Below are 62,075 nucleotides of genomic sequence, written 5' to 3'. Positions count from 1 at the left end.
ATACACCTATTCCGATAAGGTAACAGGCACTAAAGAGGGGAATAATCCTTTAACATTTCAGAAAGGGGTTTGCATAGTAGTAGACAGTTTTTTTAAATGTACTTTTCTCCTGAAGTCAAAATAAAGTTCTTAAGGGCAGGCATCCTCAGCTGAGTACTCAGTCTTGTCCATTCATGCTGCTTTTGGCCCCCTAGTCCTGACAGCACCTTCATGAAGTATCTAATATGGTTTTAATCCAGACTTTATATAGTGTGAGTCTGTAGTTCAGACTTTGACCAAAATTGGTGCACAACCCTAATTTATCCCCATTGTCTATTTGCTATTCTTTAATCAGTTACTGATCTCTTTTATTATTCAGCAGGACAATTAATTTTGGTCAAAAGATATTGCTGATCGACTGTAGGAGCACACTTTTCAAGGTTGCTAGCTGCATTCCTGTTGTAGTGAGAGCACACTCTCCTAGCATGATGCAGCGGCTCCTGAGGGGGAGGGGTGACTCACTAATTCTGCCTCTTTTCCATTAGAGTCAAAGTAACTCTCCAGCCAATTGTAAGTGGCAGTTAGGTAACTGATGTCCTATCTGAACCCTGTGAACAATCTGTAAGCTTGTTAAGGTTAATAAAAGGGAGTTCTCAGGGCATGGCCCTAGGAACTCCACTGGCGGACATCTGTGGCGACTCTCCTCATTCTTTCTAAAGTTAATTGCTTTCTCTTTGTTCTGTGATCACCTTCATAATTAATCTTTCTTTAAGTTTCCTGATCACTACAGTGGACATTTTTGTTTCTTTTTTATTTTCATTGAGTCTGTGTGTCATGAGTGCAGCCGAAGATCCGGAACCTGAGGGGTTAAATGTAGCTGAGGAGAATGCTGAGCGATTAGAAACACAAACAGCTGAATCGCCTCCAGATTCTCCTCCCCCAGTAGATAGGCTGAGGACCAGGCTTTGGGGAAGACTTATGACAAAAAGGTCAGAGCTTGAAGACTGCCCGCAGACACATCTGATCAACTAGCCCTGAGTTCTGAAAGGATGAAAGGGCTCCCAGCAGTTCAAGGACTGTTTTACTATATAAACAGCTCTCAGACGGCTGAAAGTCCGTGGAAGCAACAAGGCAAATCTCTGGCTTGCATCCACGCTCCTGACTACCTTGAACCTTGTTCTCTGGACCCTTGGCTTTGGACCCTGGACTACACTGTGCGTTTTGGCTTTGGACTCTGACCCTGGTTGTGTGAGTTGGCTTTGGTATTTGGATATCGGCTCTGCATTCTCTGAATTTCTGACATAGGACTGGCTTTTCGGACTCTGTGTTGTAACCCCCTGGAACGTGACACTGTGTTTGCTTTTTTTTTTTTTTTTTTTGAGGCAAGACTTCTATTTTCTGAATAATATTTTCTTTTCTTTGAAAGGTTTCTTAATACTGTTCATTGATAATGCAGGTGACCTACCTGACATGTGGAATACACTCTAGAAGAGTTATTATTTTAGTTTTGAGTAATCTCCCAGCATTGACCATCTTGACTTCAGTCTTCAATTTTTGTAGGGGAAGGGCAGAAGTTTCCTGTTATGAAATTAAATATAGTTGCTTGAAATTTTCCACTCACTTACACATAAATTGAATTAGATGGCATTTCCAAAGAACAATAGCCTAAAACATAGCATGTACACATTCAGAACTGTGTTTTCAATACATATTGAAACCCATTTACATTTTCATTGCTATGCCAAACTATTTTTACTGTGTACTAAACTGCGTAGGCTGTATTTACATTTGAAAACAGTTATGTAGGCATTGTGGAAAAGGCTGAGATATTGCCGTCCATTTTCTGTAATATGAGATTGCCTAATAAGAACACAACAAGGCAATTTAATATTGTGCAGAAATGTTTTCTGGAATACATATAATTTGGTGGATAGTGCATTTTATGAGAATCTGGTATCATTTGTTACTCACTTCAACAGTACTGTATGGATGCTGACTTGGCTTTAATAGTCCATGACAGTGCTTGTCAAAACATTGATTCTTAAAAGGTACACCAAGAATTTATGGTGATAAGAAGATCAGTAACTCAATGGAATTCTGCTTTTCCAGCAGTACTAATCTGATTCTGCAAAGTGCCAACACAGGATAGCCCTGTGTGTGTTCTAGGACTGCCATGCTTGGAATAAGGACAGCAATCTCAGGCACTACTGTAGTTTGACTATACCTTACAAAATTGCTGATACATGGCAAAATGCCTCCCTTTCTGGAGGGCTGTCATTCCATTACTTTCTTTAAAGCAAACTTGTTGGTTTCTCTTTTTAAAGAAAACCTTTCTATTTAGTTTATTTCTATAATTTTTAGTGGCCTTGCAAATACCTCCCTCTCCCACCTAGGAATTTATACAATGTATTACTGCACAAAGCTCCTGCTGGCGAGCCTCTTCCATGTATGGTCAGTATTATCCACAAAGTGTATACCCCCCTTTTTTTTTTCAGGTCTTTTTTGAGGATCCATGTTTCAGTTCCTGCAGCCTGGATTCTTTCCGATTTTTTAAAAAAAGCAGATGAGAATAACCATTCTTTTTCAAGATAAGCAAGTTGTCTTTTCAATTTGTATGAACTATTTTAAATTTGGGGACATTTAGGATCATTTGTTTCTGCATGGGACGGGGAACAGTTTTACTTTTAAAAAAAACCTAACTTGAAAACTCTTTGCCCAAACATCTTCAAATTTGACATGGAACAAGATCAAATTATATCCTTCATCTATGCTAAATGAAACAGACCATTTAAAAAGTTCTAATTTTTATTTGGGCTGCCTCCATTTCTTAGAATTGCTTTTTGGAAAGTTGATCTGCTTTGCTGCACATTTGTGCAGTTATAACAGCCCTTACTGCAAACCAGAGTACTTTCCTGTACCTAAGTACTGATAGTTATTCAGTTTGTGAATTTTCATGTAACATTCTTCTCATCAGCTTTATCTGCTTTAATTCACAGGATTTTGTAGACAAAGAGTGCTGCCATCGAAGAAGTTCTCATGTGCAAACCCCATTGAAATTAGAATCAGGATCACATTTGCCAGCCTTATTGGCAAGCATTTGAACAAAAATCCAATGGACATTCTGACACATGAATATTTTGACTGAAATGCACGTGTGGGTTGCTATGTGATCCCCTGGGATTTATGTTTTAATTCCACCTGCCATCTTCAACACTAGTCATGGCAGATAACACTTGGACAACTCATCCCCAACCACAAGGAAGATACTCACCAAGGGAGGGGGTGGTTATTTGAACAATCTGGTAATAGAAGTTCACAGCACTTAGTGGAAGTTCAGTTGGAGTAATACCATATTGTTCATGGCCCTACAAAGCATTTGTCTTTGTAAGATCATGAACATAGGAAGCTGTCTTCTATCATTGTGAACTACTTGTCCATTGAATTTATACTGTCAGAACACAGGGTCTGTTGGATTACATTTATTTATTTATTTATTTATTTTATTTATTTTATTTATATCCCGCCTATCTAGTCAATAGACCACTCTAGGCGGCTTGTAACTATAATTGTAACTTCAGAGTGTTGTAATGTGACAATTGCTCTATAGTTCTTAAAGCACCAGATATGCTATACAGTGTTCCTGTATTGTAACTCTGCACACACAAACGGTATTGATTTAGCATACTCCTGGGGACCTCATCACCAGAGCTTTCAAGTAGCTTCCCCAGGAGCTTGTAAGGGTAGCCATCTGGGTCAGAGTGAGGAGCATTTGGTGTTTAAAGAAAGGGGAAAATAAAGGAAAGAAGGAAAGAAACAGAGGTCAGTTCTCAGCAGAGGGACTGGCTAAACCCCCTTTGAGATCCAGAGGGGGTGACTCTTTCAGGTGGATGTTTTCCAATATTAAATAAAAACCAACAGAGAAGTGGAGAAATGGTCTTTTAGTAACATGGAATGAAATGAGTTACAATTTGTCTGGCCAGAAACAGGAATCATAATTATCATTGCCTTGTTTGTCAAGGCAGCAACAAGTAAAAGAACAAGTTCCTTTTTACTAATCATGTTCTAAGCTCTTAGTCCTCTGTGGAGAACTTACAAAGAAGTTGTAGGTGCAACAGCTGAGAAGAAGGGAGAGATACATTTTCCCCATGCGGTAGAAGCTAGAAGAAAAATGGGATTTGAGCAAGGTGGAATGCAGTGAGGGAGCAAGTTTAACCTTTTGAAAGACATCTCCTCTGGAGCATGGACTGCTGAATGTACATTTGCAGAATCTCATCTCACATTTTGAAACCAAGATGGTTCAGTGGGACATAGTATTCCATTTGTAATGCAGTTCAGTATTATAAGCTGCTCACATCTGTACCAGAAAGCAAATGATTATGGGTTGTTGTGATGTCACTAATTGAAATAAAAGAGAACAGCACAATGATGCTAATATATTCTTCGGCACTCTCATTCATTTAAATAATACCAAAAAGTCCTGTGGCACCTTACTAATGCATAAATAGAGGACTGGGGGCCTTTCCAGACTGAAGTGATCAATTTTCAATATCCTTAAGCAGCTTGTAAGCCACTTCAGGATACTGGAAATTGACACTAAAAGGAGGTGCAAGGCTGTAGTGTAGTCCATTCCAAACGCTCCAGCAGCTGGTGAGCCAATGCTTCAGCAGTGTGGCGTGCCTTTGCCACCCCCCTTACAGTTGAACAGAGCATTGTAATTGGAGAGGGGGGTGTTAGGTTATTTAAGGGATGGCTAGTCCCTATGCTGTGGCGGGTAGCGTGGATATAACAGGTTTTCTGGTGAGTCTCATTGCAATATCAGGTAAGCTATAGCCCATCTGACCTCCCAGCGCTGTGGATCATGCGATTACAGTGCTTGGGGGAAAAGATGCACTGGGCCACACCCAGACCAACAGTCAACAAGCAGAAGCTGGCTTGAGGTCCAGAGGTGGTCAAATTGGGGCTGGCCAGGTTCTCACTGTCTTTGAGACAATGAAAACGTGGGGCCTTGGACTCACCCATTTGTTGCTTAGGGGGTCTTTGAGACCTCTGTGCTTAAACCTGATTCCACACTACAGCAGGACCCACCTTTGCCAAAGGATGGCAACATTGATTATGATTAATAAAGTGTGGCCCGTGTTTAACCCATATTTCTGGTCTTGCATCTTCATTCTGGGGTGGGAAGGGCAATAACCTCACTCTCTGGAAATGGACTAAACTGGAGTCCTCCAACTTGTACCAAAATAGTAGAAATCCCTGACAGGGGTTCAAAAAAGTGGGGTTTGTGGCAAATTGGCACACCAAACAGTGGAGCGAATGCTGATGCGGAGAGTCTCTGAGTCTTTTATTTTAGCCTGAACGACAGGAGGGTAATCACATTTTTTATTCAAAAATATCAGAGGTGGTAGACATGTGGCCCTCCATAAGCCCAAATCAGTATGGTCAGAGGTGAGAGATGATGGGAACTGCAGTCCCTCAAAATTCATTGAGCTGCACATTTCTGATCCCTGTTATATATAATCTCTTCATTCCTCTGCATTGATCATTAACTGGTTTGTTAGAAGAAAGGGTGGGGGAGTGAGAAAGTGCATAGCCCAACAATCTCTGTTGCTAGGTAAGACTTTCCAGGAAAAATTCAATCATTTCTGCCTTTAAAATGTCACTTTTTTTTCTGCACTCAGTTTGGGTAAGCTAACAGCAGGGCATCATCTGCACAGTCTCCAATGGTGAACATGAAGGGATTTATTGGAAATTGCTAGCGCTTGTTTAGGAGTCTGGATGGCACACAGTCTTGCTCAAAATGCCATATCCATCTTGGCTGAGCTGATTTATCAGCAAAATTAGAGCACTTAAGGGCAAAATCACCTCCATTGTCCTTGTCCCTCTCCAACTTTTTACTATTTACTAACTTATATGGTTCATTCCTTAGAGCAATTTGTTTGTTGCTTCATTTTCTTTTGCCTCCCTGTGCACCCTTGCCTCTGTCTTTGGGCTCTTAAATGGATTTTTATTTTCTCTGGCCTCCTGCTGCATTTTTCTTCTGTGTTTGAGTAGTTTTTCATCCTCCATGCAACCTTAAAAGTAAGATGGAGAACTAAACTATACATTACACATAACGACTCTTTATAGCTGAAATTGCATTCAGCTTCAAGAGAGGTGACTGAGGCAGTCTTTTGTATCTGAGGAATTGGACTTAAGAAGGGAAAATCGTATCCTGACCAGAAGACCAGTTGTAGAAACAATGCAAGCTAATTTGGAAATTACAAGAAGGAAGAAAAGTTCCCATTGTGACACTCGTACATCATCAGCCAGTCGTGACTCGCAATCAAGACCAACTCAAGTTGCACTGGGGACTTGACTTGGTCTCAACTCTTTTCTTTCTTTTTTAATTTAAGACTCAGACTTGACTCACGATTTTGAGTCCCTATTGTTTTAATAGACATCAGCAAGTCTTCATTAAAATAATAGGGACTTGAAAACATGATTCCAAGTCTTTTAAAAGAAAGTAGGAGGTAGTGATGGGGAGGGAAGCCTTCACTTACGTTTCAAGAGACAGCCATGATGGCTCCCTCTTGCAAGCATGAAGAATGTGACTTCCTCCTCCTCCTCTTCTCGGGCTTCTTGGGGTGAAGTGGAGGAGAAGGAGGATTTTCACTTTTACCCAATTTGGGTAATTTACCCAATTTGGGGTAATTTACCATGTTTCCCGACCTATGGTTTAAAGCTAATGAAGTGGATGGTTCTTTTTTGATGGATTGTAAAATGGAACAACACAAACTTTCATTTGGTCTAAAGCCGAAGTCTGCTACCTGGAAGAATATTCTACATAATTCAGGAAAGCATACTTTGTGATAATAGATATAGGATTAGGTTACATTCTGAAACATAATGTCGTATTTTTTGTTCTTCTCTTTCACCTTTTTCCTCAAGAGCAGGGATAAGAAATATGGATAACTCCAAGTGTCAATGACAACTCCCATAAATACCATTCAACACAGATAATACAAAGGATCATTGAGAGTTGTAGTCAAAACTATATAGACGACACTAGATTAAGTTCAGTTGCCTATGAAGATGCTTTAAGTGTTCATGTTTTTAAAACAATTAATATACCCTCTTTCTAGTTTTTCAGGAAATAAATTCTTAGTTGTTAAAATATTAAGGCTGAACAGATCTGAAGTTAAATTGAAGAGATATGTTGTTATTCTGTTTCCCAATTTTGGACACATTCAAAAAGGTGGCATCTCAAAACTTAATATAGCCATCAAGTTAACTTTTAGGAACTCTATAGATCTGTGGTTTTCAATCTTGGGTAACCCAGGTGTTCTTGAATTGCAACTCCCAGAACTCTGGCTAGCATAACTAGTGGTGAAGGATTCTGGGAATTGTAGTCCAAAACACCTGGGTTAGCCAATGCTGAGAACTACAGCTGGAGACGATAAAACATTCATTGTAAAATAACAGAATGTACTTTGGTAGTTTCATATGTGAATGCATGCAGTGGAGATAACATGCATTTTCCCCATCATACACAGAAGTGCTGGAAGGAATGACAAGGAATTTGCATGCATGCATCAGTTATATTTCCAAAATGCATTAATCTCTGATAGCAAAGGTATATGCCACACCAGTGTGGTGTTATGGTTAAAGTACTGGAATGGGAATTGATAAATCTGGGTTCTAATCCCCACTGAAATCATTAACTCATTGGGTGGCCTGTGGACAGGTACTCTATTTCAACCTGACTTACTGCACAGTTTTGTGGTGAAGGTAAAGTTAGCAGGAGGATAGCCACTAAACTTTGTAATATGTATGCTCATAATTATTGTCTATTGCATTGCTGCCTTGTTTTTGAATGTATTTTCGTTATTCTGTGGTACTGAGGGTTAGTAATTTTTAATCTTGTGTAAACCTCTCAGTGTAGTGCTTGAACAAATGGAGCGGTATATAAATCAAATAAATAAATGCTCGCTCTGCATTGAGCTTGCTGAAACAATGATAAACTCTAAATAATATAACAAATAAGTTATAAATAATGTTAAAAAGGGATGGGAAAACATTCTGAAGAAGTGTGGAACTTTCTAATGAGGACTTCATTGTCAACTAAAATTACAACAAAACAAGAACAATGGGTCAACAATGAAGGTGTTTCCTGCATCATTTTGGGTCCTTTTGATCAAAAGTCGTGGGTAACGTGCCCCATGGTGTAATTATTGAATGAAGCCCTGCCACTGGTGTTGTTACTATCCTTGTGTAATCCATGGCAAAGAGTGCAATGGGACTTCAGAATATTGTATAAAATGTAGGAGCTAATAATTACTCAATGCTCCTGAGATTCCATTTCTCAAGGTGCCCCAACAGATTGATATATGGATGTGAAATGTTGATAAATAACTTGAACTAATGCTAGAAATTATAATCTTTTCAAGGACAACTCATGCACTGAAAGAGAAAGAGAGAGAGGGAGGCAGATATTACTTGTTATTTACATAGGAAACACTGATGCGTTCATTCACTCTATCCTGTAGAGTTACAACTTCATTATCTGTGACCGTATATTCAATATATCTTTCAGGGACACTTAAATTATTAAATAAAAATGAAATGTATGTATCTGGCTGATCAGTGTTCATTGGGAAAATTGCTTCAGTATCTTGTTTTGTTTTCAAATGGACAAAACAGGATTACATACTTTACGAACACTTTTTCTGTTAAGGGCTGAAAAACAGGTCCCCCACCCACCCCCTTAACGCTTCTAGAGTCAAACTCATTTTGGAAGATTCTTTGTCAGCAGTTACAGAAACATTTTGTAACAAGGGACTCTGATCTGTGTTTCTGATATGAATTAGTAATTATTTTTCCCTTGTCCTTGTGCATGAGCTAGCTGCCGAAACAGAAGAGATGCAAGCATTATAATTCCCCATTGTTACTTGCCAGTTCTAGCAGCAATAATTAATAATTATGTGGCATCAAGTTGGTTGTGACTTTGGCGACTTCCTCAAGTTAGGAATAAAGAATTCAGAAATGGCTTCTTACATCTTCCTTTGGGTGGCGCTATGGGACCATGCAGCTTGCCCATAGCCACACAGGTAGCAGGGAACGTAACTCCAACTCACCTGGCAATATCAGCTCTAGCAGTAAACTTAGGCCTATTTAGCTATTTGTTATCAGTGAGGGCAAAGTAGGGCTGTAATGGTCAAAGAAATACTCACACCTGGATTGATTCATGTAACTTTCAAATCAACAATGCTTGCTGCAGTGTTTTGGAGGTTACAGTGCTGAGATCTGAACATGATACCAATTGCTCTAGCAAAAGAAGGAAGTGCCAGAGCAGAAGGAAATTGACAGCTGAAGCCCCAGTGAAAGCCAAAACCTCTCCTGGAAATTGCTGAGCCTTGGGGATGGCTGATATCAACTTCACTGGATTCTAGTTATTCCCCTTCCACCTGACTGAGCATCCATTTAGTGACAAAGCATGAAAGAGGGAGGGTGCCATATTGCTCATGTTTTTATCTGATATGTTTATAAACAGGTGCTGTGTGTTCACTCATCCCACCGGCTGAGTTCTCCACTCACCAGCTGGCATGAACTGCTCTCCTGCTCTTCTTTGGGTATTCGTCCAGTCCCAACAGAGTGCCTGCTTCCTTCCTCCAGTGGCCACCCACTCAAAGGCAGCACTGCGGGAATCCTGCCCTGCCTTGCCTCCTCATCTGAGTGGGCAGTTGCTGGAGGAGGCAGAGGTTAGAAGCAGGCAGGACTGGACAAACACCCAAAGAGGAGGGGGACAGCAGCGCATGTCAGCTGATGTGTGGAAAATCCAGCTGAGATGGGGGAAGGGAACACATGGCATCTGTGGTGCTAGGTTGATAAAGCGGCATGAATCTCCTAATGAGGTTCATGCCCATCTCTGTTATAGACTGATTTTATTCTCAAACATAGGTTCTTAACCTGTTGTCTGCAGACTCCGGGGGGGGGGCAATGTTCTCAAAGAGGGCCTACAAAGGCTTGAAGAAATGTCATGATCTTTTGCAGTTAAGGAAGGAAGGAAGGAAGGAAGGAAGGAAGGAAGGAAGGAAGGAAGGAAGAAGCATGTTGGTAGAGGATTTGCCTACAAACCTAAGGTCTACTACATTCCCAAAGCTGATGAGGTCTGTAATGCTCCCCATTCCAGGTCAAAGCCCTTTAGTTTTCCACATTTCCAGGGTTTTTTTTTTTGTTTGGTTGGTTGGTTTGGTTGTTTTGTTTTGCCTTAATCTGGAAACACAAAAATACATAGAAATATTTAATGAAACCCTAAAACCATACAAACTACTTCAGGCCATGGTCCTAATTTGCATGGCAAATAATTGGATGCAGCATTCACTCATCCCTGATGTATATCAATCTATTGCACCTTTTGTTTGGAAAAACATGTGGCCTGTCTTGCAGTGTGTATGAGAGGAGTCTCAAAGTTTAAAAAAAAATCAATCAAACGTCCAAAATAAAATAAAATAAATAAAAGCCATTAAAACAGTAAAAAAAACCCCACTAACAATAAGTAAGTTAGCTATTTTCTCAAAGAGACAGACTGTCATCACATGAAAGGCTGAACACTAGGCCTCAACAAATATTTTTTGCTTTCGTATCACTAAAGAGACAAAACTTTCCGATTTGGCACACAACAAATTGAGAAAATTTCCAGTGATGTGGTGCCATCATTGTAAACTCTTACGGCCAGTTTTACCTCCAACAAAGGTGGCACTTGGACAATGGGAAACATTTATGCTTGAGCAACTTTCTAATGGTGCAGGTGTCATTTTGATATCCTGGCCCTTTGAGCTTTTAAAGATATGAACTGGCTCCCAGAACTGCATGAATCGGCTGATTTTTAGTCTGATTTTTAGTCTGATTTTTAGTTCTGATGTGTTTCGTCTTACGTTTCTTCAGTCCATCGATCTGCATTTTTTTAGAACTTTGAATTGACCTACATAAAACAGTTAAAATGCAATTTCTCTCTGTAATTTTTTTCTTTTAAAAGCTTTTAATGCTTCACTCTCTTCATGGGCCCTAGCATCTTTTAAAATATAATTTATTTTCAAATATGACATCTAAGTTGATTTTCTTTCAATAGCTTCTTTTGAAATGGCATTTTCATATGTTGAAACAGATCAGCTGTAACAGAGAGAAATAAATGGAATTAACCAGCTTAGTTAGTTTTTGGGGTACTAGGATGACAAGTCACTTTAAGTGCATAATGCATAATGTGTTTAGAAATAACTTGGTTACTTAAGCTGGTGCCTCACTGCATGGAAGAAAAGCCAAAGAAAGAGCACTCATTGACTCACAAGCTCTCCACTTCATCTTTTTGCTCAAGACAGGAGAGTTTAAGAAGCAAGGGCTGCAGCTGGATTCATTCTGCTCTTCATCCAAGGACATTGGTCCCTCAGAAGCAGGAGAAGTAGGAAGAAAAAGTCTCCAGCCCTTGGTATGTGCAGGCAAACTATGAGCAAGTAGAATAAGAAACTCTGAATTTCTCATTAGATCGGGGATAACTGTTTGAAGGCCAAAACATCTCAGGTGCAGCTGATGATGGTGTGGTAGATTCCCCCAAAGATCTGTCTTAGCCACTCATCCTTTCCACCTTTGAACTCATGTTAGGTACCAGCCATTCCTTCCTGCGCAGTGGCTTCTGCCATGTCCCTGTGCAACAAACCTGTTTCTACAATCAGTCCTCCCTGCAGGCTTGACCACTTAGCTTGTGAGGAGGAATGGAATGTGGGAATGTTGCCTTTCTCCTGTTTGAGAATGTTATGTGAAGACTGTTGTGCTCATATCTGGGTGAATAAAGGAGTGGGTGTTCCCTTATGGAGGAAATTGGGATCTAAAGCAGAATCCTTTGAAAACCTCACTCCTCCTTAACCCAAGTCTTAAATAATTTTGTGACGGCCCTGTGTTGATGGTTGTGACAAACCCAGACCTACTGGGATCTATCACACAGTTACTAAGCTGCCACCAACCATTCCCTATAATAAGTCACACAGACCAGGGATGGATTTTTAAACAACAAAAGAATAAGGTTTATTTTAAATACAAACAGGGTAAATAAAACAATCAGGTGAATAAAATAAAGTAACGTGGCTTATTCTCACACACACAAGCATACAGTTTGGTTCACCTAGAACCTTTAACTTAAAGCACAGACCCTGAACCCATCAGTTCTGGCTAACCAACAGACCCCTGAACCTTTCAGGCTGGTACTCTGACACACCGTAGTACCCTGTCAGACACCCAGACTCCCACAACAGCTTCTTCTTCCCCAGCTGCTGCTTCGTCCCAACCCAGTGTCTCACAGTCTGTCTCAGCATCTCCACTTCACCACACAGGCATCACATATTTATACAGTACAGCCCCTCCTCCTGATGTCCCGCCTTCCACTCCCCACAGGATGGAACTTTCCCTCCAAACCCATGACAGACAGGTAACATCAGTGCTGTTATGTAACACCTCCCCTCTTTAAAAGTTGTTTTGTAGGGGGAAAGCTAAAAGTGCTTTTCACCAAAAAAACAACCTGCATAAAATACACAACAACATTTATACATACCATATAATACTTACATATACTTACACTCCAAGTTAAACATAGCAAATAGGCATTTCAAACATTTACCATATGCATTACATCAATTTACCTTTATTAATACAAACCATATTCAAAACCAGGTACATTTAACTTTTTGTTCTCATTATATACATATATAGTCCATGTTCTTTCACCGTCTTCAGTCTTCAGGTCTTCTTGATAAGGCATCAGCAACACAGTTCACTGACCCTCTGACCACCTTCACTTCAAAGTCATAGTCCTGTAAGTTCAAAGCCCACCTCATAAGTTTGCTATTGTGGGTTTTCATCGTCTTTAACCATTGCAATGGTGAATGGTCAGTACACAGAACAAAATGTCTTCCCCAGATGTAAGGCTTGGCCTTCTGGATCGCGTAGACTATGGCCAAACACTCCTTCTCCACGGTTGCCAAATGTCTCTCACCTTTTTGAAGTTTCCTACTCAGGTAGGACACTGGATGCTGGTCACCATTCTCGTCCTCCTGGCACAGAACTGCTCCTACCCCGCTGTTAGACGCATCGGTGTAGATGATGAACTCTCGGTCGAAGTCTGGAGCCCGCAGCACAGGGTAGTTGATTAACGCCTCCTTCAACCTCTGGAACGCCGCCTCACAGTCGCTGGTCCACGGGATGCGGTCATCAGCCTTCTTCCTCGTCAGATCGGTCAGCGGAGCCGCAATCTCGCTAAACCTCGGGATGAACTTTCTGTAGTAGCCCACCAACCCAAGAAATGATTTGACTTTTCTCTTGGTGGTGGGTCTAGGCCAATCTCGAACAGCTTCTATTTTGGCCTCCAGGGGTTTTATCATTCCTCCCCCTACCATGTGACCTAAGTATTTTATTTCTGGGCTACCCAGCTGACACTTGCTGGCCTTTACTGTTAGCCCTGCTGCACTTAACCTCTGCAGCACTAACTCCAGGTGTATCAGGTGATCTTCCCAGGTATTACTGAAGATCCCTATGTCGTCAATGTAGGCCACTGTAAAGTCACTGAGCCCTGCCAAGGTCTGGTCCATCAGCCTTTGGAATGTGGCTGGTGCATTTCTGAGACCAAAGCTCAGGACTCGAAACTCATAGAGACCAAAAGGGCTGCAAAAGGCAGTCTTTTCTTGATCCCTGGGATCAATTCTTAATTGCCAATATCCCTTTACCAGGTCCAATGATGAGATGAACCGACAACCCCCTATGGTTTCAATCAGGTTGTCTAGCCTGGGCATTGGGTAGGCATCAGGAGTGGTTACACGGTTTAATTTCCTGTAATCGACACAAAACCTAATGCTCCCATCAGGCTTGTCCACAAGGACTATCGGAGAGGACCAAGGACTAGAAGAGGGGACGATTATGTTCTCCCTCAGCATTTCGTCCAGCTCCTTCCGCACCTTGTCCCTATAGGGTCCCGTTACTCGGTATGGGGATACTGCCTGCGGGGGTGCATCCCCTGTGTGGATCCGATGCATCACTCCCTTCACTATCCCCGGCTTGTTGGAAAACACCTGTTGATATTTACTAAGCAGCATTTTCAGTTCTTGCTGCTGGTCTTGGGTGAGTGCAGGACTGATCTTTACCTCCTCTGGGTTGTATTTTACTTCCCCTCTACCCTCCCAGAAGGGTAATTCAGCTTCCTCACTCTCAGCTGCTTTTATCGCGAATAAAACCCTCTGTTCCCCTCTGTAGTAGGGTTTTAGGGCATTCACGTGAACCACCCTCCTTGCTTGGTTCTCCTTTTGCTCTATTAGGTAGTTCAGGTCTGACATCTTGGAAATGACCCTATATGGTCCTGCCCATTTGAGCTGCAGCTTATTCTCTCTGCAGGGCCTAAGCCAAAGCACCTCCTCCCCTGGGTCAAAGTGCCTCTCTCTAGCTTTGCGGTCATACCATGTTTTCTGTTTGATCTGCGCTTGCAGGTTTTCTGCTGCCAGCTCTAGATTTCGCTTTAGGTCATTCATCAAGGTGTCTATGTAAGTCACAACGTCTTGTGGGTCATCCTGGGTGATCTGCTCCCAATTTTGTTTGATCAAATCAAGGGGCCCTTTCACCCTTCTCCCAAATAAAAGTTCGAATGGACTGAACCCGGTACTGGCTTGTGGCACTGATCGATAAGCAAACAAAAGGGATTGCAGCTTCTGGTCCCAATTGTTTGGATTCTCTGCCAAGTAAGCCCTTATCATGCGCATCAGAGTCCCATTGAACTTCTCAGTTAACCCATTACTTTCCGGATGATAGGCAGTGGTTTCCTTGTGCTTAATTCCACAGATTTGCCATAAGCGTTTCATGAGCTTTGACGTGAACGATGTGCCCAAATCTGTGATTATCTCTGAGGCAAATCCCATCCTGGACATGTACCCCACCAAAGCATCGGCCACTGTGTTAGTTTCGATGTTTGTCAAGGGTATGGCTTCAGGATACCTTGTGGCATGGTCCACAATTGTTAGTATGAACCTATTCCCCCTCTTTGTGGCCTTGGGCAAAGGTCCCACAATATCCACCCCTATGCATTTGAACGGAGTGTCAATCACAGGCAAAGGGCACAACTTTGCTTTGGTCCTGTCGCGGTTATTCCCCTGCCTTTGACACACATCACATTGTTTACAGAACTCCCTGATCTGCTTCCCTATGTCAGGCCAGTAGAAATTCTGTGTGATTCTCTGCTGTGTTTTGTTCACTCCTAAGTGTGCAGCAAACATGTCAGAGTGACCCCTTTGTAAGATCATGGGGCGATACTTTTCAGGTACCACTAGCTGACTCCTGATCCCATCTCCCCCTTTTGAGATATTCCTCAGGGTCTCTCTATACAGAATCCCCTTTTTCTCCAGAAATCTCACTGGGGTTTCAGGTGTTAGCTGGGCGTCAGTCACCTGTTCAAAACACTTTTGGAGAGTGGCGTCTGCCTTCTGCTCCTGTCCAAATCTGCTGTCTGTGGTTAAGGTTTCCACCACAGCTTCTGAACTCCCCTCTGCTTCCGTCTCTGGCTCATCATTACCCCCCTGAACTGTCCCTGTGGTGGCTTGTGAGCGTGTAATCACTAGCACCCGTTTCACATGTTCAGCCAGGTCATTTCCCACGAGCACGGCTGCTGGCAGAGTCGATGAAATTGCTAGGCGCCAAGCTCCCCTCCAGCCTTGAAAGTTGACAGGTACCTCAGCTACTGGCAGAGAGATTACCTGCCCCTCAATCCCTGCCACCTTCATGCTCTCATTTGGGATTATAAACTCCCTAGGGATGATATCTGGATGGCACAGGGTTACCTGGGAACAAGTGTCCCGCAGCCCCCTATACTGACGGTCAAGTATTCCTACGTCCACCCCTGCTGTCTCAAACAACTGAGAATCTGTTTTTATCAGCAAGCAGCGCTTTACCTCCACCAGAGGACCATTTTCCTCAGCCTGATCAGCAGAGGTAGCTGTTCCAGACTGAGTAGCTATGGCAACAGGCTCCCTCTGTGACACTGAGCCTTGCTCTTTCTGGACACAGAACACAGCTTTTGGCTTGGTCCCACTAGAATTCTGAGGCACCATTCCTTTTAGCTGCTTCAATTTCTCACACTCTGAGATCAGATGACCCTTTCCCTGACAGAAATAGCATTTTCTGGTGTATTTTGATTCTCTCTCCTCTTGTTTGGGTTTTCCCTCCAAAATCTGAGGTCTTAGTTTCATGTCTGAGGGCTTCCCTTCACCATGGGCCCCTCCCCCTTGCTGGCTTTTCCCTGTTATTCTCAAATCCAGCTCCTTTTGCTTGGCCTCAAACTCAGCCCTGATCTGTAAAATTTCTTCCTCAGCCCTAGCTTTTATCTCTTTTACTTTTTCTTCAGTCTTATCTCTGATTTCTTTTAAATTAATGTCTTTTTGCTGAGTATATTTTTCAAGATCTTGCTCACTTTGTCTGACCTGAGCCTCATACTTTTCCTTCTTTGACATTTCTTCCACTGATAAATTGTTAATAAACTTATTTAGGAACTTCAATTCCAATTGTACCAGTCTAATTTGGTGTTTCAGTTCCATCTCTTTTATCCTCATGGCCATTCCCCTTTTCTTGGCATCTGCCTCTGCCTGACAGATTTCAGCTCTTTCTTTTCTTCTGATTTCCATTTCCCTCACCCTCAGTTCATGCTGTTGGGCTAGGAGTATTTTTCTGAGTTCTGGGTTCTGCTCTCCTGTGCTGTCACCTTGCACTGAGCCAAATTCATCCTCAGAACCTTGGTCAATCTGGGGGTCTTTCACATCACTCATTTCTGCCATCTGGCTTCGAGTCAAGGGCATAATCCCCCCTCAGAACAGGCTGCTTTAAAAAGTCAAGCCTCAAAATAAAACGACCACTTTTTTCCTTCTTGCCTCAGAACCAGCTCTCCTAGAGATTGCTGCTGTTCTTCAGCACTAAATTTGCAACAGTATCGAGTCAGAGCCTACCCCCCTCTGCTGGGCCTCTCAGCTGGCAAGCTAGCTCACTGTTGCTACGCAGTTTTGCCTCAGCGTTTTCCCGCCAAAATCAGGCTGCCTCAGAGCACCTTAATCTAAGTCTTCCCAGTTGGCACGTTCTTCTACTAGCGCACCTCCCCGTGAGGTACACCTAGAAGATTACCTACGCGCCTCAGACTGTCCCTGACTAGACCCCCCTTGCTCTGGGCACACTTGCCAAGGCTTTGCTGGACCACTGGACAACTGGACCAGTCGTATCCCACACGCTGGACACCAATCAATGTGACAAACCCAGACCTACTGGGATCTATCACACAGTTACTAAGCTGCCACCAACCATTCCCTATAATAAGTCACACAGACCAGGGATGGATTTTTAAACAACAAAAGAATAAGGTTTATTTTAAATACAAACAGGGTAAATAAAACAATCAGGTGAATAAAATAAAGTAACGTGGCTTATTCTCACACACACAAGCATACAGTTTGGTTCACCTAGAACCTTTAACTTAAAGCACAGACCCTGAACCCATCAGTTCTGGCTAACCAACAGACCCCTGAACCTTTCAGGCTGGTACTCTGACACACCGTAGTACCCTGTCAGACACCCAGACTCCCACAACAGCTTCTTCTTCCCCAGCTGCTGCTTCGTCCCAACCCAGTGTCTCACAGTCTGTCTCAGCATCTCCACTTCACCACACAGGCATCACATATTTATACAGTACAGCCCCTCCTCCTGATGTCCCGCCTTCCACTCCCCATAGGATGGAACTTTCCCTCCAAACCCATGACAGACAGGTAACATCAGTGCTGTTATGTAACAATGGTGAACTGTTTAGTACTTTGTCAGCTGTTCTTAGTTCCACCTTCTTGTGAGTCATTTGACGTTAGTTAGACACTGGGGTTTGGGGTGCTTTGTTTTTGTATGCCTATTGGTTAATTACTATTTTTGTGTACCTGTGTTTTATTTCTTTTGTAGCTGCCCACAGTACTGGCTTGCCATCAGATGAGTGGAGCATGAGTTTAAACAAATGAACAAATGACTGAATGAATTAATGGGCAAGTGAGCAAACAAGCAAGCAAATTCCCAGTATGTCTGCTCATAGGTAATTCTTATTATACCCTATGGTGTCCTAGGACTGTAGTTTTAAGAGTGTCCTAATTACAGTTTTCCTCCCTGCACATAAAAATATGTAGAAATACATATTTTACTGAAAAAAGACATTGTTTTTAGAAAAATAAAATGGAAAGAAGACTATGCGTATTCTTGATAAATGAATAAACCTATACAAAAGAGTAAGAATACTGTATGATTTACTTCTGAGTAAATCTGTATTGGTCTGTGCTGGGGATGTGCACTCCTAGTCAACTGCAAACCTATGAACACCTTTTCTGGATGGACGTATTGAACAATGAAGGCGATATCTTGGTGTATGTGCAGAGACCTGGCTGTAACTGAATGTGCACAGACATTGGAGCCTTCGTTATTTAATTTACCTAGTTACAGTGAAGCATTAAAAGCTTTTAAAGGAAGGACCAATAAGGGGATAGCATATTTTGTTTCAAGATCATGATTCTTTTTCATTCTACAATAGATATGAAGTTCATCCCAAAATAAGGAAGGCTGGCCCTGATAATACTGCTGATATATATTGCTGATGCGAACCTTCTTCATTTATCTATTATGGAGCATGATGAGTGTTTTCCTTCACCCTCAAGGGCTTATTATACTTTAAATGATTGATATGGGGCCTTGGTATATTTATTGGCCTGGGATTACTCTCGATGCCATCCTCATTTGGTACCCAAAGAAACCCCAGCTCATGTAAACTTTATTCTGAGATCAAAGGGTTCAGCAAAGATTTCGTTGCCTGAGCTTCTGTGTTTCATATTTATTTAATTAAAGAGCTGCTTCTGAAAATCCTTTGCAGGAGGAACTTCAAGTTGGGAAGAAGTTCTGAAAGGGTGGAAACAATGACTAGGAGTTCAGTGGCACGGATTGGTTAAAGTTTTGCCGGAGTACAGAGTAGGTTATAGGAATTGTAAAGGGGTACAGTAAAGGCTTGTGCTCACCCACCACTAGAGGTGGGCATGATTTGGCACAATGGCAGTGTGGCGTCCGCCCTTGTGCCCCTTGCTTGACCTTCAAGCCTCAGAGCACACAAAGGCAAACACTCTCTTCTTTTACACTTGCTGCCACCAGGTGATCTCTAAATCACCATTAATTCAGAAAGATTCAGGTCCACACTTCAAGTTTTTTTAAATAAAACGTTTATTGATTACAGAGATTCATAAATCTTCAGTAGCTAATCACATCTTAATTTTCCCAATTACACACTCTATTACTCTGTCTGGCTTTTCTCTCCTGCCTGACTCTGACATTTCCCTCACTGACTCCATTCTCCTTGACTCTCTGACCCCACCTCTTATAGCAGGTTGCTCACAGGGCACGCGTAGTAGAGATTCCTTTGTTTGCCCCTAGATACATGGTCCTTATCACTTATTGTGAAGTATGGAATGCATAACATGTCTTCCATCACTTAGTGGACAGGTTTGGAATCTGCTTTGCTCAGGAGGGTCTTCATACCAGGGTCTTCTTAATCCCCTTGACTCTACTCCCAGTGGCAGAAGGTTTTTGTCAATTTAGTTCAGAATGTTAACAGTTCAAAAGTTGAATCTCTCACAATGAGGGCTTCTAGCTAGAAATACAACGTCCCATAGTTCCTCTGGTTCTGTTGGTCTCCATCTTTGTGTCCTAACTCTCTCTCTCTCTCTCTGGTTCTTCACCTGATCCAGGCCAAACATACACACACATCACACTGGTCCTATTTCTCTCAAACTAATATTCTTAACTGAAGTCCCTGACTCTAACTCATATCCCTAACTCCAACTCTAACTCTAAGTGATCTTTAACTGTCTTCCACTCTTCTTATATTTCCTTAGTTCCACCCTCCTGTACAACCATTGGCTCCTGAATCAGGGTTCCATTGTGATGGACAGGAGTGGTTACTGACCTGTATGTCATTGGGGGAGGAAGCAAAATGAAATATAGTGGTGCCCCGCATGACAACAATAATCCATTCCGGGAAAATTGCTGTTAAGCGAAATTGTCATCATGCAAAAAGCCTTTCCCCATTGGAATGCATTGAAACTCGTTTAATGCATTCCAATGGTGAAATTACCTCGCCATCCAGCAAAGATCGCCCATAGGGGAAGCCCTTTTCCGAGTGCCGACCAGCTGTTAAAATGGCTGCCCTGTGAAGCATGGGTCCAGAAAACACAGGGCAGCCATTTTGCGGAGCCAGAAAAATCGTTGTCTTGCGAACAAACGGTTCATGAAGCACAGACCTAATCGACGTCCAGCGGAATTTCCCCATAGGAATGACTGTTTTGCGAATCGCTATAGTGATTGCAAAAAGTCACCGTTCTGCAGATTCGTCGTGCAGCAGAGTCATCATCTAGCGAGGTACCACTGTGCCAATGATGAAAACGTTTGGCATTTTGATTCACCTCATGAAAGCAAGGTTTCTAGAACCACCCACACAATGAACCATGAACTGGCCTGGTTCATGGTTTTTTTGGTTCATTGTGTGCCCACCTCTTCCCACCACTTTAGTGCATTAAGTGGGCTGGATTCTATTATGAAAAAATTAAATGATACATTTTCTGAATGAGATACTTTCCTTACCCTACCTACTCCATGTTTTTTTGAGTTAGCAGCTTTTAAAGAGTAGATATACCTAGGATTGCACTGTAGCAATAAACCTTAAAGGCCAGATGTACAGATTTTGTGAAGGAAATTCTACAAAAAGGAAAGTCTATGTGTAGTACTAAGTATTGGTATGATATGTAGCAATATGGTAGGAAGAAATTGTGGAAATCCACAACCTGTAATAACAATTGCTTTAGTGAGCCAGTATCAGTATTTGAAGCCTCGCCAAATATTACTTTTTGCTGCATATGGACATATTTTATTTTGCGCCTCTGATGATATTGCTATTAGTACAATATTCTTTGTATTTATCAATGCAGAGTTTTGTAGCAAAGGCCCATTTTATTTGACATTTTAAGCCATGCATTTGAGGGAATTTCTGGCATTTTTCCAAATCTTGCAATGACTACACTCTAGAAACTAATGAGTCAAGTAGTGTAAATTGAGAGGTGAAGTATTACTATTTCAGATGAAACAGAGGTGATTGAGAACATTTGAAATTGAGAAGGCTTTTATTCTGATGGAACAAAAACAACAAAGGGTGGTAAGACATTTCTCTTGACCTTAAGCTTGCCATCCTTAAACAAAGGAACTACAAGCAGGAGATCTCATCCAGTGCTACATTGCACCTCATCAAGATCCAACAAGTGAGTGGGAGAAAAGGACAAAATATTGTAGAACTTTGAAGACAAACAGATCTTATTCAGTAAAATTTTTGGTGAATCATAATTCAGTGCTTCAAACAGTTTAGAAGTTGGTCCATGAACACTTAATCAAGAAGTTCAGTTCTCTTCCATTTTTGTCTGCATAGATTTCCCCAATACGGTGATTATTTATTCTGCAACAGTCAGATGATTCAATCATCACCAATTACTTCTGTTGTAAATAATCACTATTTTAATGCTTTAACTGAATTGTCACTGGCTGTATTTTTTACATTTCCAGTTATTCCCAACATGTGCCATTCTATTTATATATTTTTTCATGTGTACTCATCTCTGTATGTGCCTGTCTGAGAACTGATCACAAATAAATAAATAAATAAATAAATAAATAAATAAATAAATAAATAAATAAATAAATAAATAAATAAATAAATAAATAAATATTAGTCTTACAGTACCACAAGACTGTTCTCTTGCTACAATAGATCTTTGTATTTTGTTAGTTTTTTTCAATTCTTTATTTTAAACTTTGGCATCCCCTGGAATTGCAATGCCAACAATCCAGATACAATATTTCTCTTTCTATTACAACTATGTCTGGTGTGTTATGTTCAAGGTGTGTATAAGTTTGGATCTGGAAATCCCACAAGATCTTGACTTCAACATTTTCTGACACCACCCCTGGTTATTATGGTAGCTGTGCCATACATGAGCTGGTTTATTTCCTTTAGTGTGTTGGTTGGGATTGTTCTGATTTCTACATTTCCATCTGTCACTAGATCATGATCTTTTACTGGTTTACTTAGTAATTGGGACAAAATGGGGAGCCTTTGGCTTTCTATGTTTTGGCAATACAGGTTACTATTTTTTCCCTTAGTAAAGTCTGTCATTCTGTTGTCATCCTCACCATCATCAACTCTTCATAGGCATCCTTCAGTCTCGAGAGACTATGGTAACGTGCTCTATATGGAGGACTTGGAACACCATCTAGTGTGGCTGAGAAGGCCAATTCGAGAGTGACAATCCCGTACACAATAAGGACAAATACAATCTGTCCCCTGTCCCATCCAAAATTATAATGTAAAATATTATGAAAGCCAGACATTTTAAAGGTTTTTAGCTTTGCCTGCTGGACAGAAGACATTAGGATAAAAAGGAGGACATGTCCTCCTTTTGCCAAATGTCTGGCAACCCTATGTCCACACTGAAGACAAATACTACCTGTCCCCTGTCCATCTCCCTGATTTTGCTGCTTCTGGGACTGCCTCTTTGCCTCGGCCTGCTGGATAAGTGTCTCTTCAAATTGGGAGAGGCCGTGATGTACCGCCTGCCTCCAGATAATGCAGAGATTTAATTGTATTGTTGTTGTATTCTTGTTTGGAAATGAGTATTGTTAATACTATAAGGATGACTCTATAATTCACTTGGAACATACCCTTCAAAATATTTGAGTCTCTACTAATAAGCTGTAAGAAAATGCATATGGCTGCAATCTTATCCACACTTAGCAGTATCTTAAACATTAAGTAAACAGTTATCTCTATTATTAGCACTTGTATCTTCTAGTAACAGGATTTTGTTCTAATGTTCACCCCCCAATGCCCAATCTCAAAAAGCAAGATAATGAGCTGATGAGGTGTGAAAAAGCAAATGTGAGGACAAACAGGTGTCTTTTTACCCCTTAAAGTAATTCAGTTCTCATTGCAAGCAAAATGGATGGTATATCAGAGTAGGGCTGACTTCTAAGCTAAATACTTTCCCCTACTCAGAAAAAAACAGATGGGACATAGTTAATAAGTTTTATGTAGGTCTACAACTTCATTATCACTTCATTCTTTAACTTCCCAGTTTCCAATAGTGCAAATCCAAAATCAAGAGCACAGGTCCCATGTGGTCACCTCTTCTAAGCTCCAAAAATGAGACCTCAGTCCTGAAGTCTTACTGTCTATTGACAGTCAGACTCTGGTCAGCCTATTCTCTTCCCCTAGGCCCCAAGATTTTAGGATGCATTCGTCCCCATGTATATTCCCCACTCCAAACCCTAAATCACAGGATCTGAAGTGTTGAGCCAGTAAATGCCTTTGCATTCCCAGGTGACCAACACTACCCCTCCCACTCTGCATTAACCATTTAGTTTGACTCCCTATTTAATATAGGCACCATCTCCCAGTCTGCCCAAACAGACCCTGAGGACAGTCAGTATGGGACAGGTAAAAGAGAGCTCTCCCATCTTTTGTTCAATGCACGAATCAAGTGACACAAGCAAAATTCTTTTCCAGCTGCTAAGTAACTGGGGGCATTGGACCCTGAGGGAGGGCATGTGGGATGGGCTGAAAAGCTTCCGAAGAAACTAAAGCAGAGGCAGGGAGGTCTCTTTAAGCTCTCACCTCCCTCCCCAACCTCACCAAACAAATGCTGAACCTGCTCTTATGCAACAGACTCCTTCCCTCCTCTAGTCAGAAAGCAACATGGCCCTGCCCCTATGGCTACCCACAAGGATGACACAAAGATTTAGGCCTCCATTAAATTGCATTGTAATACAGTCTTCCTTCAAAACATTTTTGCCAAGGAAAAAATCAGAGTGACATTCTTGAATATATGAAGAAGTTTTGCTTTTTCAAGTTCTAGTGCAATTTGCTAGAATGTTTATCTAGGCAGCATCTGAAAGTAATCCTTTGTTTTAAAGAGAAGACCTCTGGGACTCAAATCAGTGTTCTTGCTGGGTTCTGGGGCTTCCTCAGATTTATTGTCAAAGCTGTTTTTAAAAACAAAGGGGAAAAAAACAAAATACAAAACAATGTGGTTCTTCAGCTACTTTTGTGAGGCTGGATACAACATCTTCTGTGTGGCAAAATTAAACAGAAAATCCAGAGAAAACAATTGTTTGTAACCAGAGACAGCTGTAATGTTTTGCCTGGTGGCAAGTAAGGACACAGACTGTGAACAGAAGTGGCAGCTGGCTTACAGCAAGAAAGTAATTTGTGCATCAGATCTACTGGGGACTGGGAGAGGAAAGACATTTTCTAGTGAAGTCTACCTACATATTCCTTTTTACCTCCCCTTTCTCTCAAGGGAGGAATCTTACTAATCCTTGCTTTTGTACTTTGGGTTTTTCCGATGTGAAACAATATTGTATTAGAAGGGATTGTTCTGAACAAAAATAAGATGTACACTGAAAATTGGCTATTCAAGTAGGCCTTCCCTCCAGTCAATTAAGTGATGCCTATTTCTTTTTCTTTTTCTTTCTTTCTCATTGAGTTATGCTATCTTGGTACATCTTGCTTGAAATTAATTGTTATAATTGTAATTTTATAACTTTATATATGTTCTATTGCCGTGTTTTTAATCTATGTAAACAGCCCCGAGTAGACATTGTCTAGAGGGGCAGGGTAAAAATCAAATCAATCAATCAATCAATCAATCAATCAATCAATCAATCAATCAATGTCAGTCTAGCTTTCTTTGCTAGACTGGCATTGCAAAACTCAATTCAGCTTTCAAAACTTACTCCACCAATTGCATTTTTCTCTATTACCCAAACATTTCTTTGTATTTAAACCAAGAAAAGTGAAAGCAATTTAATTTTAAGCCATTTTTTTAAAAAGGAAAAAGTAGGCAAAAATTTTATTGCTAGTCAAGATCATATACCAAAGATTATAAGAACAGCCAGAAAGAAAGATAGAAAGATTGTACTGTGTCTATATAACAGAAACTGTTAGTGTTTACCTTGATCCTTTTTAATTATAACCACATATAATCTAGTACCAATAACTGTTATGCTATCTCCTGTCAGGGCAGTTCTGACTTAAAGTCGGAGTTCCAGTGTGTGTTCGATATTCAAGGAGTAGCTTTATATCCTCCCAGTGAGTTTGCACAGCCAAGCAGTGATATGAACCCAGGTCTCCTGAGTCCTAGTCCAACATTCTGTCCACTACATGAGTGGTTCTCAGCCTTGGGTCCCCAGATATGCTTGTACAGCAACTCCCAGAAATCCTGGCCAGCACAGCTAGTGGTGAAGGCTTCTTGGAGTTGTAGTCCAAGGACACCTGGGAAATCAGAGCACTGCACTACACCAGGTCCCACAATTAATGAGATCTCAAAACAATTGTGGCTAACCTTTTATTCAACCAATAAGGAGATTGTGTCAATAGTTCATTTAATATATACAAAATGTTAGTGTGTTTTCATTTACTTTTGCTTTGTCTGCTTGGAGTAAAAACTGGGATTGAAAAGATACTTTGGAGGGGAGTAGAAACCAAATTGTAATGTATCCATCCCCATGCCTAATTTTAATCTTTAGCTGCTAATAACCCAGTTCAGTGAAATGGCACTGTAGCGCCTTTGGCTGCTCAATCATGCAGTTAAGCACAAGCTTCAGTGGGACTCCAGAAAGTACTTCAAATTCAGCACAGTGTGCTGTTAGAAATAAGAACATAGTATGTTGCTAAACGGAACACTGCTACATACCACAGTGCACTGAGAGAGAAACGGCCAGATAACCCACTTGGACAGTGATGGTGAACCTTTTTGAGCCCAAGTGCCCAAACTGCAACACAAAATCAACTTATTTATTTCAAAGGGCCAATACTGCAATTAAAACCTGAATGCTGAGGTTTTAATTTAGAAAAAACAACTGCTCCTGCACTGCAAGGGTTAAATGCTTGTTTTCCCCCTCCCCATGGGTGGTATTAACAAATAAATACTTACTGGTGGGGCAAATCTGCCTTCCAGTGGGAGGGAGTTCCAAAGGCCGGGAGAGTCTTTGAAAAACAGATGAATCTTTGATAGTGCAGGGATGGTGTTAAAATACTCGTACGTGTTTCAAACACTTAGGTTGTTTTCTTCATGGGCTCCTCATAATATCTTTTTCATGGCAAGGCAAGAAAAAATGTCCAAAAAGAGGCAAAAAAGGTGTCAAAAGCTTCATTGTGTGACTGTGCCCATCCTTATTCATTTATTACTTTCATTTTTTTTCCCTTAGCTCAGGGCTTAGGAAAGTTCCTTTTGTTGCAAATGCTGGAAGATAACTTTTTTTGGAGCACCAGCCTAGAATCCTGTCAGAAGGCCAACATGGGGAGATTTAACAATCAGAGGTATTGGTCACAGGAGAGACATTAATAGGCAACAACTTAAAAAACATGCAAAATGCAAGCTTTTGTGGATGAATCACATGATCAGAGGGACTGTTGACATCATCTTCAGGATTCAGCCAATCCTGAGGATGCTGCTGCTGCCTTGGGAACCCAACCCCACTCACCTAGGTCTTTGTGACCTCACAGAGCCCCACCTCTCTGCTGGCAGATAAAAGGGGCTTGCTGGGCAGGGCAGGAGACCAGAAGGGAAGCCAGTGGCCAGTCCAGCAGAGAGAGTGGCAGCAGCTGCAGGGGACCCAGCCCTTCTGCCCAAGGCAAATTCTCTCGCGAAAGTAGATGAAGTTGCTAAGTGGGCTTGCAAGTTAACAGCTCGAGGCTGGCGGAGATTAGTGGCTTGAAGCTGGCTGATGTCGGCGATGGACCAGGGGGAAGTCAGTGGATGTTGGCAGAGAGAAGCTGGTGGAGTCTCCCTGTGGAAGCTGGCTGAGGCCACAAGGCGGAGGCCAGCAGAGGTTGGCGGATGAAGCCGGGGATGTTAGCCTCCTGAAACCAGCTGGCGGAAGCTTGGTGGATATCGGTGGATGGAAGCCTGGGTGTGTGAGTGAATGGTTGGAGGAGTGAAGGTGTGTGTGTTTCGGGTGGTGGTGGTGGTGGTGGTGGTGGTGGTGGTGGTGGTGGTGTGTGTGTGTGTGTGTGTGTGTGTGAATGGGCTGGCTGGCATTCTGTGGGGATGTCGCCGGGGTGCGTGTGTGACCCAAGCATTCGGGAGCTGGCGGAAGTTGGCTTCAGAAGCAGAGAGGAAGAGATGAATGGGTGGCTATTCGTGGTGGAAGGCAGTGGATGTTGGCAGGTGGAACGTCAGGATGAAGTTGCCAGAACATTGGTTGATGGATACACCTGGGTTGAAGCCAGTTGACGGCAATGGACAAGCTTACCCCTTAGTTGTTATTCAATCTCTCTCTCTCTCTCTCCTAGGGGGATGCGAGGGACCAGAAGGCAGGCGTCATGCTGGAGCTGAACCAGGCTCAGAATACCCATTTATCCTCTTTTCCGAAACCAATAAAAGAATTTTCCAGAATGGTTTTGAAGTGCTGTCTTGTTTGTCAGGGGCTGTCAGGGGATTATCTTCCCCATCCCCTCATTATATATCGGGCCCAATACCTGGGTGGGTCTTTGTGAAGTCATGGTGTGGGGCCTTGTGATGTCACAGGAATTGGGAACATAATATTTCTTCACGCATATGTGAGGGAGTGAGCTAGTCATTGTGGGTTCCCTGTCTGAGCTCCTAAGCAAGTATATTATGTGTCATGTTGGACAGACACAGGAAGCCAGTGAGCCCTGGTGCCATTCAGAGAGGGTTGGAGTTGGGTACCCAAACACTATGGCCACCCCATAACAATAAATGAGACTCACTCCTTCCCTTCCACCACGGCTCCTCACATTTGTTTGCCTGGCCTGGAGATTCAGGGGAGCCCAGGCATTTCCTGGCACAGCTGCTCATTCTCTGGGAATGCCTCATCATCATCAACACCATGAGCACTCCATGGACTTGCAGAGTACAAGTGGGGAGAAAATATGCCACTTCGAAGAAGCTTCCAGTCCAACCTCTGAAGCCAGAGCCACAACTAAGGAAATGGAGATGGCCAATGATTTGGAGATGAGCGTGCATTAAAATTCATGTGGATATATGCCATGGATAGATGGCAAAAATATACTGGTACTGCAAAATCTGCCACTTGAGGGCAGTGGCTGCCTCTGAGTGCCTAGTGCAGTGATGGTGGACCTTTTTTGAGCCTGAGTGCCAAAAATGCAACACAAAATCTATTTATTTCAAAGTGCCAATACTGCAATTAAAACCCGAATGCTGAAGTTTTAGTTAAAAAAAATTGCTCCTGTACTGTAAGGGTTAAATGCTTATCCACCCCCATGGGTGGTATTAACAAATAAATACTTACTGGTCCTCCAATCCCCCATTGGGCTAGACCGGAAATGGTCGCCATTGCAGCCCTCTGCTGGACCACTGCACCAGCAGAGGGGAGTGCTGAAATCCAGGATCGGAGGACAGGTAAGTATTTCTCTATGGTGACTTATGGCTCGTGTGTCCACAGAGAGAGCTCTGTGTGCCAGCTGTGGCAGGCATACCATAGGTTCGCCATCACTGCACTTGGACATGGCTTTATCCAATGTGTCTCATGTTCAGTTTTTTACATGCAGCATAATCTGGTGACCACTTACCACATACTCCTTGTTTAATATCAGACCACAAAACATCCAGAATTGTAAGCCTGACCACAGGGCGTTCATATTTTCCACATTTTCTTAAACACATTTAAATTGTGGTAAGAACAGACAGGCTTTTAATAACGATGATTCTGAGTCCACACATGCTGGGTTTTTGTAATTTTAAGTGTGTTTTAAAAGTTTTTAAATTACGACTGTATAACTAATTGATTGATTTTTAATTAGTGTTGTATGTTTCATTGTTTATCAACCTTGTAATTTACTGTCTTGTAGTGTGATTTGTTTTAATATTGTGAGCAGCTTTGGCTCTCTTCACAAGGAGAAAGGCAGTCTATCAATGAAATGAGCAAGAAGCAAGAAAGCAAACAAATATGTTCAGATGCAACCTCCACTCTGTTTGTATAATTCAAATGGATTTACAATATGTCTCATTTAACTGGGGAAAATTCTGACCAGTTGATACTTGAGTCTCTGGATCTCCTGGGATGGGGATTCAGATTGCGAGACTTGCTGTCAAATTGGACTCAGGTTTTCCCCCCTGCAATGACTTGGACAAATTTGTGATTTGGAACCCACCCACCCCCTCCCTTTTCTCTGAGGAAAAAAAAGCTTATTTTGAATAGGGATTTGGGATCAAAGATTAAGACTCAGGGTTTGGACTCAAAGACTTGCCAACGTCTGTGCAGATCTCCCTCTTTATACACTAGTTCTTTATCTTTATATCATGCTTGCATTAAAATAGGGGACCCACCATCCAGGAGGATTGCTGTTGGACCAATGAAGAACAGCCTTACCAATGAAGGTCTGTCTCCCAAAAGAGAAAATAGTGTAGAATACACATTTCTTTGTTGTTGTTGTTGTTGTTGTTGTTGTTGTTGTTGTTGTTGTTGTTGTTGTTGTTGTTGTTGTTGTTGTTGTTGTTGTTGTTGTTGTTGTTGTTGTTGTTCTTGTTCTTGTTCTTGTTCTTGTTCTTGTTCTTGTTCTTGTTCTTGTTCTTGTTCTTGTTGTTCTTGTTGTTGTTCTTGTTCTTGTTTATTTGTTTCATGTCTAAAATGGAAAGCAACTAGGGCCTACAAACATGCAAAGATTAAATAATGTTCTTGTGTGCCTTTTTTTTACAGCTGATGCTCAGCCTCAGGCTTGGCACACATTGTGTGAGGATCAAGATGGCTTGTGGGCTACCAGAAAGGTATAGAGCAGGCTTTTCCAACCCACGGCCCAAGGGCTGCATGCGGCCCAGGTCAGCTCGTAATGTGGCCAGTGCAATTTTTTATTTTTAAAGAAATTCCAAAGTTTCAATTTACACTGCTGGCACTTGCGGCCAGAATGTGGCTGGGGTATGTCACAACAATAGAGGGGGAGAGAGGGAAGGAAAGAAGGAGTGGGAGGGGAGGGGACAGGGGGGCTGCATGACTGCATTGTGCCATCCCGGTCAATAGGTGGACCCCCTCCCGGCCCCATAAAGCCGCCGGAGTTGAATCTGGCAGCCTCTGCTGTCTGAGATCGCAGCTGCCGGTAAGCGCGCTTGGAGTGGGGCTGCGGAGAACAGCTAGGGCTGCCCCCCATGCGGCCCAAAACCAAATGTATGTGCGGCCCAAACCAAATTTTCATCTTCTAATGTGGCCCAGGGAAGGTGAAAGGTTGGACACCCCTGGTATAGAACAAGGCAGGTCTCACCACTTGCCAATAAAATAAAATAAAATTAGCCAGTAGAGAGGCAGGGGCTCTCTTTGCATTCAGAGGTTGGAAGGAACAATTACTTTGTGCTGAAAAGATTGACATTCACCCCAGCCCAGAGATGTCCCTCCCTGCCAAACAAATTATGAGGTTGTAAAAACTCCAGCATTACTCATTAACAGTTTGATTTAATTTTGAGTGAAACTTATTATGGTCCTGCAATGCCCATGGGTTTTTATGTGTGAGAGTCTCAAGTTCTTGGAAGTCACCTATCCACATTCTAGTCAGTGAGGAATCATCTCCAAGAGGGGGAAAGAAGTCTAGAATTAGAACTGAAATAAGCAGTAACAACTTATGTATAAAGAACACAGGAAAACTTATACTGAACCACATTCAAGCCCTAGGTATCCCAGCACTCCGTAGTAGTCAGGCAGAAGCTTAGGAAAGCTTCACAATCAGGCATGAATGAATGAAATGAATGTTGAAACAGGTTCTGAAAAATTCTCTCATTAATAATTTCAGTATGCTTATGAGTACTGTACACTCATATAAGAGATGAAAGGCTGAGACTACCCAAGAGAGCCAAAGGTCACTGACTTATTCCCTCACAGGTTTTGCTTGTGTGTATTGTTCTCTTGGGGAAAATGGTGTTGCTGAAGATCCGCCATTATGGGAAGGTCAAAAGCAGAGGTATACACCAATCGCTCTGACTTCAGAGACTTCATCCCTCTTCCTGCCAAGGAGTGGTGGCTGCTAATTCCAATGTCAGGGGTGCTATCAATCCACCCTGTGTTTTAATCTCCACTTATTATAGGAGCTATCCAGGACACTCAACCTTATCCCCAACATAGGTTCAAAACCATAGATTAAGTCTGCAAAGTGCAGACAAATGCATAGAAGGGATTCATTGCATTCCCAGAAGGGAGCCACCGCCTGCCAGCCACTGCTGCCAGTGCTGCTGCAGGAATATCTAGCAAAGATAGCTAGCTCCTCACAGACATAAAATATCTCTCTGAACAATATGAGTTTTTCATTTCATCTAGGAATAAATACTAATTTATCAATAAATTTATCAATCTTGATTTTTCTCCATTTCTCATTTTTTCCCAGTCATATTTTTGGCTTGCCCCAAAGTTTGATACGTGCCGCTTATTTTCCCCCCCAAGCAGTTTGCTCAATAAAATGCACTCAGCAATTTCTCCTTTATTTGAGCAAAAAATGTGCTTTATTAGGAAGAAATTATAAATGGGTATATATAATTTCCTCCTAGTATAGTGCATGCTTTATTCAAATATACCTATGATTATGAGGATTTTCTTTTTATTGCAGAACTCCATTGCAAAATAGAGTGCAAATTTCAAAGGATAACTAAGTTCAGATTTGCATATTGGTTCAACACAATGTGAGGCCTGTGATAGCCTTTACAGAGTGAGAGTTTCTTGTGCAAGTATTATACAACAACACAAGGATTAATGCTCTTTCCTCTCCTGTACAATTTGTTTTCTCTGGAAAATCACCTTGATGGGCCTGAATGTTTCTGTGCTATGCTCTTTTCGGAGTACAAATGCCTTCATGCCTCAAATGGCTGCTATGAGAATTAATTAAATGTTGTTTATACACCAACGGGAGAATGAAAATGCAACATGAGTGTGAAGTCATAGCAATCATTATTATTTTGTACAGAAAGAGCAAATTGGTTTCGGAATGCGTACTCTCTGAGTGCCTGTCTAAAACTAACACTGGTGATGGCTGCTATGTTCCCTTCCTGTGCACTGGAAAACTGTGGCATGAACTACCTTGAAATTTCTCTATCTGCCTTACAGCAACTCTTTTCCGACATCAAATTTAAAAGCCTCAGTATTTGTTTTATCGCTAATGAAGCTTTGCTGCAAACATGAACTATGAGAACCCATGTGTCTTTCAATAAATGGGAAATTATGGATGACTAACTGCTGGTCAAGAAAGAAAGTTGTCAGGAAAAAGAAACAATGAGAAACATCGCATTGGAAGATGGTTTTATGGATACAAAGAAGTGGGTTTTATATGTTCCATGTATCATCTTTCTTTCTATATTCATATCAGTGTCACATGATTTAAAATAATGGATGCCTACAAAGCATAGGTAAATCTAAAAACAAATTAAAAGGCTATTGTCATTTGTGGTCCTAAAAAGGATCATTTTATGGGAACAGCAGCATGTTTACAGTGCAACAATTCTGGAAGCGAATGGTTTAGCCAGTGGCATGCTGTTGTCCAGGGGATGTCCAAGTCCATTCACAAACCTTTCTACTCTTTGGGGAGGCTTCTTCTATGTTCCCCGGGTGTATCATGAGAAGGCAACACAAAATAATGTTTGGAAAGGGAGATGATCACCTAACATGAGCTGGATTTATGCAATAAAGGAAACCACAATCCTTCCTCTGCAAGACTTGAATAGCGCTGCTAGTGATACAACCTTTTGGAAATTATTAATTCATGCCATCACTACTCATATGGTGATGATACGACAGCGTGCAATTATTCCAAACAATTAATATTTATGTAAAATATACAAACATGTACCATAAGTAACTCCTTGCTGTATAGATACTGTTTATGTTTTCTGATGATGGAATACATTGAAAAGAGCATCCTTTCTTCTCTAGATTTCAATAGCTACTGTCTGGTCACTATTGTCTAAAAATCCTTATTGTTTGGAATTTCTGCCAAAATTTTATCTACAGCTTCACAGACATCCTTCTGTTAGTGTTTTAAACCACAAAAGCAGACATTGATGGCATTATAAGTAATTAAGAAAGTAATTAAGAAATTACAGCACTTATTTCCCTTCTGAAAGGAAATTGTGAACTTATAAGTTCAAGACATAAATGGGGCAGTTTAATTGTAGCTGAATCATTCTGTCTTTTTTATTTTTTAAATGAAACAAGTGCCATGGTGAGTTTCAGGAGAAAGGTGAGGATTTGTAGAGACAGACAGCAGATGTGCATTCGTTTAGTGGAAATGAGCCCTGCTGTCTGATTTCAATCCCATAATCTTTTCATAAGGAAATGGCAGAGAGATTCAAACAAATACTAAACATAACTGAGGTGAGATCCACAAGGTATTGTCAGCAGCATGGAAAGGAATCCACATCCATGTAAATATCAGCCATGGATGACTTCTGCATTCAATAAAAGAAATTGTTTAAAGTAGGATTTTAGAAAATGAATGAGAGCGGCAAAACAATATAGCAGAATTTGCTTCAAAGAGAGGTAGAGAACATAAGAACTGCAAGCCAGTTCAGTGGTTTAGGCATCCGGCTGTGGAGCCAGAAGTTGGGAGTTCATTTTCTCACTGTGTGTCCTTGACAGTGGCTGGACTCAATGATCCATAGGGTCCCTTCCATGCCTTCAGTTCTACAATTGTAAGTATATAAGGAGAGCCCTGATGGAGCAGACAAACAGCCTGTCTGGTCTATGCTTTTGTTTCCCAGAAGCTCTAATTAGGTATCTTTAAGCAGAGATGAACTGCATGTTCTCACCAGGCAGTTGGTTACCCAAATGCCCGCTCTGGCCCAAGCCTGATGCAGAAAAGTCTAAAAAAGACTGGCAAAGTTTTTGGACCTCCCCCTCCCCCCAAAAAAGACTACAAGAGTGGTAGCTTTGCTATAAGTAGTAGTTGTTGTTTTGTTAAGTCATTAAGGTTGGCTGTGCAAATGCTTCTAATGGTGATACTTATCCTGGAATTTTACTATATGTTTGCTTTTGTATCTTATTCCAAACCCATAACAAAGACTGCCTTATCATACGATTATTGAAAACTTTGTGGACTTCAGTTTTTTTGGTGCCATACAAAAGCCTGCCACCCCAGGCTAAGGTCATGTCTTTCTAATTTGAGCAGTTTCTCATTCTCCAAAGCAATCTATTCCTTAACCCAGTCCAGTACACAAGCCTTGTAATAGGTATTCCATTCCGGGAACCCTCTGTTTAGCTGTTATGTCCCATTGTATGTTAGTTGCCTAATTCACCTCTGTCCTTGTTTGGATGATTGTGAGGGCGTTGCAGCCAGCACTCCTGGTGGGTTGTCTGCCTTTGTCCCATGCTCCTAGGCTTCTGAGAAGGCTAGGAGGAAGATCGCTCAGGTGTTGCTGGGTAGTGGGATGAAAGACAACTGCTGGTCAGAGGGGAGGAAGGCATGTCAGAGGCATTAATGAGATGTGGGGCAAAACACTTTGGGTCTTCTGGGTCTGCAATGCCCAGTGAGGGGACAGCCAAAGAGGAGACCAGGGGGGGGGGTTGCAGTGGAGTTGCTGGAGCCCATCCTTCACATGTTTGAAGAATTGACTTGGGAGAAGGGCGATGACCTGTGGCAGGAGTCTTTGAGCTGCTTCCCAGTGGATAGGTGCAGAGGCATTGAAGAGGGGTGCTTATTGTCCCATAACAAGGAGACGCCCAAGCCCCAACAACTCCATGCATCTGAGAAGGCTGACAGGTCTAGTGGCACCCACCCCCACATGGCTGAGGCACTGGAAGAGTAAGCACTAGTGTGAGAAAAGAAGGCTTGCCATAGAGCAGGAGGACAGCTGACACCCACCAGCAATCTCTACTAGTTTGTGTTTGAAGGCTCCAAGCCCAGCTCTAAATTAGGCTTGTTTTTTTTTAAAAAAGCACTGCCTCAGTGATGGGAACTGAGGCCAGTACAGAACTGACTGCATCCAGAGGACTAGTGAAGGGAACTCAGTTCACTGGTGTGGGGAAGAGTTGGGACAGCACCTAGTTGAGACATCTCACCAGCAGCCTGGAGCCAATGTAATTATTGACAGGAGATGGCCAGGATGCCAGCCTTTCCTGGGTGTGAGCAGAGGCACTCGCTCTGATCCAGAATATGTTCAATCCCTAAGGATATTTCCTCCTGATCCAGGTGCTCCTTTGCTGCTCTAAGATTCTGCTGAGGGGTCATTTTGAAAGCTGCTCTCTGTTGTAGTGAGGAGGACACTCAACAACACCCAGATGGGCAGTATAAAAATTGAACAAATAAATATTTGACTTACAATGTTGATTGTTGTTTTTACATGCTGTAAACTGCCCAGAGGGAGGGGCCATTGGGCAAATGGGTAGTATGTATGTATGTATGTATGTATGTATGTATGTATGTATTAATTAATTAATTAATTAATTAATTAATTAATTAATTAATTAATTAATTAATTAATGAAACAAACCCCTACATTTCTTCTGAAGTACATCAAGTTCAGGATTTAGGTGGATAACTGCTTGTGCAATTTGTCTTCTTTGAGCGTCTCTTTAGCCTTTTACCACATTCAGTGAGGATCTGTGATGCCTTTTAAGAAACTAAAATAAATGCTTACAGAGCCCCAAAAGAGAGTCATATCAATCTAGGCTGCAGTCAGGGCTGAAAAGTTAGCAACATCTTATTCCCTGAAGAGAGAGGGAGGTTTCATATGATGTCACTGGGGCAGGCAGGCAAGGGTTTCATGTAAGGGAAAAACTGCTTTTGGGCCAAATGGCCCAGCAAACAAGCAATTTGTGTAAATGGGTCCAGATTGAGCCAGCTAATCTGATAATGTGGCAACACAGAGCTAAGGAGAATAAACAGTTTTTAGACAGGCCACAAAATATGCCCAGCAGCTGCAGAGGTGGCTGCCATTCCTGCTAGGATTTGCATCCTGCATAACCTTACCTGCAGCATGCATGGTGTGAATAGGGTTACCAGGCCAATAGCATCTGACCATGATATGAGACTTCCGAGTCAAAACCTGAGACCCTTGCACTGTCATAATGAAAGGCTCGTGTGATGTCATGGAAGGGGGAGTAGAACCTGGGGGTCAGTTGGCTGTGGAAACAGGCATGAGAAGAATCTGGGTATTTAGACCTTCAGTCAAATATATTTCCTTCCTCTAGGCCACTGGTTCTTAACCTTGGGTTACTCAGGAGTTTTGGACTGCAACTCCCAGAAGCCTTCACCACCAGCTGTCCTAACTGGGGTTTCTGGGAGTTGCAGTTCAAAAGCATCCGAGTAACAAAGGTTAAGAACCACTGCTCTAGGCTGCCATATGTTTTACTGGTTTTTAGATATATTTGGCAAGTCACTTGACAGTAAAATATGTCCAGCAGCTGCAGTTGTTGCCACTATCCCACCTACCTTACTTACAACAAACAAATACATGGGAAATGGATGCATTCCAGACCCTACACTGCTGCTGAGGTTTCTGGAAAGCTCACTGCCACTCCATGAGCAGTTTTCTCCCTAGTCCTGTACTGCTGCTCCCAGGGCTAATGCAACAAGAAGGCTTGTGAGTTACAGTGCTAACACTCCACTCCATGCCTTGCTTCAGTCAGCACAGTTGGCTCAAATACATATATACCCATTGGCTCTCTCCATAGTTCTCTCCCTTTGCTCTTTGCTTTCTAGTGTGCCAATGTTGCACAAGGGCACAACATGAAATGATCCTTTGTTTTCAACCAGTAAGCCCAGGTACCACCTGGATATTGGTGGAAATGAGTACCCAAGCTTTTATGCCACCTTGTACACATCAAATGAGCTTTGCCTCCAACACTATCGGTATTTTCTCTTCATCTGGAGACCTAGAGAGCTGTAGACATCGGCTGATGCCTTGAGATTTGCAACCCTAGTTCCATCCAGTACAACCAAGAAACTTGTGGCATGATCTTGTGAACCAGAAAAAGCCTTCACTTTAGCAGATGTGTGGACTATTAAGATATATGGTTCTTGTACGTTTTTTGGGTTGTCTGGCCATGTTCTCGAGGTTTTTCTTCCTAATGTTTCTCCAGAGACAGCCCAAAAAACCTACAACAAGAATTAGACCCTGGCCGTGAAAGGCTTCAAGAATACATATTAAGATATACTTTGTGTGAAGTACAACTCCCGTGCTGGTAACTTCATTTAAAAGATAAAGGGCTTTGCATTTTCCTATAGCTTGGTTGGGTACATATTTAAAACTCAGTACTCATAGAAATTATAATAAATGGTGGTGATGAGTAAATCATATTGACATAGCTATTGAATGTTCAAACCATTTCATTCACATTGTTTCAAAAATCCTGTCAGGAAGCCCTTCCATTACTGGTTTCCTAATAATGCAATATACAAATGGTTATGTATTTGAAGACAGAGTTTGGAAACAACACATTAAAAGTGACATTGCTATCTGCAATTTGCTCAGGTTTTTGTAAATAATGAAGCCCAAATGTTATTTCTATTGTAATCACAATGACAGTAATGTTAGCATTTTAATGTTTTAATATTTATTTATTTGTGAAATGGACACAGTTTTACCATGTTTGTTGCAAAGACTTTGCTTTTTTGAAGGGAGAGTGCCCATGCAGACTATTCTTTACTAATTTTACTGTCCAAAAACAAGCAGTTAGAGGAACGTGCTAAGAATATTCTGTAACATAAGGATCAACATGTCAGCCTAATTATTATTATTTTTTTTCCTAATGGCAAGTCAAATGTTACCTTTCAAAGAAACATCACCAAACACTGGATGTCACACACATCAATAAGGGCCATTTGCAAACATATATCCCTGTTTAATTGCTTAGGAACAACTGATTGCTTAAAAATTGGGAAATGAGTATGACAGGGCTGTATATTGTCCCCCTGCTTATTTAACTTATATGCAGAATACATCCTGTGGAAGGCTGGACTGGAGGAATCCCAAACCGGAATTAAAATTGCCAGAAGAAATATCAACAACCTCCGATATGCAGATGATACCACTCTGATGGCAGAAAGTGAGGAGGAATTACGAACCTCTTAATGAGGGTGAAAGAGGAGAGCACTTCATATCACTGCAGATGGTGACAGCAGCCACAAAATTAAAAGACGCCTGCTTCTTGGGAGGAAAGTGATGACAAACCTAGACAGCCTCTTAAAAAGCAGAAATATCACTTTGCCGACAAAGGTCCACATAGTCAAAGCTATGGTTTTTCCTGTAGTGACGTATGGAAGTGAGAGCTGGACCATAAAGAAGGCTGACCATCGAAGAATTGATCCTTTTGATTTGTGGTGCTGGAGGAGGCTCTTGAGAGTCCCCTGGACTGCAAGGAGAGCAAACCTATCCATTCTGAAGGAAATCATCCCTGAGTGCTCACTGGAAGGACGGATCCTGAAGCTCAGGCTCCAATACTTTGGCCATCTCATGAGAAGAGAAGACTCCCTGGAAAAGACCCTGATGTTGGGAAAGTGTGAAGGCAAGAGGAGAAGGGGACGACAGAGGATGAGATGGCTGGACAGTGTCACCAAAGCTACCAACATGAATTTGACCCAACTCCGGGAGACAGTGCATGTGGGAATGTACGCTGGATTCCAACAAGTGGAAAACAGGAGAGACTGGCGTGCTCTGGTCCTTGGGGTCACAAAGAGTCGAACACAACTTAATGACTAAACAGCAACAACAACAATAACAACTGCTTAGGAAGAGGACTGGGTGGAATGTAGTTGCTTGATGAGCTTGGGTTGCTTATACACTCCATAATGGTAGATATTAGAAAGTTTTTTCTTTAAAGAAGATTTTAAAACAAATGTCCATGACATAGCAGAGACTTTGCTGGCCATGCGAGATCTGGAAAAAGTTGGCAGTGAAATATAAATTTCTAAAGCTCCTCTTTTTGCTGTGTCACTTTTCTTTTGGTCTGACAAGAAGATAGCTGACATGGAAATCACATTTTCATGTCTCAGCTCATCTGGTAGTCTAGCAAGCTTTTAATAGAATATTGGCACAGATCATATGCGCCCACATGCCCGATGCTACACTTGGAATCACTGATTTCTGATCCAAAACGTGTGATGCCAACTGAACCATAATTAATAACTTAAAGATTAAGCTTGATGCCTGAAGTGTTGACTGTGGTTATTGCACAGAATACAGATAGCCACCACATTTCAACCTTCATTTTAATAGCAGCATGCATTTATGAGCAGGCACTAACTTTTTTTTTATTAAATATAAAGGTGCATGTCTTTCTATTTGATGCAGGAAAATGTATGCAAATAAAATCTATTTGCATTTTTATGAGTGATATTTCAATGACAAACCCATTAATGGATCCCCAGGCAGCATTCATCTTGATGATATTAGTTCCATATATATCTTGTTCTATAGGGAGATAACACCTTCCCTTTCCCCTCTTAGCAAACAGGTAAGTTGGTGATGACAGAAAGTTCAAAGCCAGGAAGAATGGGATGGAAAATACAGAATGGATACAGAGACTGATCTTGTCACATATCTCCTTGGCATATTTACTTTGTTTCAGTGAACATTGAAGCTCTGTCAGTCATTAGCTTATCGAGCATTATCAACACAAGTACATAAAAAAGAGCAACAAGCATTGGCTCTCCCCATGCCCCTCTTTCTATGAGAGCAGAGATGAGTCTGAAAAGGAGGGTTTTCTGCTTTGTTGTAGGTTCTGCAGGTGAACAAGAACACTGATTTTCCAGGGTTCTTGTTTGCATGTTTTCCTTACAGATAAGGAAAAACTTTTTCTCTTTGGACTCATTCCTGCTTGAATGGAGAAAGCAACTGTGTGTGTGTGGTATGTGCGTGTGTGTGCACGTGTGTGTGCATGTGCACATTTGTGCATGTAAGAGAGAGAGGGGGGGGGGAGAGAAAATTCTTTGTCTATTGTGTTGATGAATCCAGTTAAGGTAAGACCCAAACAGGGTGCTATATGCCCAATTTTGCTTGAATTACAATACTAGAATTAAAGTGCATTTGTTTCTATAAAATCTATGTAAAATTGTTTTATGATGGTTGAAATCCTGTTGGTGAGTTATGCAAAAGGTGCAGCCTTTAGTGGGACATTGTCCTAAGTTAAGAAATTGCCATAGGCATTGCCTATGGCATGTCAAATTGCACGACTCAATATGCAAGAGATAATATATCAATTTGCAGCTAGAAGTTACACTTTTATGTAACAGACCGAATCAGGGGTATTTGTGTGTTTCTAGTGCAACTATGGAGTAGAGCCATTGCTCAGCCATTGGGTGGAGCAATATTACAGCAAATCCTTCATATCTCATTTAGCATTAATTGTTTAAACTGAAGAACTAAAAAATCTAGGAGACTCAGGTGCTGGTGCTAAAGGAGTAGGTAAGTGATAGCTGAATCTCTTAAGCTGAAGATCTCTCCTGGACACACACACACACACACACACACACACACACACACACACACATTCCCTCTGCCAGCCATTACATAGAGATGTAGGGCAACGGGAAATACCTCCTATGCTCCTATACTGTTTAGATATCTTTTGGTGTAGACTAACTTATATTAGTCTACTAAACTTGGCTGAAATATTATTACACTATTAGGATTGAGTGCATATATGACTGTGGAAGGATAGTTGTTGCATAGACTTTGAGTGGATAGGTCACAAGATTAGGCTATTCCATATTCACGCCATATCAATGCTGCTTGTGTCTCTCTTCCTGCTCCCAAAATTTATGGATTTTTAAAAAGAGATTTAAAAATGCTCAGGTATTATTATTAGTTACATCTGGGTATGTAGGAAAGCTGTATACAGTATTTGTTTTACAGTCTGGGGAAAATATGATACGGGATAGGAATTGCACAGTTACATCATGTAGGTTGGTTTGTGTCTTTGGACAGCTTTAAAGGAAAAAGCACTTTCTTGAGGGGACCTGCTTTGGCTGACTATAACTTCGATGTCTAAAATCCAGTGTTTGCCGAACTTGGAAAGTTGAGGAGCAGAGTCAGCTGAAGAGTTTGGCATATCTAACTCACACAGGAGCCATTGTAAAACTCCCAGAATTCCTGAATCGCACAAACCACAAAGTGGTTCATTTTATCAAAAAGTCTGTGAAAGTTCATGGTTTTGGGTTGTGAATAGTGAATAGTTACGAACCACAAACCGTCACAAACCACTGTTTTCCTGGATTATGTCCATCTCTAGTGGTGACTCATGCATAGGAATCAAGAGATAGAAAGAAATAAAGCTTCTCTTTAATTCTTCAAGATCTGCAGAATAAATAAGACACTGTGGTAAGACAGTAACTCCTTACACCAAGGGAGTGCATGTTCAGAAGAGAAAACACCATGCATAAGAAGAAGCCGTTGCACACAAATGCTGTGGAAAGATAAGGCAATCTGGTGAACCTCACCTGGCCTGCTACAGAAAATAAGATTGCTCATTCATAGTGTGCCATAAGTCAGAAATGACTTGATGGCACACAGCAACAAAAAGGTAGAAAATAAATGAAATGAAAGATAAAGGGTAAAAAGAGGTTAGGGTGAGAAAGAAAAGCAACTGCTAATATTGCACTGGGTAGGATGAAGAGAACTGAGAACTTGCAGACAGAGAACAAACTACCTAGTCATTCAATGGAACCATTTCTAAGGTCAGATTTGTGTGAGTATTGTATTCTGTGGTATTCCTTGATAGTAATTAGGCAGTGGAAAATCAAGAATCTGAAAGCTAATTTGAATGAGAATTGTGACAAATAATTTTTGTGTTTCTCTGTTGATACTTGCGTATCACTTCAGTAGGAAAATCTCATGACAGTAAATAATGACTGGGGATTGTCTACAACTTGATGCATTTGATGTTTAAATAAAATAAATAAACAAATACAATGAATAGTACCTAGGAAGCTTTCCTTACTTGCTATTGTACCCAGTGAAATAAACAGAACAGGGAGGGAGGAAAGATGGAGTTCCAAAACTAGAATGGGATGAATTGACAGAAAAGGATATAGTAAGAGGGAAGTGGAGTACTCTTAGCATGTAAAAGAGAACCCTTCTGTTTACAGTGAACTAGCAAACCCCCTGACTATGTAGGTATCCCTCCAACTCATGAACTGTTGAAGAAAGGCAGAGAGTGGGACCTTCATTACATCTTGTTTTTCCACAACCTAAACATTACCTCCTACCTTAATAATCTGAGATTCTCACCATTGCCTTGGGCCCTGGTAAGCTAAAATGACTTCAACTCAACTCCTCCAGCCTGGGAAACTGCCTCCAAGAAAGCCTTGGTATGTGTGTTTCCATTTAAATGTCAGTCTCCTAGAGCTTTTTAAGGAAGGAAGGAAGGAAGGAAGGAAGGAAGGAAGAAAGGAAGACTGTTTTGAACCAAATAGCCTTCTAATTCCAAATTGTGCCCTCCAAGGCTAATAGGGCTCAATTTGCCATTTTTCCCTGTAGTTCTTTCCTGGAGCTTGCAGGGGTCCTGAAGTGGGGCTGGGGGCCTTACTAAAAGCCAAAGTCTCTGCATATGCTCAACTCCCTGTCTACACCCAGTGTAAGCTATAGGCAGCTTGTGGCCAGAGCAAGGGGACATTTTCACATTTTGGACTGAGGTGCCCCTTACTTAGACCACCAGTTGCCTCTGGTGTAAACAGAAAATATCTCATAATTTCCCCATAAAATAAGAGTATCTGAAAGGAACTGATCTTAGCCCAATCATTAACTATGACTAAAGTCTTTACACCTGGAAATCAGAACTAAGGGAAGTAATTGTTATTTAAGACTAGAGTCCATAGTATCTTTCAAGCACAATGACCATCAGTCATGTTATCTGGGAGAATATGAGAGTTGTAGTTAAAAAAAAAAAAGAGGAACTTTTCTAAGCTCTTTTGGAGATCACAAGTGGGTTCCAAATACCTGCACTTGCTGCTGGCAATTGTGTTGTTGTTGGCTTCCTGATGTGACAAGACCTCTTCTCTTCCATCAGATAACTTGTGTAGGTTCTTGTAGAGTGAGCAAAATAATCTGACTGCTCAAGACTGCTTCTGGTGAAGGTATCTTTTATACTACCTTGGTGATAACTAAAATCAGCTGAAACGGCATCTCCATGTAAGAAATATATTTATGAAGAAACTCTGACAACTTCAGTTAGTAGTACGCTATTGATTTCTCTTGAAGAAAAATGCAAAGATTCTGTTCAGATTCCCATACCACTGCTTTAGCTCAATTTTTTTTCTCATGATTTTGTTTAGTTAAAAATTGTTAGAAATAATTGAAAACCAAACAAAACCTTGGTGGATATCCTCACAACATCATCCAGTGTTTTGACATTGCTGTCTTCTGTACAGTTCAAATGATGTACAAGAGTGTAAACTGGAAGAGTCATCTGAATGTCACATTAGTGAACGTGAATAATTGAATATTCATGGTGTCTGTTAGGTAAGTTGCTGTCATGTTTCTTTCAACTGTCAGAAAATAATAATGGATGACAATTTTGATGAACCGTTTGTATCATGTCCTGAAATTTGTATTTAGCCCCACTGAGGGCTACCCATTGATAAAAATGTGAATTGACCCACTCTAAAGTTGCAGTTGAGAAGTAGGGTAAATTCATATCAATTCATCAAATGGTGAGAGAGGAGGAAATTGACAAATATCCTTGTGTGCAGCTTGTTAACATATTTATCCTGCAACCTTCCTTATTTGCAGGACATGTGGCTACAGGAGAACTACCTTAATAAGCTATGAACAAGAGCTGAGTGACAGTTTCTTCCTCTCATTCTCCCCTCCCTTTTTTTTCTTCTTCTGAAAAATAAAGAGAAAAGCCTCGAGTTTTCATCCAGGCTGAGTGAGCCAAGCCTTGGTTGCAGTAGAGAATGAGTGAATACTGTAGGGTGGCTCCAGCTCATCCTCTCTCATGAGGCAAATTTTTTTTTTTTTTTTAAGTTAGGCATCCTTCAGTCTCGAAAGACTATGGTAACGTGCTCTGTGTGGAGGACTTGGAACAGCGTCTAGTGTGGCTGAGGAGGCCAATTCGAGAGTGACAATCCCTTCCACATTGAAGACAACTACAATCTCTCCTGCCATGCACAAAGGGTCCAGGACTCACTGAGGTACAGGAGTGTGCTCAGGACACAGGCTCTATAGACCTGGATCTTGGTATATGTTGTCAGCTTCTTATTGAGCCATACTCTCTTTGTGAGGCAAATGGTAAGGTCCTTGAATTAGCAAAACACTGCTTTGTGTGTGTGCACACATGTGTGCACTGTTTTTTCCCCCTAAGCATCCAAGCTCTTCCTGTGGATAGTGGAGGTTGGACAGTGATGAATTCCATGGGTAGGAAGGCTATTTTCAATCTGGGAGGGATGTGCATGTCCTCTTTCTTCACCCCATCATCTATCTCGCACACACACTTCTGCACCAGTTCAAGCAATCACGCTGCCTGAACCAATGTGAATGGATCCACTCTTTTAAAAAAAAGAGTAGTAGTCTTACCAGCAGAGGATGAAACTACAAATGAGGTGGGGTAGGGGGATCAGGGCTGATTCACATTGGCTTTTACATCATATGGTCACCCCCCAAAAAAAACCCCAAACCCCCACCACAAATGTGAATCAGGCCCTCTCAGTTATGTAGCATTTCTTGCATTATGAGTCAATGCAGTAGCATGCTAAGTCAAAGTGGATTCAACAATGCCCATGCCATTGGAATTAAACAGAGTGAAAAAGATAGCAGATTTGGAGAAAACAGTGTGTTGTTAGCTAAAAATTAATAAATGTGATACTTACAGATTACTAAGCAGCCAATAACACATTGTTATCTCGAGATCTGGTATCTTTTCACTCTGTTGAAATGCAATGGCACAAACATTGTTGAATCCGCTTTGCCTCAGTGGAGCTGAAGACAAATCTAAGAAAGATAGTAGTTTATCACTGTCATATTGCTTAATGGCAATACCTCGCACATAGAACAAGATGCTATGATACTTCTAACACAGTGCTGCAAATTGTGATGAAACATTTCTTTGAATATTCAGCCTGTTTGGCAGCCATCATTGCTTGCATGTATTTTGCTAAATTACATTTTAGCAATATCGATAAAACAGGTGATTAATCCAGGTGGTTAGCTGATATTACAGCAAACCCGTCCTTTTAATGTTACCTCCAAGGGGAGTGAAACACTAGGTTTTATTAATGAAATGTAAAAAAGTTGGGATCATCTACTGGAGATTGCATTGTCTTAATTTCCTGTTTGAGTCACAAATCCCATATGCTTTAAAAAAAAATCGCTTTGTTTTGCTTTACACTGATGAATATCTAACACATGATAAATTAAGGGCCCATTTAGTCAGGTTGTTTTCTTGAGAACAATTTTAAAGTTAATGAGCTGTTTAAAGAATGGGCCATCTGTATTTGATCACTCGCCGCCTCAATACTATATATAGACACTGTGTTCTGGTTTCACTAAACTTGTGTTTACTTTATTGTACCATTGTATTCTCCCCTTGGATGCACACCTTAACATGACAGGGAGTTCAAGTGTGGCAAGGAACCTGAAAGCAATATTATTGTGAGACTAGACTCTCTTATAAATCTGGACTCTTAGCAAAGTTAACAAGAGTGGAAGAGTCACAGCTGAGATACCGGATTAAGATATATCCATTCTCTTGAGGAATTCACAGTTAACATCTGCAGATGAGAGCCCATCATTCCAATGCCTTATTGGCATTGAAATTATCAAAGGACAGCAGTAATAGTGGAAGGTGAAACTAGCAGAGAATCTTTCAGAGACACTCAAGTACACTCTTGTTAATACTGCTTGGAAGAAGGCAATGATAAACTGCTTCTGAAGACTTAATACCTTGAAAACCTCATAATGAGACATTCCAACATTGCCTAGGTGGATAGTGCTCAATCAGCCAATAAGGAACAGCAAAGGATAAGTATAAATATATAGTGCTTTTGCTAACGAAGTGATTTGATTACTAGAGTATCTAGTCTGATGCTACATGATATGTATAATTGTAATACAACATGTGAGGAATATGAATCAAGGCAAGCTGAAACCATTAACAATTGAAGCATTTAAACGGTGTAAAACTTGCATGAGCAAACTCATGTGGAATAGTATCTTGACCATAGTATGCCAGGAATCCTTGATCATTGTTTAATCTGTTTCACGTACATTGGAATTTGTGAACATAGCCTACATAAACAATCTCCTTTGAATCTTCCCTTGTAATTCCTTTGCTCCAGGACTAAGAGGATGTCATGAGAGGGTTCTAAACCTAGTTTTCATCTGTGACTTTTTCTGACTTGTGTCTGTTCATTCCCTTGGGTAAAGAGAAATGTGAACAAGAAATTAATGAAAAATGTGCAAGCATTTCTATATGATGGCCAGAATTCTCTTATGTAGCTATACAAATGGCATAACTTTTGGAAGCAAACCACCTTTAGTTTGCATAGCTCACATGGAGAGAGAGGATTCAGCTCCAAAGATTACACCATTTGAACTACACCAGTGTAATAAATTAAGAATAAATTAAGGCAATAAGGGAAAAACAAAAAATATAACAAAATTCTCACACCTGAATATGGAACTTAGATTGGATGAGAATGTCAAATATGTGTTGAGTTTAAACCTGAAGAATACTGGTGTTCAACCAGAATATACAAAGGGTCTCAAGCTAATGCACATTTCACTCTCAAACAGTTGCTTGATTAGTTATTTACATGACCACAAAAGGAAATATTTCTTGGGGCTTTTATAGCTATCTGCTACACTGTATGGGACACTCATGTTGCCTCTGATTATTGGTACTAATAGCTATGTTTCTATTTTTCCTTTTAAGATGAAATAATATGCATCAATGAAGCTGTATAACTGGTTTTATTTTGTCACCAAGTTTCAGTTTTCCCAAGTCTTCCAAGTCTGTCTGCATAAATTTTGCATAATTCTTTTTCGATTATGTTGTTTACTTTGTGGGTAAGATCAGCAGCTGTTTCATGGTATGTCTAAATGCCCTTCAGCTACAAAGAAGGTTTCACTATGCCATGTATTTTTAGATTTCATCACAATGGAGAATCTGTCTTTAATCTGGTATCTTCTTCTGGCACGCAGCATCCCTATAACACAATGGCTGTAGGTTTGTGCTGCTGGACAATTCTTAATCTTCTCATGAGAAAAACCATCTAAAATGTTAATAGTTGTTCCTATATCCCAAAACTTGGTATACTGATTCAATGCCTCCAGTGTTTCAAATTTTAGTACCTCCTGTGCAAATAGCTTTTGCAACTTTCGTTTTTGCATTACTCTAAAAACAAAGGCTCTTCAGTATTCAGCACTTGTCCCATTTAATTCACCAGTGACTTTGTCTCCTTTTGCTGTGTTCTCTTCGATATAACACAAGGCTTAAAGACTTTTTCATTTGCATGGAATCAGAGAGGGGACTTCAATTCAGTTAAAATATTGTTTGCTCTATTACTGTTGTCGGAATGCAACTTAATATTTGAGTTGGTCAGTAATGGCTGCTTGCACAGAGTGGTACTGCCATGGTCTGTCCTACAGCATATAGTAGCTTGGGTGGGATCCTCATATAAGCCTGTGACAGGCTATAAAGTCACTGTCTCACCAATGAATGCACTTCAGTGGCTAGAATTTCAGCAGTGGTCTTTCAGAGCAACATTTTTAATGCACTCATTTTCCTTTGCTAAGTTTGAGTTGCAGCAAACTGAACCAAACAGACACATCCAGTAGGGACCCATGACCAATGGGAAGAAGGCATGTTAGAAGTCTACCCTTTTGTTGGCTCTGTTCCCTCCATGGCCCTATGCTCACAAAGGCAGCATTTGATTGCTTGCTACTGTTACATAACAGCACTGATGTTACCTGTCTGTCATGGGTTTGGAGGGAAAGTTCCATCCTATGGGGAGTGGAAGGCGGGACATCAGGAGGAGGGGCTGTACTGTATAAATATGTGATGCCTGTGTGGTGAAGAGTAGATGCTGAGACAGACTGTGAGACACTGGGTTGGGACGAAGCAGCAGCTGGGGAAGAAGAAGCTGTTGTGGGAGTCTGGGTGTCTGACAGGGTACTACTGTGTGTCAGAGTACCAACCTGATAAGTTCAGGTGTCTGTGGGTTAGCCAGAACTGATGGGTTCAGGGTCTGTGCTTTAAGTTAAAGGTTCTAGGTGAACCAAACTGTATGCTTGTGTGTGTGAGAATAAGCCACGTTACTTTATTTTATTCACCTGATTGTTTTATTTACCCTGTTTGTATTTAAAATAAACCTTATTCTTTTGTTGTTTAAAAATCCATCCCTGGTCTGTGTGACTTATTATAGGGAATGGTTGGTGGCAGCTTAGTAACTGTGTGATAGATCCCAGTAGGTCTGGGTTTGTCACATTGATTGGTGTCCAGCGTGTGGGATACGACTGGTCCAGTTGTCCAGCGGTCCAGCAAAGCCTTGGCAAGTGTGCCCAGAGCAAGGGGGGTCTAGTCAGGGACAGTCTGAGGCGCGTAGGTAATCTTCTAGGTGTACCTCACGGGGAGGTGCGCTAGTAGAAGAACGTGCCAACTGGGGAGACTTAGATTAAGGTGCTCTGAGGCAGCCTAGTTTTGGCGGGAAAACGCTGAGGCAAAACTGCGTAGCAACAGCGAGCTAGCTTGCCAGCTGAGAGGCCCAGCAGAGGGGGGTAGGCTCTGACTCGATACTGTTGCAAGTTAGTGCTGAAGAACAGCAGCAATCTCTAGGGAGAGCTGGTTCTGAGGCAAGAAGAAAAAAAAAAAAGTGGTCGTTTTATTTTGAGGCTTGACTTTTAAAGCAGCCTGTTCTGAGGGGGGGGTTATGCCCTTGACTCGAAGCCAAGTAGCAGAAATGGGTGAAGTGAAAGACCCCCAGGTGGACCAAGGTTCTGAGGATGAATTTGGCTCAGTGCAGGGTGACAGCACAGGAGAACAAAACCCAGAACTTAGGAAAATGATCATAGCCCAACAGCATGAACTGAGGATGAGGCAATTTGAAATAGAGAGAATGGAAAGTGAGGCCAGAGAAAGAGCTGAAATCAGTCAGGTAGAGGCAGATGCCAGGAAAAGGGAAATGGCCATGAGGATAGAAGAGATGGAACTGAAACACAGAATTAGAATGGCACAATTAGAATTAACATTCCTCAATAAGAGAAACAACAATTTATCAGTTGAAGAAATTGCGGAAAGAGAAAAGTATGAGGCTCAGGCCAGACAAAGTGAGCAAGATCTTGAAAAATATAATCAGCAAAAAGACATTAAATTAAAAGAAATCAGAGATAAGACTGAAGAAAAAGTAAAAGAGATAAAAGCTAGGGCTGAGGAAGAAATTTTACAGATCAGGGCTGAGTTTGAGGCTAAGCAAAAGGAGCTGGAAAAGAAACCAAAAGAAGGCACACAGGTTAAGGCACAACCTCAAAACCTGAATTATTCTGAACAAAACATGAGGGAAACATGGGACCCTAAGTACTCCAAAGGGTTAGTTCAGAGCCTGCCAAAAATGGGCGGCCATTTTGTTGATAAACCTTCTGGGCAGAGCCAGTCCAGGAACCAGATTTTGGAGGGAAAACCAAACCCAGAGGAGAAAGACTCCAAGTACAGCAGAAAATGTTATTTCTGTGAGGGAAAGGGCCATCTAATCTCAGGGTGTGAGAAATGGAAGCAGATAAAAGGAAATGTGCCTCATGATTCTAGTGGGACCAAGCCAAAAGCTGTGTTCTGTGTCCAGAAAGAGCAAGGCTCAGTGTCACAGAGGGAGCCTGTTGCCATGGCTACTCAGTCTGGAACAGCTACCTCTGCTGATCAGGCTGAGGAAAATGGTCCTCTTGTGGAGGTAAAGCGCTGCTTGCTGATAAAAACAGATTCTCAGTTGTTTGAGACAGCAGGGGTGGACGTAGGAATACTTGACCGTCAGTATAGGGGGCTGCGGGACACTTGTTCCCAGGTAACCCTGTGCCATCCAGATATCATCCCTAGGGAGTTTATAATCCCAAATGAGAGCATGAAGGTGGCAGGGATTGAGGGGCAGGTAATCTCTCTGCCAGTAGCTGAGGTACCTGTCAACTTTCAAGGCTGGAGGGGAGCTTGGCGCCTAGCAATTTCATCGACTCTGCCAGCAGCCGTGCTCGTGGGAAATGACCTGGCTGAACATGTGAAACGGGTGCTAGTGATTACACGCTCACAAGCCACCACAGGGACAGTTCAGGGGGGTAATGATGAGCCAGAGACGGAAGCAGAGGGGAGTTCAGAAGCTGTGGTGGAAACCTTAACCACAGACAGCAGATTTGGACAGGAGCAGAAGGCAGACGCCACTCTCCAAAAGTGTTTTGAACAGGTGACTGACGCCCAGCTAGCACCTGAAACCCCAGTGAGATTTCTGGAGAAAAAGGGGATTCTGTATAGAGAGACCCTGAGGAATATCTCAAAAGGGGGAGATGGGATCAGGAGTCAGCTAGTGGTACCTGAAAAGTATCGCCCCATGATCTTACAAAGGGGTCACTCTGACATGTTTGCTGCACACTTAGGAGTGAACAAAACACAGCAGAGAATCACACAGAATTTCTACTGGCCTGACATAGGGAAGCAGATCAGGGAGTTCTGTAAACAATGTGATGTGTGTCAAAGGCAGGGGAATAACCGCGACAGGACCAAAGCAAAGTTGTGCCCTTTGCCTGTGATTGACACTCCGTTCAAATGCATAGGGGTGGATATTGTGGGACCTTTGCCCAAGGCCACAAAGAGGGGGAATAGGTTCATACTAACAATTGTGGACCATGCCACAAGGTATCCTGAAGCCATACCCTTGACAAACATCGAAACTAACACAGTGGCCGATGCTTTGGTGGGGTACATGTCCAGGATGGGATTTGCCTCAGAGATAATCACAGATTTGGGCACATCGTTCACGTCAAAGCTCATGAAACGCTTATGGCAAATCTGTGGAATTAAGCACAAGGAAACCACTGCCTATCATCCGGAAAGTAATGGGTTAACTGAGAAGTTCAATGGGACTCTGATGCGCATGATAAGGGCTTACTTGGCAGAGAATCCAAACAATTGGGACCAGAAGCTGCAATCCCTTTTGTTTGCTTATCGATCAGTGCCACAAGCCAGTACCGGGTTCAGTCCATTCGAACTTTTATTTGGGAGAAGGGTGAAAGGGCCCCTTGATTTGATCAAACAAAATTGGGAGCAGATCACCCAGGATGACCCACAAGACGTTGTGACTTACATAGACACCTTGATGAATGACCTAAAGCGAAATCTAGAGCTGGCAGCAGAAAACCTGCAAGCGCAGAAGATCAAACAGAAAACATGGTATGACCGCAAAGCTAGAGAGAGGCACTTTGACCCAGGGGAGGAGGTGCTTTGGCTTAGGCCCTGCAGAGAGAATAAGCTGCAGCTCAAATGGGCAGGACCATATAGGGTCATTTCCAAGATGTCAGACCTGAACTACCTAATAGAGCAAGAGGAGAACCAAGCAAGGAGGGTGGTTCACGTGAATGCCCTAAAACCCTACTACAGAGGGGAACAGAGGGTTTTATTCGCGATAAAAGCAGCTGAGAGTGAGGAAGCTGAATTACCCTTCTGGGAGGGTAGAGGGGAAGTAAAATACAACCCAGAGGAGGTAAAGATCAGTCCTGCACTCACCCAAGACCAGCAGCAAGAACTAAAAATGCTGCTTAGTAAATATCAGCAGGTGTTTTCCAACAAGCCGGGGATAGTGAAGGGAGTGATGCATCGGATCCACACAGGGGATGCACCCCCGCAGGCAGTATCCCCATACCGAGTAACGGGACCCTATAGGGACAAGGTGCGGAAGGAGCTGGACGAGATGCTGAGGGAGAACATAATCGTCCCCTCTTCTAGTCCTTGGTCCTCTCCGATAGTCCTTGTGGACAAGCCTGATGGGAGCATTAGGTTTTGTGTCGATTACAGGAAATTAAACCGTGTAACCACTCCTGATGCCTACCCAATGCCCAGGCTAGACAACCTGATTGAAACCATAGGGGGTTGTCGGTTCATCTCATCATTGGACCTGGTAAAGGGATATTGGCAATTAAGAATTGATCCCAGGGATCAAGAAAAGACTGCCTTTTGCAGCCCTTTTGGTCTCTATGAGTTTCGAGTCCTGAGCTTTGGTCTCAGAAATGCACCAGCCACATTCCAAAGGCTGATGGACCAGACCTTGGCAGGGCTCAGTGACTTTACAGTGGCCTACATTGATGACATAGGGATCTTCAGTAATACCTGGGAAGATCACCTGATACACCTGGAGTTAGTGCTGCAGAGGTTAAGTGCAGCAGGGCTAACAGTAAAGGCCAGCAAGTGTCAGCTGGGTAGCCCAGAAATAAAATACTTGGGTCACATGGTAGGGGGAGGAATGATAAAACCCCTGGAGGCCAAAATAGAAGCTGTTCGTGATTGGCCTAGACCCAACACCAAGAAAAAAGTCAAATCATTTCTTGGGTTGGTGGGCTACTACAGAAAGTTCATCCCGAGGTTTAGCGAGATTGCGGCTCCGCTGACCGATCTGACGAGGAAGAAGGCTGATGACCGCATCCCGTGGACCAGCGACTGTGAGGCGGCGTTCCAGAGGTTGAAGGAGGCGTTAATCAACTATCCTGTCCTGCGTGCTCCAGACTTCGACCGGGAGTTCATCATCTACACCGATGCGTCTAACAGCGGGGTAGGAGCAGTTCTGTGCCAGGAGGATGAGAATGGTGACCAGCATCCAGTGTCCTACCTGAGTAGGAAACTCCAAAAAGGTGAGAGACATTTGGCAACCGTGGAGAAGGAGTGTTTGGCCATAGTCTACGCGATCCAGAAGGCCAAGCCTTACATCTGGGGAAGACATTTTATTCTGTGTACTGACCATTCACCATTGCAATGGTTAAAGACGATGAAAACCCACAATAGCAAACTTATGAGGTGGGCTTTGAACTTACAGGACTATGACTTTGAAGTGAAGGTGGTCAGAGGGTCAGTGAACTGTGTTGCTGACGCCTTATCAAGAAGACCTGAAGACTGAAGACGGCGAAAGAACATGGACTATATGTATATAATGAAAACAAAAAGTTAAAATGTACCTGGTTTTGAATTTGGTTGGTATTAATAAAGGTAAATTGATGTACTGTATATGGTAAAATGTTTAAATGCATATTTGCTATGGTTAACTTGGAGTGTAAGTATATGTAAGTATTATATGGTATGTATAAATGTTGTTGTGTATTTTATGCAGGTTGTTTTTTTGGTGAAAAGCACTTTTAGCTTTCCCCCTACAAAACAACTTTTAAAGAGGGGAGGTGTTACATAACAGCACTGATGTTACCTGTCTGTCATGGGTTTGGAGGGAAAGTTCCATCCTATGGGGAGTGGAAGGCGGGACATCAGGAGGAGGGGCTGTACTGTATAAATATGTGATGCCTGTGTGGTGAAGAGTAGATGCTGAGACAGACTGTGAGACACTGGGTTGGGACGAAGCAGCAGCTGGGGAAGAAGAAGCTGTTGTGGGAGTCTGGGTGTCTGACAGGGTACTACTGTGTGTCAGAGTACCAACCTGATAAGTTCAGGTGTCTGTGGGTTAGCCAGAACTGATGGGTTCAGGGTCTGTGCTTTAAGTTAAAGGTTCTAGGTGAACCAAACTGTATGCTTGTGTGTGTGAGAATAAGCCACGTTACTTTATTTTATTCACCTGATTGTTTTATTTACCCTGTTTTTATTTAAAATAAACCTTATTCTTTTGTTGTTTAAAAATCCATCCCTGGTCTGTGTGACTTATTATAGGGAATGGTTGGTGGCAGCTTAGTAACTGTGTGATAGATCCCAGTAGGTCTGGGTTTGTCACAGCTACTATTCAGAATAGCTGAACTGGAACATAGGAAGTTGTCTTATACCGAGGCAGACCACTGGGCCACCTAGCCCAGTACTGTCTCAGTTTTGACAGGGAATAGATGTCATGATTTCAGGCAGGAGCTTTTCCTCACTCTACCTGGAGATCCCTGGTGGTATCCCATCTAAATACTCCCAGAACTCAACCTATCCATAATCAGAGAGGACCAGATGTGCTGAAAGTGGTGTGGCATTCTTACAAAAATTGTTGCACTTTTGGGTCGCATCTTTAAGCTGACATACACAGCCTCCTCCACACATTCCTTTTACAGCAAAAAGAGGAGGCACAGTTCCTGGCTTAGAGCTGTTGCTATTACTAGTGCCACAGTTGCTCCCGCTATAAGGTTGAAAACAAGCAAGGATGGTAGAACATCATGGAGACACTAATGAAGGGTAACTCCCTCCCAAAAAATGCCTTATCTCAGTGCATCTCAAACCTAATGCTGTTTTGTTTTCAAGGTCAGAGAAACCAACATACATGTTGTTATTCCTTTCTAATAAATTATTTAATTATAATTAACCCAAAAACATAGATGCACCAATTAAAGTGAATCCCCACACATTTGACTTTCCTTACCACATTCCTCTTACAATGTAGACACTGGTATGTAAGAAGACACTGTGAAGAACACTGTGACTGGCAGAACCTGCTATACTGAACATAACATCATCTTTATGTCCAGCAACCTAATTTATGCTTTGAGAGCAAATGGCCAGGCAAAGAGCAAAACAACAGCCAACCTACAGAAAGCATAAATCTTCCATCTTGTCCAAAAATTCCATGAACCAGCTGCTTAATTCCTTTAAGTAAAACATTTTTAACTAATTTGTCCATGATTCATCCAGAAATATTATCAGATCCAAGTACCTTGTGAGGGGAAAAATAAGAAAACTTCTGGATTCAGAATGTTAGCATCCTAGTACCTCATGACCTAAACTGGACAGCTTCACCTGCCATCATCTACCCACTTTAAAAAATTATGTCCTCTATGTTCTGCAACTGCCACTTTTTAAAAAAGCACATTTTATTTCATTTTCAAGATGGGCAACCATGTTAGTTTGTTTCAGCAATAACCGAAACCAAATCAAAAGTATCAGGGCAGCTTTGAAATGTAATAAATGAATTCTGGTGTGGGCAAGGGCTGCCTACCTTTTTAAAAACTACAACTCCCAGAATTCTCCAAGAATTCCCTAGGCAGAATTCCCACCTACAAGAACATATCTGCAGAGTCTTTCATTTCACTAGCATGGACAAAGCCAAGGCCTCCTTCTAGGCTTTGATCTAAGCCAGTAGTACTCAACCTTGGGGCCCCAGATATTCCTGGACTACAACTCACCGTTAGCTATGCTGGCCAGGATTTCTGGGAATTGATGTCCAAGAACATCTGTCAGGAACCACTGAGCTAAGCCTCCTGCTATAGTTCTTCTTGGGAGTGTTGGTTCAAGAGGCACCCTTTGTAGAGCATATAAAGCACCAAGATTACCTTGTCTGGGTGAGCACAATGAAGATGTCTGCAGGTGTGAATTTATGGGCTGGGATTCTATGTAAGGAATTCTTGGAGAATTCTGGGAATTGAAGTCCAAAAAATCTGAAGTACACACCCTTCATGTAAACGTTCATAGATTAAATATACTTTTTAGATTCATGTGTCTAAAAGTGGATCGTAATCCATGTAAGTTCATACATTTACTAGTCTCAAATATGCCACAGAGCTGTTACCTTTGTCTTGTTACTCTTATTCAATGCAGTTGAAGAAACTGGAAAGAAAATGCCATAGTATTTTAAATTTTCTGTTTCATTAGTCATTCTATAATTCTATACAAATTCCTGCATGCTTTGAAAACCACCATGGGCAGGATAGAAATGTGAAAAATAAAGAAGTAAAATTCCTATCACTTAGGGAAGTGAAGAGTTGTTTCACAGTCTTTAATTTTTTCTGCTATTCAGAAAGCATGCTGAGACCCTCACAGTGTTACAAATTTCTAAGTAATACATTATTCTTGATAGTAGCTCTAATTAAGAGAGGGAATTTATTAATTGCTCTCACAGAGCAATGCAGAGGCTTGCTATGCACCCACATCCCATGTGGTTGCTTTGATATAGTTGCACCGGATAGTAGAATGCTTGGCAAAAATGGCTTGGGGTAGACAGCATGGAGGTTGGGACTAGGAATGAGTGAGAAATCCATTGGATCTGCATTTTAATGTGAGATTACTCTTGAGGAAATGGAGTTTCAAATGTCTGTCAGGGACACAATCCCTCATGTCTTCTAACTGTCCACATTTAATTCATTTTAATGGAGAATCTGCTAGTACTTGCAAACTATTTAAAAGAAAAGCTTGTTAAAGAGAACTGTGTTTGAATTTTCACTTCTCAGCTTTCCATCTATCTTCACGAGAAAACTGATTAGCTTTATGAGTAATGAAAAAGTACATCTTGAAGTTGCCGGTTATATATTCGAGCCAGCTGACTCCTCCTATGGGGTATCAATCTTGCCATTTGTTCTAAACATGATGGCCCAGACACTAAGAGGAAGGTTCCAGGGAGCAGAGAAAATGTGAACCATGTGCCATAATTTAGATGGGAATTTATCAAGAGAGACAGATGCAGAGCAATGGCAATTGAAAAATGGGGAAGAGACTACCAATCCAGTTTACAAAATGGCATGGCATGAGGGATAGTATTTATTTAAGGTCAGTGTGTCCCTCCAAACCCAGGAAAACCAAATGCAGATGGTCTATAAAAGCTGGAGCAGATATATCTGTGCAAAGGCTGTAAAGAGCAAATATTTCGAGATTTTGCAGGATGAAATGAGGGAGCCATTCAAAGTCAGTCTGATGGAGCTTGATAAAAACATGTTGTATTGTCAGACCAATACAGAAGGGATCTAGGAGAGACAATGGTGTGCCAAATTTTATTTTGATTATGTATAGTGATCTGAAGAGGGTGGATTCATCCTACTCTACCTCTGCACACTGTGCCTGTCAAAGAAGTGGAGGGCAACATTCTTCCTTCTTGATTAATATCCAGCACTAGTAACCACTGGTGAGGAGATTTTGTATGATTAGGAAAAAAGAAATAAAAACAGAAGAAAGCAAAGTTGAAAAACTACAGCCGGTTGGAATTGTTTCAAGAAATTACTGGTTGTGTTCCTGCTTCCTCCGTCTTTGTGCATAAATGGAAACCATACGTTGTAGACTGGGAGACATCTAACCCCCTTGCTCTTCCATTCCTCTGGGGCCTGTTTAAAGTTTGCATGGAATTATTTGGCAGCTTGATCGTTTCTGATTAGCCTGTGGCCTAGCCTCTGCCTCTGAAAGTAAGTTGCTCTCATAAGGTCCAATGACAGGCAGACAACTGGTTCACCTGATGGATAGTGTAGGAGGACCCATGCTGAGGTCAAGTTCCTTTGCTGCAGCCTGATGGCAAGCAAAAAGCTCCTTCATTCAGCACAGTACAGGTGGGGTGATTCTGCATTTCTGTTTGGCTTGGGCAGAGAAATAGGACTTCCATTAGGCTGATGTGGGACCAGAGAATTGTGCTGCTCTCTCCAACACTGAAAGGGCCCTCACCAGTTGATCCCTCACCTTGTTGTTGCCATAAGTTAAAAAAAAATATTTCTCTTCTATCTTGCTCAATCGCACACAGTCATGACAGTTGCCATAATTCTTCTGAGCAGCTGTAACTGGCTGGCTGGACAGCTGCCCCCTTTGCAAAAGAGCCAGCATTGCAGCATTTCTTTTGCAATTCCAAGTGACCTATATGCTTTTGAGCAGAGCCTCATGGGTCAGAGTGTTAACTAGTCCTGGTAGTTCAGTTTAGAAACCTGCCAGAAGTTTTTTTTTTTAAATACAGTATAGAAGATACCTGGCAACAACAATGAGGAAAGCTAAGATGAGAAATACAGTCTGTAGGAGGCAGCTATAAAAGACGTTGCAAGTGGGTGCAGATGTATGGGTGCCTGAAAGATGGAGAGGAGGAGGTGGTACTTCATCCACCTCAAGTAGTGAGAGAGCTTTCGCTGATTGGGCTCCTGTAAGATATGACTTGAGAACCTAATTTCTATGCATATAGCCATGTTTGAGAAGCTGCTTTTCATCTCTTGTCTCCCAGAAACAAATTTTGAAGCTGAGGGGATAGATTGCAGATGGGAAATTCTTTGAGTTGTAGTCCAAAAATGTACATTTCTTAACCTGTCCCCAGGTTAAGAGAACAGCAAACAAAGTGACAAACTACTGAATACAGATCAGCAACTGCTATATATTTTGAAAAACAGGATGCTTGAAACTCAGTTAGTGACTTTGTACCTGACGTCTATTAAGATGTATTGTTTATTTATTTTATGACTATGTACCTTTTTCCCCTTCAGATTGCTAAGGGCAGCTCACATGAGGCTGCCAGACAGTCTTCTAGCCAGGCACAGAGTGGGCCGAAACATGCTTAGCTTTAACATTAAGCAGTTTTTTCTGCCCTCCAACCATTCTCCTTTGATTGTAATTTTTATTAGAAGGTATTTCTTGCATAGATTTGGTAAACAAGCAATTGGAGGTAAAACTCACTTATTTTGAAGGTTAAATCATGGTTTTCTGTGCACCGTAGAAATTATTACTTTTCTCAATGACAACTCTGTACATTTGTTATTCAGATGGGTGTCCTTCCTGCATCTTTCATCACCAGTATAAATGTCCCTCCAGTTAGCTCTTAAAAGGGCTCATCTTTTTTGGGGGGGATTCTGCAGCAGATAAGAATCCATCTTGTTTTCTCACAGCTGTCTTCACTGCAACCTTATCAAATAAGTGATTTTTTTTTGAAGTCAGTAAAACAACCCAGGAAGATCGGCAGAATTTGTTCACCAGTATAAATATACCTTTACTGTCCTCTTTTTAGTTTGAAATGCCAGGTCTTCTTAGAGGTCTTATTTCAGGCATTTATGTATTTTGCTTGGAAATAATTTTGGGAGCCAAACAATGAAGAGATTGAGGGGGGGTTTCAGTGTTGCTTGGTTGGTTAGCAAAGGAGACATAGTTAGTGGAACAGATGTCTCCTCTCTATTTCAGTGTGCTCGGTACCCCACAATGGGCTTTAGACAATTAGGACTGGAATGACAGATACTTGGTGAATAATATGTTTTAAAGCTATATTATTAAAAATGAACAGTCTATGGCAGAGTGCATCTTATGGTAGCGACAGTGAAAATCATTTGCAAAGCACTACTCTTTTCATATTATCATGGCTATAGTCAGAGCCAGCCCTACTTCAGGCAGAGTGAGGCTGCAACCTCAGGTAGGAGGAGATTATGGGATGGGATGTCAAGTGATTACAAGACAGTTGTGTGTTTCATGCAAATTGCCCTGTAAGTCAAAGCTGTTCGGCTGACTTCAGGTCCCATGCAGGAAGCTGTCCTGTCAGGAAATATATTTGGGGTGCCACAATGCTTATTTTAGGGGGCAGGCCTATAATTTCCTTATTTATAACTGCTGGTTGTGGTCACTGCCTAGAGGTACTTCACATCAAAACAATGCCTTTTATCGTAGAGAATAATGATGCATCTTGAAATTGAGAGTTTCCCAGTAATGGAGATGTGTGATACTAAGTACAATAACTACTATTGTGTGGTGTCAGATTAAATAAATGATAGAGGCTATTGACACAACACTTTGTTGAAAGAGAGCTGGGAAATGGATAATCAATTTATTTTCAGTTTTCCAATTGGAAAGCACATAACAGTGATAACTGCACGGTCACTCCCCATTTCACAACTACTGCGATAAAGGTGTTATGCAAAATGATAATTCATCCTTATTTGGCATATTTGGTACCAACTCACCATTTCTGGTGGTGTAGCTTGCATATTATATGGGTGCCTGAACTGCCTTCCTCATCTTGTCAGAAATTATGCAAATTACAAAATAACAAAACACAACCAAAGTTATTATGCATATTCTTAAATGTCACGGCTTTCAATATATTTCTTTTTAGGGTCCTAAAGGAGTTGCAATATGGAACTCAGCAGAGAATATAGCAAATAACATTGCAATTCCTTTGGGGGGATAAAGGTTAGCAGCAAAAATAAGTAACCAGAGCTTGAAAATACAAGGTTTCTAATGTTATCTTAATTATTGACTTGTAAACTTGGAGTCTTAGCAGGGTAATCCAAACATTTGTAGTGATAGCCTCTGGTGTTGCAGAGCTGGTGATGGCTGGGTTCTTTGGCACAAACCCCATGGGCTAAACTTCAGTATTTAGACATATGGGTGCTTTATTTACAGTTGTACTACAGCTTTGAAGAATCCCTGAAGCCCTGGAAGATGCAGACTGAAGGGCATAAACCAGAATTTCCCTCAGTTATCTTCACTGAGGGCCCCCATCGTTCAGGTTTCATCAATATGAGACTTTGTCCAGCTCAAAAAGGGTTTGCATTGTCCTTGATATAGATGCTGGCTGCCCAGACCTCCCCCTCATCCTTGCCTGTCTAGGATGACAACTGGAGGAAGGCTCTATGGTCAGTTCTCAGTGGTTCTTCAAGTCACACAACCCTCCTGGCTCCCTCAGGTGGCAGCAGCACTTCTACAGCATCAACCCAGATTACTTCTTACTCTTCTGTTGACCAGGAGAGTCTATCTCCACTCTCTTATATCTGGTTTCTGAAGCCTCAGGCAGGTGTTCCTCATTGAGCTGATGAACCTTCCCCAGCTGTCTTCTCTCCCTCTTCTCTGTGCCTTAGCCTTTCCCCCTGGCTAGAGAGCTCAGCCATCTTAAAAGGCTACCTGGCATACTCACAAGCCATCTCTGAACATCTCACACACCTCAAGAACTCTACTAGGTTTGCCATAACTCAGAAGTGACTTGACAGCACATAACTACAATCAGCTTTGTGGCACCCTGCTCTCTAAAACTAGGGACTTGGAGATGGGGTACCACATCTCCTGGCTGGTTTGACTGCAACATGCTGGTTATCAGTCAAATGATATCAGTCAAATTCTATAGTTTTGTGTAGGTGTTATTGGTTGCCATTTGAGTACTTTCAACATAGGTTCACCATTTTGCTATGAAGTGCCAAGGTGAAGCTAGAAGTAGCCACAATGCAAGAAACAGAGTGATCAAGTGAACAAATAAAACAGGACAGGGTTGTTGTATTTCTAAAGGTCTTCCTTGTAAAAGAGGAACTCTCAGTAGGCTTAGCTTTTCAAGCAAGCTACACCGGCTGACATTTCCACCTCCACACCACTATTAAAGGTGCGTGTTCATCTGGTCACTCTAACAGGATACCACATGCATGTTGTTTGCTTGGTAGATGAAATTTGATGGCATTTTGAAGCCTGAGTGAGCATGGAAAGTCTTTAGTACAAGACGTTGAACTGAAGGTATAATTGAATCCATATGCCATGAATTATGTGTAGCAGAGAATGCGTTTGAGCTTTTGCTCGTCGTTGTCGTTGTTTAGTCGTTCAGTCATGTCCGACTCTTTGTGACCCCATGGACCAGAGCACACCAGGCCTTCCTATCTTCCACTGCCTCCTGGAGTTGTGTCAAATTCATGTTGGCTGCTTCGATGACACTGTCCAATCGTCTCATCCTCTGTCATCCCCTTCTCCTCTTGCCTTCACACTTTCCTAACATCAAGGTCTTTTCCAAGGAGTCTTCTCTTCTCATCAGATGGCCAAAGTATTAGAGCCTCAGCTTCAGAATCTGTCCTTCCAGTGAGCACTCAGGGTTGATTTCCTTTAGAATTGATAGGTTTGTTCTCCTTGCAGTCCAGGGGACTCCCAAGATCCTCCTCCAGCACCACAGTTCAAAAGCATCAATTCTTCGGCGGTCTGCTTTCTTTATGGTCCAGCTCTTACTTCCATACGTCACTGCAGGAAAAAACCATAGCTTTGACTATGCAGACTTTTGTTGGCAAGGTGCTTTTTAAGATGCTGTCAAGATTTGTCATCGCTTTTCTCCCAAGAAGCAGGCGTCTTTTAATTTCGTGGCTGCTGTCTCCATCTGCAGTGATCATGGACTCCAGGAAAATAAAATCTGTCACTGCCTCCATATCTTCCCCTTCTATTTC

General features: G+C 41.8%; 1 long non-coding RNA gene across 1 annotated transcript; it reads left to right on the top strand.

The window, feature by feature from the left end:
- The first annotated feature begins 11,358 nt into the window (after positions 1–11,358).
- LOC144588014 (uncharacterized) lies at positions 11,359–26,261 on the top strand. The gene is made up of 2 exons (XR_013543316.1): positions 11,359–11,440; positions 17,965–26,261. It is a non-coding gene; the product is annotated as an uncharacterized LOC144588014 (long non-coding RNA).
- Positions 26,262–62,075: the final 35,814 nt, after the last annotated feature.

This window comes from Pogona vitticeps, chromosome 3 (genome assembly GCF_051106095.1).
Source record: "Pogona vitticeps strain Pit_001003342236 chromosome 3, PviZW2.1, whole genome shotgun sequence".
In the NCBI taxonomy this organism is placed as follows: domain Eukaryota; kingdom Metazoa; phylum Chordata; class Lepidosauria; order Squamata; family Agamidae; genus Pogona; species Pogona vitticeps.
This window is presented reverse-complemented; position numbering and strand designations above follow the sequence as displayed.